This window comes from Dama dama, chromosome 18 (assembly GCF_033118175.1).
Source record: "Dama dama isolate Ldn47 chromosome 18, ASM3311817v1, whole genome shotgun sequence".
Lineage (NCBI taxonomy): Eukaryota > Metazoa > Chordata > Mammalia > Artiodactyla > Cervidae > Dama > Dama dama.
In genome coordinates, this window is record NC_083698.1 from 88,157,714 (window position 1) to 88,229,090 (window position 71,377).

General features: G+C 47.7%; 3 protein-coding genes across 3 annotated transcripts; 2 read left to right on the forward strand and 1 right to left on the reverse strand.

Moving 5' to 3' along the window:
* Nucleotides 1-987: 987 nt before the first annotated feature.
* Nucleotides 988-17,671, reverse strand: IMPDH1 (inosine monophosphate dehydrogenase 1). The gene is made up of 15 exons (XM_061165736.1): nt 17,457-17,671; nt 13,174-13,272; nt 10,951-10,999; nt 8,346-8,447; nt 8,132-8,206; nt 7,646-7,852; nt 7,408-7,495; nt 6,414-6,613; nt 5,697-5,787; nt 5,360-5,455; nt 4,174-4,317; nt 3,924-4,068; nt 3,229-3,372; nt 3,010-3,093; nt 988-1,742 (listed from the first exon to the last, which is right to left on the reverse strand). The coding sequence occupies exons 1-15, from the start codon at nt 17,624-17,626 to the stop codon at nt 1,721-1,723; spliced, it is 1,716 nt and encodes a 571-aa protein (XP_061021719.1). The 5' UTR covers nt 17,627-17,671; the 3' UTR covers nt 988-1,720.
* A 9,603-nt stretch (nt 17,672-27,274) lies between these two features.
* Nucleotides 27,275-27,589, forward strand: LOC133072457 (small ribosomal subunit protein eS27-like). Its single transcript, XM_061165738.1, has one exon. The coding sequence runs from the start codon at nt 27,304-27,306 to the stop codon at nt 27,556-27,558; it is 255 nt and encodes an 84-aa protein (XP_061021721.1). The 5' UTR covers nt 27,275-27,303; the 3' UTR covers nt 27,559-27,589.
* Nucleotides 27,590-61,682: 34,093 nt separating this feature from the next.
* On the forward strand, nt 61,683-63,837 carry HILPDA (hypoxia inducible lipid droplet associated). The gene is given in 3 exon segments (XM_061166409.1): nt 61,683-61,874; nt 62,911-63,129; nt 63,132-63,837. Coding segments are annotated over 2 exon segments (186 nt in total). The 5' UTR covers nt 61,683-61,874; nt 62,911-62,978; the 3' UTR covers nt 63,167-63,837.
* Nucleotides 63,838-71,377: the final 7,540 nt, after the last annotated feature.

A 71,377-nucleotide genomic window follows, 5' to 3' on the forward strand; every position in this document is an offset into this window, starting at 1 on the left:
GGACTCTCAATGACTTTGCAACAACTCCAGGAGCAGTTGTTGAACCAATTCTGAACCCACCCAGCAATCCTACCACCTAGATCTTTCCTTCTAGTCCCTGAAGATGTCACAAAGCTGGAAAATACCAGAGAGAAAGGCTGGCTCCTGACCACATGGCTCTTTTGGGAATGGCCTGGGAGAAGGCAGGGACCAGCAGGCCAAGTGTGGGCTAAGGCCACCCCGCCCTGGCAGTCATGGGGCTGTTTCCAGCTCTCCACTACTCACAACTAGGGCCTTCTGCCCTCTGCTCCTTCCTGCCACTAGAGCATTCCCAGGCCACCTTCCTTGCCTCTGCCCAGAATGGTGTCTGTACCAGGCGGGACAGCTGGGTGCCCACTGACCAACTACAACAAAGGCAGAGAAGGCAATGTTTCTGTCCCAGGACCCCAAGCTCTAGGGACCCTCAGCAGTCCATGTGTCAGTGCTGTCCCCCACTCCCAGGAGGCGGGGCCAGAGCTGCATATGACAACAGGCGCTAACCCCCTCCTCCTGGAACCCACAGGTGTGTCTCAGCTGATGAAGCCGCAGGCCCTGGGCCCAGTGGTCAGGGCCACAGCCATGTTCTACTTCCACCTGTGTCCCAGCTGCACCATTCGGCATTACGAGGCTGCAGTGGCTGCATTCTGGCAGCCACCGGTCAGGCCCCCGACGCTTGTCTTCTACAGCCTGGACGATCCCCTCTGCGACAGTGCCCGCCTGCAGGAGCTGCTGGCCGCCTGGCAGCGGCTGGGCATGCCGGTGTGGGTGCAGGCCTGGGCGACCTCGCGCCATGCGGCCCACCTGCGCCAGCACCCCCTGGAGTACAGCAGCACCCTCATCACCTTCCTGGGGAGGCTCGGCCTGGCGGCCCCCGCAGCCCGGCTCTGACGGCGCTCTGGGCTCTGGCTCCCCGCTGGGATGGGGGCCGCCAGCAGTCCAGCGGACAGGGGACAGAGACAGGACGGCAGAGGCGCTGAAACCTCTTGATTTATTCAGATTATTTTAACATACAATGACGCAACTGTGGCCCCCAAAGTGTGCAAAGTTAAAGCCTTCGACTGCAGCTGAGAGGAGAGGTCAGGGATGGTACACCTGGGGATGGGGGCCAGTCGAGAATGGCGGGCAGCCTCCTCCCCAGAGCCAGGGACGGGTGGCCTGAGGGGCAGGGCTGGGGAGTCCCGGCCAGGGGAAGGGGGCAGAGACCTCCCTCCGGCCTGGGTCAGGAGCCCGCTAGCGCCCCACGGCTGAGGGCGCAGCAGCCTGGGAAGGGGCCGGAGGCAGGCCAGGAGAGCACCATTTCTGCGGTGTGGGGGGTGCCCTACGGGAGAAGCCAGGAGGGGCCACTGGTCCCAGGGGTGGGAGCCAGGCCGGAGCAGGCTGCAGCGAGAAAGACCTGAGGCAGGCGCAGGGCCTGAGAGTCCAGGCTGGCTGGGCTCAGGGGGGCTGAAGAACGGGGGACCTGGGAGGACTCCCAGGGCAGGCCAGCCCGGGAGCAGTCCTGACTCTGCGGGGGCGGGGCGCAGGGGGAGGCCCGGGGAAGGGCCGTGGACACCCAGGGCCCACCCCCCGCCTCTCTCCCTGGAAAAGGAGCCGGGGAACCAGTAGTGCAAGTCTGTGGACTGCTCAGTTACGGAGGGAGGCTGCGCCGGAAGCGGGGCCCTGGGGCACGCCCCCTCCGCTGCCTCGGCCGCCGGCGCCGTCCTCAGTACAGCCGCTTCTCGTAACTGCGGGCACAAAGGCAGAGCGAAAACCCAGAGTGGGCGAGCGGGAAGCGCGCCCGCCTTCCCAGAGCCCCTTGCCCAGGCTGGCCCTGGGCTGCCAGGTGGCCCCCAGGCTCTCAGGGGAGGCAGTGAGCTGCTGCTGAAGCCCCTGCCCTTCAGCCATGGTGGAGGGGATGGGAGTGGGCGTGTGGGAAGGGACGGGAAGCAAGCCCAGTGCCTCTATTCATCCACTTCAGGCCAAGGCTCCCGGAAGAGCCAAGCCAGGCCCAGAGACAGCCATGCTCCTCGGGCCGCAGCTGGTGGAGGGTCTGTCCTCAGGGCCGGGGTGGAGGCGGCTCAGGACAGCACCGCCCATCCTCACAGGGTGAGGTCAGGCCAAGCCCCGGCTCTGCCGCTCACGTCTCCACCCACCCCTGCAGGCACAGTGGCCTGAGCCCCCTGTGGTCACTGGGTCCGGTCCCAGACAGGCCAGCCTCAGGCCTGTGGTCAGGGACGCCTCTCTGCACCCCAGGAGGGGACGTTTCCCCTGCAGGGAAGGCCAAGGCCAGCTGCCCCCACCACGATGCTAGTCCTAGGGTCCAAGTCCCATGATGACACCCCAGCTCCGCCCCCAGCCCAACACCACCCACCCCAGCCCAGGCCCCACCCAAACTGCCCCCTGCTCTACTCTACGCTTGGCCCCGGGCAGCGCGGTTACTTACACGGCAGAAAGGTATAGCTACGGGAGGATGGGGCAGAAAGAGACACAGGTTAGATGCCTGCCTCTGCCTGGGGGGACAGGCCCTCTTGATCAGGGCGGGGCTGCATGCCTGCAACTACTGCTGCCAACTAGCGCTACCCCCGCCCACAGTCGCCCCAGCGCCGGCCCTGGCATCGGTCTCTCTGCCCTTCTCCCTACCAAGGGCTCGCGCCCCCAGCCTCCACCTGCCTGCTGGGTGCCACCACCAGCGAGAGCCCAGCACCGCCAGCCCTGCGACCAGCCACCAAGCTTCTGAGCAAGCAAGGGCTGGGAAGCCGGGAGGGGCAAGTGGTCACATCTCCCGTGCCCGGCTCGGGGTGGGGGGGTGAGACACCCGAGGGGAGGGGAGGGCCTGCCTGCATGGGAGGCTAAAGGGCGGGGTTCCAGGGTGGGCCAGGCACCAAAGGAGAGGGTGCTGGGGTCACCCTGCCACAGCCTCCATCCCTGAAACCTCGGCTCAGCCGCTGAACCACGGCCCCGCCTGCCCGACCCACGGCCAGCCAGCCAGGGCCAGGAGGCCTCCGCACTTACGAGTGCAGGCCATGGACACCACCCTCGATCTGGGCTGACATGGTCCGCTTCTCAAACTTGAGCTCTCCTGAGTACATCATGGACCTGCCAGCAGGGAGACGGTGCCAGTCAGGGGCAGCAAGCAGGGAGGAGAGATCGAGACAGAGAAAGGAATCGAGGGAGGGGGCCAGGAGCCTCCCACTAGCCTCCCACCTGTGGCCCTCGAGCTGCCGCACTCACCGCAGGACAGACAGGCTCCGGGCCCCGATGTCCTGGCAGCCGTGCTGGATGCCCGCTATGAGGTAGGGCACGAACTTCTGAATGGAGCCTTTGTCCTGGATGGAGCCCGAGACGCCCTGCGCGATCTTCACCTTGTCTCCCTCGCTGCATGGAGGGTGGGGAGACTGAGCCCCACTGCCCAAGGCTCAGGGGACCCCACTCCACCTCTCGAGGGTACTGGCAGAGGGGCTACTAGTCAGCAGGCATGTTCAGTCCTTCAGTTGTGTCCGACTCTGTGCGACCCCATGGACTGTAGCCCTCCAGACTCCTCTGTGCATGGGATTCTCCAGGCAAGAATGCTGGAGTGGGTTGCCGTGGCCTCCAGGGGATCTTCCCAACCCAGGGATAGAACCTGTGTTGCTTATGTCTCCTGCATTGGCAGGCGTGTTCTTTACCACCAGCGCCCCCTGGGAAGCCCCAGAATGACCTCTAAAGCTGCTACTCTCTGTGCTACAGCATAAATAAGCGTGCATTCCTAGTCAGGCGGCCCCGGCACTGTCTCGGGCCTGTGACTCGTTGCCCTGTGCCTCGGTTTCCAGATCAGTAATATGGAGACTGGGAGCCACTGTGGGAAGTCAGAAGGTATGTGCGGACCTGAAGGACTGGAGGCTGATGTGCTGGCCCAAGGCCGGGGAGGGGGAGGGGCGGGCAGGCACCTGAAGTAGCGTTTCTGGCTGCTGCTGCTCTTCTCCATGGCGTCCAGCGAGCCCATGCCGCGGTACTTCTTCAGTCTCACACCATCCGAGAAGAAGTATTCGCCGGGGGCCTCCGTGGTAGCCGCGAGCAGGGAGCCCATCATCACTGCGGCGGTCGGAGTGGCGGGGGGGGGGTCAGTGTCTCTAGCCCCTGGGCCCTCCAACCACCCCTTGCCAGCCTGCCCCATCGCCAGCGGACCCGCCCCCTCACCTGTGGAGGCTCCAAGGGCCAGCGCCTTGACCACATGCCCCACAGTCTGGATGCCGCCGTCAGCTATGACTGGGACCCCAAAGCGCCGGGCGTACTCAGCCACCTTGTACACGGCAGTGCCCTGGGGCCGACCACAGGCCATCACTGGGGACGGTACACGAGACAGGTGTCAACAGCAACAGGGGCCAATTACAGGCCCCTCACTCCTGGTGCCCAACCTCCACTTGGGAAAAAGGACTGCTCTGGATATTCACATGGAGGATAAAAATAACAATAGCACTAGGGTAAATGTCATTCCAGGAACCTGGACCTCCTCACCTACAAGAGCCCTATGGGGACGCCAGCGGCTGCATCAGTACTGACCTCAGCCTCGCCTCTCCATGCACTAGCTTCCCCTTCACCATTACTAGGGTTAGGTACTCACAGCCTCCTTTGGGATATTGGTTTGCATTTCTTTAAGCTTCATTGTCCAAGGCTCTTAAGTATTCGATTTCTAAGTGAGAATTCTAAGAAACCGGCCCATATCTAGGGAATGGATGCAAGGCTAGATAAAGGAGAAAAGCAGTCTCCTCTGCCTGTACCTCTGTTTTGTTCTTTTCGCATCCCCAAGATTTAGAACAATGCCTGACACACAGCAGGTGCTCAATTAACATATCTCAATTTATAGAAAAAGCCTACATCTCACCTCAGGGGTCAGCTAATACATAGGTGGAATGGAGTGGGTTGCCTTGTCCACCTCCAGGGGGATCTTCCCAAACTGGGATGGAACCCTGGTCTCCCACATTGCAGGTGGATTCTTAACCGTCTGAGCCACCAGGGAAGCCCAGGCAGTTAAAAGCAGAGGCTTAAAGACCAAACAGGTTGAGCAGCATTTGGGAGACATAACCCTCACTAGAGGGACCAAATATCCCAGTCCTGGGCCTGCCAGTTGGGCTTCCTAGACCAGAATCTGAGAAGCAGACTGATACACACCAAAAACTCATGGTCACCTCCTCGGATACCTGTCTCCCCGCAAGTCAGTGGGCTAAACAGTCAGTCTGAGCCTGGGTCATTCCTGAACCCCAGGAAGGGGCCTGACTGAGTGAGCGCTCTGCACGCACTTGTGGCGGGAGAGTGAGGCCCCAGGGCCTGATAAGAGCTGGGGGGCATTCGAAGTGCAGCCACTCACGCTCCTCCTGACACTCACCTTCCTGGGTGATGCAGATGGAGCCACAGCCCATGCCCACACGCAGCCCGTCTACACCAGCGTCAATCAGGTTCTTGGCCTGGGCTGCTGTCACCACTGGGGAGAGCGGCGGTCGGAGGGCAAGCAGAGTGTCAGGATGCCTTGCCCCTGCCCTGCCCAAGGGCGTCCCGGGACCCCAGTCCATACCCACCCCCACCTACTGTGACCAAAGCCCATTCCTGCAGCCCCCCGCCTCCCATGCCAGAAGCAATGCCACCACCAGGGGATGCCAGATGACACGGAGAGGTTACACGGGGAGGGGCGAGGGCCAGGATGTGAGCAGGGACCCCGCACTCACCATTCCCTCCAATCACCTGGAGGTGGGGGTACTTCTGCTTAATGTAGTGTACCATGGCGATCTGATACACGGAGTTCCCTTGGGATGAGTCCTGTGGGAAGGGGACCAGGAAAGCTGAGGGGTGGAGGCTGAGGACCCTCACTGAGGGAGCGGGGTTTCGGGGATTCTGAGTGGACAAACCGATGAAAGCTCTAGGAGAATGCGCCTCTTTTTCTGGGCAGTCACTAGACAACTCTCAGCAGATTCTCAAAGGGGCCTGCCTCCCCCGCAAAGGGTAAGCACCACTCATGGATAGTTGCAGGGCAGACAAAGCCTTCAGACCCACGATATGGACCGGTCCTCACAGCAAAGAGATGGGACCTGGGGTCATATGCTGTTCCCACCAACCCACTAACTAACTTACTTAACCTCTTGAACCTCAGTTTCCCCACCTGACAAACGGGCTTGGTGACTGTACATCAATGAGGACTAACTGAGTTCACCCACATACAGTTCTTAGTGCAGCACCTGGTAAGCCATCGCACTCGATGAGCACGATAAACATCAGGGTCAAGTTATGTAAGTGCAGCGTGCCCCCAGGGGTCCTCACTTTGTTCTAAGCTGTCAGAGTCCCAGTGACCCTCCCAGTTCTGACACTGGGCTTAATTAGAGGTGAAGCTGGCTCTTCATAAATGCAGATTCTACTGAACCACCCCTTCTCCAGAGCAGTGCCCCTACCAGCACTATGACATCGGCGCCTGCCTGGGTGAGCAGGTCCAGGCGGTATTTGTCATCCTCACGGGTGCCCACAGCCGCCCCACAGAGCAGCTGCTTGTGGGAATCCTTGGAGGCCAGGGGGTAGTCCCGGTTCTTCTTCAGGTCAGTGCGGGCAATGATGGCTACTAACTCGTCTCGATCATTGACAATGGGCAGCTTCCCTGACAAGGAACGCAGGAGTGAGATGAAGGAGCAGGCTTCTGGAGGTCGGGTAGGATGGGTAGTGAGGATGAAAAGGGACCAGGCCAGACATGACCTTGCAGTACCCAAAGCCACCACTAGGTGGCAGCAACCACTCAGGAAGTGTTCCCAGGGACCTGGCCCTCTGCCCAGCGAACAGGAAGCAAAGAAACCCGGTTCCTGGAGCTCTTCCTGCCCTGTGGCTAGGCCAGGCCCGTGGGCAGCCCCTGCGCACTGGCAGCCCTTCACCTGCTGGGCCACAGGCCACAGTGGTCGAAACCTCCTAGCCAAGGCACAAACGTGAGGCTCTCCTGCAGGGAGGAACACGTGTCCTGTCCACTGCCACCCCTGAAGACGATCCAGCCTGGGCCACGGGGGCATTTCCCAGGGGCTCCCGTAGGGACCTAATGAATACTATGTCAACTGCCCCACTGTCAAATGAATTTAACTCTAGGACTTCTCAGAGCCCTTGATAAAGTAATTCCTCATGCAAGATGGGGACACAGAAGCATTTTCGACTTTCTAGGACCACACTGCCCTTTCTTCATGATGAGTGTTTCACAGAACTAGTTGTTCTGAGAAGCATACTGTGAAGACGCCAAATAAGGGATGGGATTTCCTAAACTAGGAAAGAGACCTCGGGAATCATGCTCCAGTCTGAGGTTATTCAGACCTTCCCCAAGGCCAGCCTGGTTGCAGGGACAACCTGCAAAGCTGTGAAGCAACAGGGGGCTCTGGTGGAAAGGGGGTGCATTTTCCAACTGCTCCCTGGTACCTTTCTTGCTGCGCTGCAGGATCTCATTTGCCTCTTTCAATGTCACACCCGCCGGAGCCACCACCAGCTCATTCCGCGGGGTCATCACCTGTGGGGCCAGGAACATTTGCCTGCAGGTTGGCAGGTGAGAGAGAAGGGAGCCAGGCCTCCCTCTGGTCCCTGGTCAAAGGCACCAGCCTGAGGCCCCGGACCTGGGGTCCTCTCTGCCCCAGCCACGCCCTCCCTGCCCCAGAGGTACCTCACTGAGAAGGGTGGTGTGGTCCTTCTCAGCGAGGAAGTCGATGTCTCGGGAGGTGACGATGCCCACCAGCTTGCTGCCCATGGTGCCCGTCTCAGTGATGGGGATGCCTGAGAAGCCATGCCGGATCTTGGCCTCCAGCACGTCGCCCACGGTGTGCGAGGGGCTTAGCACCACTGGGTCCGTGATGAAGCCCTGTTCAAATTTCTGAGGGGAGAGACAGGGGAAGGAAAAGGCTGGAAGAAAGCTGGAGATGGTGTACAGTCTGGTCACAGGGGACAGAATGTACTGGGGCAAGAAACCAGTGGGGAAATGAGAATTGAGCCCTGTGCCCTCACTGGAAGGCCAGACAAGACCCCACAGGAGTCAGCCAGGGAGCACATGGGCCCACAGAGCTGGCACTGGGGGTTTGGGGAGGGGTGAGGGTCCATGAGGCAGGGGACCACCAGAAGGCATCTTCTTCCTGGGAACGGGCCTGGTACTTGCCTTGACCTTCCGCACCTCATTGGCCTGGAACTCTGGAGTGCAGTTGTGGTGAATGAAACCGATACCGCCCATCAGCTGGGGTAGAAGGGAAGTACAGTTAGAGTCAGGGGCCAGCCGTTCTCACTCTGCCAACCCCACCTCTGATTGCAGTTCCTCCTGACGTCCGGGCCCCCCTGCTAAGTCCTCCCGGGCCCCACCCACGTGCCCAACTCACAGCCATTGCAATGGCCATGTCAGCCTCTGTCACAGTGTCCATGGGGGATGAGATGAGTGGCGTCTTCAACGTGATCTTCCGAGTCAGGGCTGAAGTCAGGTCCTGAGGGTGGAGACACGGTCTACGTGAAAAGTTTTATCATGCATTCAACTAACACTTACTGAGCTCCTGCGTGTACCTGGCACCGGGAGAGGCCCTGGGGATACAGCAGTGAGCAAAGCGAATGAGGTCTCTGCTACCTCCTCTGGAGCTTACCTTCTACTTGGAAAGAAAAATGACACACACGAAACATATCCAAGATGATTCCAGTTGGGATGAAGGCTCCAAAGAAAAGCAAGAGGCAAAGTGACCAACGGAGGAAGAATGTGGTGGTGGGAAAAACCTCTTTCTTGAGGGGGTGATAAAGGGAAACTAGTCACGGAAAAGTCCAAGAGTCTGTCTTTCCAGGCTGAGGGAACTGTGTGTGAACCCCTGTCTCTGATTCCAGTTCTCCTGCGGTGCATTTAAGGAAGAAAAAGCTAGCAGAGTAGAGGAAAGGGAGAGAGATGGGCGGGGGGGGTGGGGGGCAAGGATGTGTAGCCTTGAAAACCTCAAAGAGGAGCTTGGATTTGACTTTGTGATGAGAAGCCACTGGAGGACCACAAGCAGAAGAAAGACATGATCTGATTCATGTTTTAAAGAGGTCGCTCAGGCTGCAATGTGAAGACAGGATTCTGGGTGACAAGGTCTAGACAGAGACACCACTAGGGAGGCTGCTGACAGGTTCAGGTGGGAGATTCTGGGGCCTGGTGAGAGGGAGGCATGGGAAGGAGTCTATTAGGCAGCCCACCCGGAGGAGAAGGTGACTACCTGTCCACAGCTCAAAGGAGAGGTCAAGATGGCAAGAGTATTCAGGAAGCATCTGCCTGTGAGCAGTAGATCAGGCTGGATCACAGACTCCTCCGAGATTCAGGCTAACAGCTATGGATCCTAGCCCCCTAAACCCCCAGACACAGACTTTGCTATGTAACTTTCTGGAGACTCAAAGACCCCTACAGTCTATTCCCAGAGCTGGGCCGATAACCTTGGCCCCGCAGTCTAGAAAACTCCCCGTTCTCCTCGCTTATCCTAGCGCAGAAGAGCCACAGCCTCCTGACACAGACCAAAGGAAGGAGACCTTTGATGGCCAGTGGGCTTCTTCCATCCCTCTCTTCCTTGCACTCTGCCCAGGATCTGGGACAAAGTCAACTGTTAGTCGCTCAGCTGTGTCCAAATCTTTGCAACCCCATGGACTGTGGCCAACCAGGACCCTCTGTCCATAGAGATTCTCTAAGCAAGAGCACTGGAGGGGGTTGCCATTCCCTTCTCCAGGGGATCTTCCCAACTCAGGGATTGGACCTATGACTTCTGCATTGCAGGCATTCTTTACCATCTCAGCCACCAGGGAAGCACCAGCATAAGGCCAGGCCGCTCACTTTCACTTTGTGAAACTGAACAGCCAAACCAAGCAGGCTTCCAGGTTGCTATCACAAAGGGAATATCCAGAATAGTCCTAATGTCCCCTTAACAATCTGTCTGGGTCAGCACTGACTACACAAGCTGGATATGAGCTTCCCCAACATATAAAAGATCTGGGCACACTCAGGCCCTCTGGTGTTCCATAAGAATCAAACCTGAATAAATATTGATGATAACAGCAACAGAAAAACTTTTTTAAAAATGCGTACTAATTCATAGGATAACTTTTCCATGAAATGACTAACACCCATTAGCATTTAGCTTCTTGGCTCCTATAATGTTGTTGCATGTTTTTTTAATTTTATTATTTAAAAAGACTTTTTTTTGGCTGTGCTGGGTCTTCCTTGCTACACATGGGCTTTCTCTAGTTGTGGTGAGCAGGGGCTACTCTGCGTTGTGGTGCGAGGGCTTCTCACTTCGGTGGCTTTTCTTGTTGCAGAGCACAGGCTTTAGGTGCACAGCCTCAGTAGTTGTGGCTCGCTGGCTCAGTAGTCGTGGTGCACGGGCTTAGTTGCTCTGAGGCAACTAAGCCTCAGAGCAACTTCCCGGACCAGTAATCGAACCTGTGTCTCCTGCATTAGCATGCAGATTCTCATCCACTGCGCCACCAGGGAAATTTGGGTTGTCGTATGTTAATAGTGTAAAGGATATTGGTCATTCACTCAGTTTATTCCTGAGCCCCGCTGGTTAGGAGAAGCACTGTTTCCTTGTATTAGACCACAATCTAACTTCTTCAGATCCTCTCGCCAGTTCTTCTAAGTCATGGACCCACAAACAAGTCTGTCCACCTCTTCCAAAGTCTCCATAATTTTACTGGCTTCTAGGATATCTTTGCTTAGCACTTCAGAGGAAATTCAGTAAGTAATAAAGCAGCCACACCTACATCCACCCCCACACCCTCCCTGGTTCTAAACTTTACTGCAGGCCCCAGACCAGACCCACCTTTCAGGATCCCACTGAATCCCTGCCTCTAACCCATCAGGCATAATCCACTGCCCACAGCACAAAAGGCTACATCTGCCTTTCCCAGAAAAATCTCTCTCCCACACCCCTGAGCCAGAGATTAGCGTCCTACACCATACACACAGCCCCTCTGCCCTTCACTCACCACTTCATCAGCTGTGAAGTCTATGAATCCTGGGAGAATCAGGAAGTCGCTGTGAAGAAAGGAAGTGAGCGTTACTGGGTGAAGAGGGGTCCCTGAAAGGGGCAGGGCCTGCCACGCCAGGGGAAGCAGTGTGTGGGTGGGGAGAGGAGCAGAGTATTTGAACCCTGTGACCTGTTCAGGACTGAACCACCCTCCTGCCCCCTGCTAGTATCTTGTCAACCTCAGCCCAGGGAGCTAGAGCCAAATGTGGCACAAACTCTGTGGTCCCGGGTCGCCACCAGGGCAGCTGGCCCCAAACACCCATTGCCTTTAGGGCTCAGAGTTCATCAAGGGACCCAGACATTCCCATAAGGCTGCACACAGCGGATATGGGGCCTGCCCTTGAAATCTTCTCAGTCTTGGAGACGGGGAGATGATAAATAAACACAGAATGCACCTGAGAACAGTGTAGGAGCGCCGCCCAGCATGAACACCATACAGCACACGGCAAGCAGCTCAGCCCAGTGCCGGGGCTGCTGAGTCACACAGGGCTCAGAACGGCACCAAGAGACCCCAGGGGGCTGAGCATGGGTGCATGCCAATAGAGCAGGCATCCCTACCGCTCTGCCCAGTTGGACTGGAGCAACCAATGGACACAGCCTGGGATGGGAAATGAGAGGAAGGGGACACAACACAGGAGGCCCAGCCAAAGCCTGGCAGTGGCCAACACCAACGTGGGCCATGGTCCCAGCAATCCCCAGAAGAGGGGTACAGGCCTGCCCTGATGCTGCAAATCACAGGGTCACAGCCCAGGAGCCCTGAGGGGCCTGCAATCTCAGGGCCTTGACAGACACGCCCAAAAGTAAACGTCTCAGGGTGTTCAGGAACACTCCCAACTGGACTAAGCAAAGCAGCAGGCACCCCAGGGCAGGAAGGAAAAACTACAGGGTGGAAGGGATGGGTGGGGTCTTTAATTTGCCCCAGGGTGTAGAACGACTCCCTGGGAAGTGTTCCTGCGAGACACCATGGAAAAATATATCATATATACTCTATCCCCACTTCATCAAAGACCACCAAAGAAATAATCTTAACTGCCCATGTCCCCTGGCAGCCCTTCTGTACAGTGAAGAGGCCTCTGTGGCTCACTTAGAGGCAAAAGAAGAAATGCTGGAGTCTGGGCCTCTTGGCATTTTCTAGGTATCACACGTATCCCTTGCCTGGCCCACATCTCAGCTACGCAGACAAGCAAGAGGAGACACTCCTTAGGAGTGACTGGGTATCCTGGTGTCCAGGGAAACGGCCTGCCAGGCAGGAGTGCTTACAGGCAAAGGCAGGAGCTAGAAGGGGACAAGGCAAGGATGCTCTTGGCTCAGAGCATCCCTGCTCCTGGCTCAGAGCATCCCTGCTCCACCCTAGTCCCAGGCCCTGATGCTCTTTCCTGGCATGGACACAGTCCTGCAGCCAAGAGAAGAGCTAGCGCCAGGCCTGCAGCCAGCAGGACAACTGGCCCAGGGCCCATGGAAAAACACACTAAGCCAGAGGCAAATGGTCTTGTCTTCTTCAAAAATCCTGGGTGGGGAGGGCTTCAGTGGGTGATCGTCAAACAATACTCCAGCCAAGTGGGGAACACCAGTACTAACTAACTTGGACGCAGGCAGGGGCACACGTGGAAAGAGGGCTGGACTGGAGGGTGGAAAAAAAGTGCCATCCCAACTGCCCAGCTGGGCATCTCCTGGGGGCAACACCCAAGCAGCTGCCTGAGCACCCCTCTCCGCCCCCCGCCCCCCACCTCCCCGCACCGACTCCTGCCCTCGTGGTGACGCTGGGAGTGAGAGGGTGTCCTGGACCAAGGTCTGGGAAAAGTCTCCAGAACTCTCACATCTCGTGTTCCCACACGCCCCCAATGCCCCCTTCATGCGGCCAAGATGCCCCGAGGGAAGAGGAAGGGGGCAGGCCGGACCCGGATCTAAGCAGAAACGGGGCATGGCACCGAGGGCCGCGATGTCGCTGTGCCACGTCCGTCCGTCTGCTCTCGGCGCGGGCCGCGTTCCTTCCCTGGCCCGGCCCTGCCCGCACCCGCCCACCCCTCCCCGTTCGCTCCCGCCGCTGCCCAAGTGGCTCGAATCGGGCCGGGGACGCGGGCGTCACCCAGGAGCGAGCGGCGCACGTGCAGGGCCGGGGCCTGGGAGGATCGCGGCGCGTTAGTGAGCGCGCCCAGGTGGGGCTGAGGCCCCCAGCGCTTACTTGTAGGTGAGGCCGTCGGCGTTGGCGAACAGCTGCTGCGCAGTGAGCCCGTCCTCGGGCACGTAACCGGTGCCGCCGCTGATCAGGTAGTCCGCCATGCTGCCAGGAGACACCGCGACCCGACATAAACACCCGCGCGGGCCGCCCCGCCGCCGAGGCTGCTGCTGCTGCTGCTGCTGCTGACGCCGCACCACGGCCACGCTGCCGCCGCGAGCTGGGCGGGCCGGGGGCGGGGGCTGCGGCAGCGGCGGGGCGGGCCCGGGGAGCCGCCCTCCCCCGCACCTCCGCTCCTCCCGCCCCTCCCTCAGGAGCCCGCCGCCTCCGCCCCCAGCAGCACAAAGAGCCCCGCGGAGCCCAGCCCAGCCGCCGCCGCCGCCGCCGCCGCGCGCACGCCCAGGGCCGCCCGCAGTGGCACAGCGGCCTCTGGGGACCCGGGCGGCGGAGGGCGTGTGTGTCCACCGGCGGACGGGGCGGAGCCAGGTCGGGACACGCCCCCTCCGCCGCTCCAAGTCCCGCCTCTTGGGTTCCCCGCAGCGCCTCCGGCAGGGCCAGCATCCCGGGCCACCCAGGCCACCGACCCCGCGGGCATGAGTCTCCCTGGGGCTCTGCTGCCTAGTCCCGGGGTAACCTCTCACACGGTTTATCTTCCCCAAGACTAAGGCTCAGACTTGAATCAGGGCCCGGAGCCCTGAGGAACTGGTTTGGGCCGACAGCTGCCCAGCACACCGGAGTCTGAGGTTGCATACCCTCTCTGCAGTGCACCCCCACCTGCTCCCCACAACTGGGCATCATTCCTAGGGGTCAGGCATCTGAACAATAACAATCCCTGACCTTTGGGTGGCTTTGGAGCCCTCTGCCGTCTACAAGGCATTTTTCATAAATGATCACATTTACTCTACAATCTACTAATTGCCAATTATTAGGTGTCCTCCCCCCACCCCTGCTTTACAGATGCAAAACCTACAGTTCAGGAGGGGTTGGGGACAAGTACTACCCCTGGTTCCTGATCTAATGCTTCAATCTGACATCCTGTATTATCCCCAGCTCAGAAAGTAGTGTGGATACCAGGGAGGTTTAGCCCCAGAAAGCAAAGTTTGCTTTTATTCGGAGGGTAGCATGGTGGGAAGCTGCGGGTGGGGGGGAACCACAGGCCTGGCTTAGGCAAGTAAGTATACATACAAATTAGGACAGAGGCTAGGGAAGTCTTGAGAATTTCCCCAAGCAGACATTTGGTGGCCCTGGATGCCCAGCAAGACCCAGATTTCTACAAGAAAGTAGTAAGATTAGGTAGCAGGTTGATTCCCATGGGAGGAGGTGGGGTGTCTGGGGCCATCCTTTCCCCTTCATGTGACCAGAACTGCTAATGCTACTCCCTGACCAGAAGTCAGAAAGCAGATGTCAGCCCCTTCCCTGCCCCAGGCCCAAATGCCACCTTCTCCTCCCTCTATCCTCCTCTAGTCCCTACAGCTCACTGTTGGTGAAATGAGGGAAAAGTGGGCCAGGGACCCTGTCCTTTCCCTGGCAGGGCGGCTGTGTGTGGTCCTCCCAGTCCCCAGCCCTGGAGGCTGGGTTTGTTTACCTCTCACCAGTGTGGTGGCAGCTGGGCCCAAGGGAGACTCCCTGAGATGCCCAGCCTCCCTCAGTGACTCCCCAGGACCCTGCCAGGAAAACAGAGACTGTTCCATCTGTGTGAGAGGGGAGGGGAGGCTTCCCACAGAGCTAGAGCCATGAGGCCCGTGAGGCTAGAGTGCTGCCGAGGACTCACAGATGTCCACTGTGCCCTCTTTCTTACTGAGGGGCACCAGAAAAGCCACAGACTCCCAAGTTTTCCTCTCAAACTGGGGAGTCCGAAGGAGGCTCCTGATGGGGGCCCCTGGAAGCCCTCTGGTGTTGAGAAGGAGGGCCTGCTGGGGTTCTCTGCTGAGTGCGGGCTGGGGCCAGCTTGCCAGGAATGCCTAGGGTGTACCTGATCCCTCAGCACTCACAGACTCATGTGGAGGGTCTGAGCCATATGGGGAAGGGGGTTATTCTGAGGGCACCAGCATGAGGACCTCCTAGTAGCCGCCTGGAGGCAGAGCAGTGAGCCTGGCTAGAGGAAGCAACTGGCCATTCAGCGCTGTCCTGGGCACCTTTCTAGCCACAGAATGATGAAGCTAGAAGGGCATGGCAGGAACAGCACACAGGCTGCCCCTGTGGTCTGCTCTGCGTCACTGTCTCCTGAAACGTGGGTCATGGACAGCTAGGGTTCCCCCAGGGCTGGGGCCCAGGACAGCAGCTGGGGTCTGCCAGCTCAGGTGATCTCAGTATGACATTTGCCCTGGCCTCGAACTCGGAACCAGGAGAGGAGGGCTGCCACCAGGCTGAGTTGCGGGGAGAGTCCTCCTCCCAGCATGACAGACCTCACAGCCCCACTCCCTTTCTGCTGCCCCCCTACCCCCCACCTCCCCCACCACCCCCCCACCTCCTCCTGCTTTGACCTGTGTCCGGGCATCTCATTACTCTAAGCTGCTGGGCTCAGCCCTGGGTTAGGCTGTCCTTTTCCAGAGACTGTTAATCCACCTCCCACCCCCCACCCTCAGCTTTCCTCCTCCCTCTTCCTGATCTTCCCCAGCTGCTTCCTCCCTGGGGAGGAGACACCAGGCAACCAGTGGTGTCCCCAGCTCAAGGAAGGGCCAGTGGTCCCCTGAGGCTCCACACCTATCAGCTGGGAGCAGGAGAGCAGGCCAAGCCCTATCAAGCCCCTCCCTCTGACACAGGGGGAATGGTGCCCAGCCAGGCATCCATATCCAGGCAGGTCTCTTTCTAGTCTGGGGCTATTTTGAAGGGACAAAATTTCAAAACACTTCCAAGGGGAGAGTTGTGGGAGTTGCGGGGAGGAGCATTAACACTGACATTGTTGAGCTGTTTTAGGGGACCTAGCTTGCCCAGGTTCAAGCCAGGGCGCAATAACTCTGGCCTCAAACCTAGACTTCTGATGGAACCCTGTCCTCTTCCCACAGTTTCTAAACTACAGCTGGCAGATGGAGGTCTAGCCAGCAGGTTTTGAATCTCACTACACCACCTGGCTGGGTCTCAGGTTTGACACCAGCTCTTCAGAATCTGGTGGGGGTGGCGATAGCACAGGTGCAGAAGCACAGTCTGCAGAAAGGATGCTCCCGCGTGGCCCTGATCTGAGTTCCAAGATGACACTCTTGCAACACCTGCCCCCAACCGAGGCACTGCCTCCCTCTAGCCCCTGTGGGCCCCTCTCCTCCTATGTCTCTCTCTGTCGCCCTAGACCCTGAGCCCCAGTAGCTGGGTTTCTAGGATGGCAGGAAGGATACAGGTGCTCGAAACTGAGTCAATTCTAGAGAGCCAGCCTTCTGGGGCAGGAGGGGCCAGGTTTCACCCAGCAGCCCCTTAAGCCATTAAAAGTTCTTACATAATAGCGGCCAGCCCCTGGGCAGAACTAATTCCCCCAGACCACCAACCCCCCCCCCCCCCAAAAAAAAACCCCAGCTTCCAGGTCACCTCCCCAAGCTGCTGAGCACCAACAGATGGGACACAGAAAGAAGTCCAAATCCTCTGGACCGGAAGGACAGTGGGTTGCATTTCAAGCTGTGGTACAATCCTGAGATTAGCCACTGTCTCCTTTTCAGTCAGTCCCCTGGGGCCCAGATCAACACCTCCACTCTTCCTCCAATGACCCTTACAGACCCCAGCAGGGTAAGGGCAGGGCCGGGTTTGGATCTTAAAGAGACCCTGGAGTGAGCTGCACCGGCAGTCTCATCAGACCTCAGTGAATGGGGGAGCAGGGGCTGGGGTCCTCACCAGGATCTGAGAGGGTCATCCATCTGAACATCCACCCTGACAGTAACACTCTGAAGATAGTTCTAGGAGGAGACAGCTAAGGAGGAGTAAGCAAAGTTGGAGATGGACTCCAACAGGTTCGGTTTGAAACCCCCCCCCCCCCCCCCCCCGCCCCGAGTTGGAGCCACTTGGACCAGGTGTCATCGGGTGTGTAGTTGAGGTCAGACCCCGGGCTAAGATTTTAGGGACCGTTTTTTTCTGACCTGCTCCCGGGTGCTACTCAGCACTGAGCCCTCGCCACAGTGCCCGCCTGCGTCCCCCAACCAAAGCCGGGTGCGTGGTGTCTGAGCCCAGTTTCAGGAAGTTAGAGGTTGAGGCGGTAAGAGGGCTTAAGTGGTGGGACCTGTCCTCTCCCTCCCCAGCAGCGCTGCCCGGTTCCCAGGGCCACCGCGCCCGCCCCGGATGCGTCCCGCGCGCTCTGCCCTGGGCGTCACCTCTCGGGCTCGTAGCCGGCCTGCAGCAGGCGGGCGCTGTACCGCTGCGCCGCCGTCTCGTGTCCCGGGTGCTGCCGAGCTCCGGGCTCCGGAACATCACCGGTTCCGCCTCCCTGCAGAGGCAGCGGGAGCGGCGCCGACCCCGCTGGCGGAGCCCGCGGCTCCTCCATGCGGAGGCCGCGGCTCGGGGCGGGCGGGAGCCTCTTCGCCTGGAGGCTCCCGGGCCACCGCTCGGGAGTGAGTGCAGCCGAGTCGGGTCCGGGGAAGGGGCGGGGCCGCCGAGGCGGAGCCTGCGCGCCAGGGGCGGGGTTCCAGTGCTGCTGGCGGGTCTGCTCCGGGGAGGGAGTCCGCTGTGCTGGCAAAACTCTCCCACCAGCCCATCTACCGAAGTTCAGCCTGTCTCTCCCATCCCCGGATCCACCATAGGATGCTGGGAGATGGAAGCTGAACTGCAGAGGACCTCCACCCCTTCCCCGCTGCCCGGACCTTCCAGTTTTTCCTGGCCCCTTCTAAGGGAAAATCAAAAGAAAAGAGCGCAGCCGGGGTTATCTTCGCGTCTTATGTGGATTCCTCTTCTTGCCAACCGAAGCTCGGTCCTTTGAAGCGCCTCCTACTGGCCAACCGCAGACCTACCTTGCTAGGGCAAGACGTGCTTAGTCGCTCAGTCGTGTCCGGCTCTTTGCGACCCGGTGGACCCCGCAAGGCTCCTCTGTTCATGGGGATTCTCCAGGCAAGAATACTGGAGTGGGTTGCCATGCCCTGCTCCAGGAGGGCGAGATAGGCTGGGAGATTATCCATCTGCCTTTGCCTACCGAGCCCTTCGCCTGTTCAACAGAATCTCTTAGACGGGAGGAAAACAGATTTCCCTTAGCCCTTACCTGTCATTGTCTGAGGAAGGAACAGATAAGAAGACTGCAGGCTCTTTAAGGAAAAGGACCTTGTTTTCCCTCGCCTGGGGTACCCCATAACCAGGAAGTGGGACTGAGCACACAGATGTGCAAACCTCTGTTCATCTACTGACTAAAAAGCATACTTTCTCCTCTTTCAGAATTGTTATCATCATTGTCAGCAATAATTGAGCACCTAGCAGAGTTGGCAAGGAAAAATAAGCGTCCTTCCCCTCAGGCAATTTCTTTAAGGAGACAGAATAGATAGAACATAAGCAGTTGACAAAAATCTGTTTTATTAAATATATTTTTACAAAACTATGACAATCTGAGGGAGCAAATGGTAAACGCTGAATGTCTGTGGGCTAAGATGCATTTAAAGGAGGCGGAGTCAAGGGTCAGAACTTTCAGCAACTATTTCACAAAGGAAATTGAATTATGCAATAAAAAGACTGGGTTTTATCCTGCCTGGTACCTTTTCCTATAGTGTACTCACCTGCTCCCCAGATTCAAGATCAAAGCACAGTTTCTCTGACACTCACCCATACATGAAATCTTGTCACTGTGAGTGCCATTATAGACAATTATTTTTTCTATGGACTGAATGTTTATATTTCTTCAAAAGTCATATACTAAAACCTAATCCCCAATGAGATGGTATTTGAGGCAGGACTTTTGGGAGGTGATTAGGTCATGAGGGTGGAACCTTCCTGAGTGGGATTAGTGTCCTTATTAAAGAGATCTCAGAGAGCTCCCTCACTCGCTCTGCCATGAAAGGACATCATGTCTATGAACCAGGAAGTGTGCTGTCACTGGACATCAAATCTACCAGCTCCTTGATCTGGGACTTCTCAGCCTCCAGACTGAGGGGGGAATGCTGTTGTTTAAGCCACCCAGTCTATGGTGTTTTTGTTACAGCAGCCTGAATGGACTAGGACCATTTTGTATAACAAGATTATTACCACGTTCCTACAGGTTTCTCAAAGAGGCAAGAGCAGACTAATCTAAATTGTACACAGTGATGAAGTCATTTTTCTGGTCCCTGTTTGTGAACTGATCATTCTTTACACAGGAGGAGTCAACACACAGGTTTATGACCAAACAGGAGAGGTGGTATAGCAAAGAGAACTAGGATTGGCAGTTAGGTGAGCCTTGGTCCAAATTCAGGCTTTTTACTATACAATTACCTAAGTCAATGTTTCTCTGAGCCTCAGTTTCCATATTTATTTATTTTTTGGCTGAGTCAAGAGGTTTATGGGATCTTAGTTCCCTGACAAGGGATTGAACCCATGCCCTCTGCAGTGGAAGCCTAGAGTCTTAACCACTGGACTACTAGGGACATCACTCTTCATCTTACAAATGGAGTTATAATATATATCTCATATGCTTTGCCATTAGTGGAATAATACAGGTAAGCGTTCTGTGTAATTTTAAGCTGAGTAAGCTATGGTTACAAATATTCTGCACTTTTGACCCACAACTAAATGATATATGTTGTAATTTCTATTATATATTCATTAAATAAATGCTTATTTGGCACCTCCATGTGCCAACTGGATGCTGAGAATACATGGTGAACAAGATGGTCATTGTCTCTGCTGCCGTGAACCTTAATGTCCACTGGGGCAGAAAGACAAACAGGCAGTGAGGGCACGATGTAAGAAGGGCTCTGGTGGGCAGAACGGCCCTTCACACAGGCCAGACTCCTGGGCAACACACAGAACATAGCCAGTTGTTCTGAGAAAGAAATGTCAGGGTCCACTTCAAAGGTCCCTGGAAGTAGGCAGAATATGAAAAATAAATGACACATATACATGATGAGTGGGAGCCCCCCCCGTGACTGAGACCTGTGCTCACTACAGAGCGGCTCTGTCTGTTCTCCGGAGCTTGTGGGCTACAAATGAAGTTTGTTAGCCAACTATTCATTAAGACAATCCCATAACCTGAGGGCCTCAGTGTGTCATTTGAAAGGATTTTACCTGTAGTCGAGTCTAGATCAGCAGTTCTAGGATATTTGTGATGTCTGGGGACATTTTTCAATGTCATGACTAAGGAGGGAGGAGTGATTTACTAGTGTCTGGTGAGTAGAGGCCAGAGAAGCTGCTAAACTCCTACAGTGCACAGGCAGCCCTCCACAACAAAGGGTTTTCCAGCCCCAATTTCAGTAGTGCTGGTGTTGAGAGACCCCAGTCCAGAGGAACTATTTGAAGAAATCAGAACCAAAGAAAACTACTAAATTTTCCTAAAGCCACAGGACAATGAACGGTTTTGGTTACATGAAAGAGCTGTGTATCCTTACTGGACCTCCTCATCTGAGAAATGAGAATGTTGGATTTGATTTCTTACAAAGTCTTTTCAAGCTTGAAAGTATATGAATCAAATACTTTTATAGGATTAGAATGCAATTAACATAGGGCTATAAGATTGAAGAATGGCGGTCAGTCCAGGTACTAGTGTGTCTGCATTTCTTTACTTTCCAGACTTCCTGAAGTCAGGTGCATAGTCCATTCATCAAAAATGTATGGCAAAGAAGAGAAAAAAGAAGAAAAATGTGTGGAACACCTCCTATGGGCAAGGTGCTGTGCTTAGGTGTTAGAGTGGTATGCAAAGAGAAATTCGATAGAGCACTTACCTTAGAGTTACCTACAACAGAGGAAGGCAGAAAAAGTAATTCTAACTATAATATGGGACCAAATCCAATGGAGGGGAGAAGACCAACGTTTATTCAGTATATTTGCGTCAGACACTAGGATAGATCTTTGCATATGTTTCTCATTAATTCTGCTTCCCATTATTTATTATTTCTCGGGCAAAGAAACCGAGGTTCAGGGGGACTAAGCAGTTTGTCCACAGGCATAGAAAACAGTGATGATTGCTGACGTCCAGGAAAGATGGTGGGCCTGTTTATTCCTACACTTGAGCTTTTAAATATCTTCCTAGTAACTCTCATCTTCTTGTACAGAACCTGACACCACCAGTGGAGAATCTAATACAAGGTATATAGCCCATTGCAGGGGAATTCAAAAGATAATGTAGATTATTTTGTGATTCAGATTTTGATCCAGATATCACTTGAAATAAGCGGTTTAGCTTGGAAATATTTTTATTGTGGCCTCCATTTATTATAACAAATTTTCTGAAGTCAACATAGCGCAGTTCCTTGCTAACAATTGTTCCTCAAGATCTAATGGTGGGAAGAGAGTGGACTGACCTTTTGGAAGCGAATATGAATATCGCCATCCCATAAAAGTGTAACTCAATCCTAAAGGTAGCTATCATAATGATTCCACTTGTACGTCTTAAAAAAAACTTTTTGATTCAGGAGTATAGCCAATTAACAATGTTGCAAAAGTTTCTGGTTCGCAGTCCAACCCCACCATATATACACATGTATCCATTCAGCCATATATACACATGATGTATCCATTCAGCCATATATACACATGTATCCATTCTCTCCAAAACCCACTTCCCATTCAGGCTGCCACAAAACATTGAGCAGAGTTCCCTACTTGCACTTTTAACATTTGCAAAGTGTGCATTGATTTGTTCAACAGGAATTTGTGAAGCACTTGATGCATATAGCAGTGTGTTAGGCATGTTAGGGCACTGAAAGAAAATGACATTTTAAAAGATAAACAGTAACATAAAGTAATGGTTCCCAGCTGGAGACAGTCTTGGCCCAGCATTCCTTTTGGGGTGTCTGAAGACATTTTTGGTTATCACAGCCAGAGGAATAAAAAATTATCTAGAGTAAAATGTCAATAGCTCCAAATTTGAGAATCCCCAATATAAAGGAATTACATGCTCGTTAGTAATGCCAGTTAAATTTACAGAAGTTGTAAGCAGAGACCCAACACTATAGCTGGGGTAATCGAGGACAATTTCACAGAGAAAAAAAGCTCCTGCCTGGCTCTTTGAAGAAGCTAGGATTTAGGAAGGGAGGGGGCCTGACGGGGACATCCCAAGGAAGAAATATGGCATGGGTGGAAAGTGCTGAGGTGAAGGGAGCTAGGAGGTTTCTGGAACAGTGAGCAGGCCATCCCTGATGGAGCATTATCTCCACTCCCCAGTCTGTGGGTTGGGTCATCCTGGTGGTGCCACATCTCCATGTGACATATGAGAAAACTGCAGCAGAGAAAACTCGAGAGCCGATCCTGGGATGGTCTCTCTGAGTTGGAGAAGAAGCCAGTCCTCTTGTTGCCCGGGCCCTGGGCTGTCTTCGCTGTAGTCCACCTCCTCTGAGCCATGGTCCCACCCAGAACTGGGATCTGCCATCAGAAGAATCACTCAAAGAAAAACTTCCTTCTGTCCTGAATCCAGCTGTCCTACTCTGGAGCATAATTATTTCTTTATTTGAAAGGACTCCCTATAGAAATATAAATACACACACACACTCTTATGCTTCTCAAGCCAGAAAAGAAGAGAAAGCCTGGTAGAAAATGGAATCAGGTTCTAAAGAACACAAACACAAAATTAATGGAATCAGTCAACAGACTAACTAGGGGAAGAGAAGCCAGAGGTTCAATAGAAACAGAGCAACTTTCGGCTGGCTGTGCTAAGGTCACCATAAAGTGGTAGGGGCAGGGCGGGGAGGAACAGGGACAGGTAGATCTTCTATATTGTCAGAGCAAGTGAAATGGGAAGGAAATTTCACCTGGCGGAGGGAGAGAACCACGAGTTTTGCACTCAGACACTCCATAAATGTACAATGAGGATGATGGCTGATGCTGATCTAAAGACAGAGGTTCCAGGGTCCCCAGGCAAGATCACAGAGCCTGTTCCTGAGTCTGATCTAACTGCCTGGAGTCTCTCCTCTCCAGTCTACATTTAGGGAAGAAAAGATCTGGAGGCAAAACATCAGGAGCAGGGGCAGAAAATGGTGGAAAGGAGAGCAGAAGGCAGGTGTTCTTGGCCGGCTGAGATGGCTTGCCACCTGGACTTGGAGAAAGCACCCTGGGGGTTGCCAGGGGCAACTGCAGGCTTTGCAATGGCAAGGAATCATCTACCTGTGCCCTAGATGTTAAGAAGGAGGGGCCTGAGGTCAGGGAAGAAGGAGCACCCCAGAGATTAGAGAGATTAGAGGTCCAAACCTGGGTCTCTCTCCCACCCCTGCCAGCCACCCACATCCAAAGATGGGGCCAATGGGAGGAGGTGCAACCCACATGAAGGTCTCATGACTGTTTTCCCTCATCCCTCCTTGTCCCAGCCCTGGCCTCCAGGGCTTAAATAGCTTGACAGCTTTGCCATGTGTCACCCAGTTATTGATTGCCTTTCCATCTCCAGTGAGGACGAGGTTCTGGTTGCTCAGGATTGGTGTATGGGTGAGCCTGCAGTGTGAACTGCGGTGGTGGGTAGAAGTCACTGGTCCGGTAAATATCTATGCCAAGACCACAGCAACTCCTCATGCCCACACTCACAGCATCCTCTGCACCAGATCCCCCACTGAGATGCCCTCGCCTGAAGGGGCACAGGTGGCACCAAAAGCTTTTCTTTGAGGACAGCCTGTCCACCTTCCCACGCTTTTATTTCCAACTATTTCCCAGCCTGGCTGCATAAGAAAAATGTAAGCAATGTGCAAACTGCACTTTTCTCCTGCCTGGGAGGCCCTGACATTATCACAGCCATAACAAACCCCGGCCTTCACCCCAGCCCACTCCTGCCTCTTGCCCGAGGCCCTGGCAGAGGGACCCAGAGCACTGGTAGGGTCAGTGTGGGCCCAGGGCACCAGGGCAGGCCCCCACCCTGTTCACTGCATTGCCTGGCCTGGGGAATGGCTACTGTGGGTGCTTGTCAGTCCCCAGGGTGCCCCGAGGGAACTGAAGGTGGGAAGGGGAGGTTATTCCTCTCCAGGAAGAGTGGGGAGCTGGGGCCCAACTTTCCCAAGTTTGAAAAGAGCCTCACCCCCGCCTCCCTCCCTGCCAGCCCCTGTGTCTTGCCTCCTGCCAGGTCACAGTAGGCAGCTGGACAGAGAGCAGGGGAGAGAGGTGAGTGGGGCCCCCACCTACTCCTTGGGGAGAAGGCCTGGATACTGGGGGGAAAGAAGATGAAGGGGAGGACCCAGTCACAGGAGTGGGGAGTGGTAGCCCCAGACCCACCTCACCTCTCCAAGCCTCCCCCTCCCCCCATCCCCAGGCATAGCCTCCCACTTGCCTAATTCATCCAAGGGCACATCTGAGCGTGTCATCCCTCCCCCCTGCTCCTAGGCCTTGAGACCCTGCTGATTCCCACGGGCTAGACTCCCTCCTGCCCCATGCACTCACCCCAGTGACACTCTGGGGGATGCTTGGAGAGAAGTTATCTGCTCTCCTGTTTCCACCCCTCCCCCCAAGCACTCCAGCTCCCATCTCAGCTCCCGCCTCAGGGTGAGGACTGCCCAGCTCCCTTCTGGAGCCTTGGGCCCCTTGGCAAGTCCCCAGGGCCCCTCACAAGCTTCAGCCTCACCTGGTTACCTACAGGCGGGCCCTGTATCCACAGCACTGCCTTCCCTTCCCTTAGGTGCATCTGCACCTCAGCTGAGGGCTGCTGGCTGGGGAGGGCTAAGGCACCAGAGGACCAGAAGGCAAGCTTGGGGGTGAGAAGGGGAGGCAGCAGCCCTCTCCTCTCAAAGGTGCAGAGGTGGCCTGAGGACTCCAGGCCAGGGTGAGGTTGAGTTAAGAAGAAGTTCTAGGCTTCTCCCTATATTCATTGAAGAAAGGAAAAGGGGCATCATATCTGTGGTCCTAAAAAGCCTGGAGAGGCTCTGCTTAGCTTCCAGCCAACAAAAAGAACTCTCCCAAGACCAAGAGCATATTTAGAAAGTGGTTCGAAAACTTAAGTCATCACTGATCTGTAGCAGAGTGGGTTTCTGCCTATGGCCAGCTCACTGACAGCTCTGCCATAGCCTCACTGGGGGCTGGCATGGGGAGTCAGGCCCTGGCACCTGGTCCCAGCCCCGGGCAGTATGCCTGTAACAGCTTAAGCAGGTGGCAACTGCTGCAGCCACACTGAACTGGGACCTGTCTGCACCAGTGTATGTCCACTCCCTGGCCCACCACATCTTGGCCTCTGCTTCCTGCTACTTCATCATTTGTTTTTCTGAAGCTTGATTGTCATTGTGATGGAAGATGTTAAATGCTAGGTGAGATAACAAATGAAGTTCAGTTACTTGAAAGTGCTTTGACAAATGTCAAAAGCTGCACAAACACATCATTATTCTTAGTATTTCCATCCATCAAGGAGTGTCATAAGTCCTCGCCAGACTGGGAGGGATTGACAGTTCATCTGATCCAGCTCTTTCACTTTGCAGATGAGAAACATGAGGCTCAGTGCAGTGAACTGGTCTTTCCAAGACCACACGAACGGGTTCAGCTGGATCTAGCATCCTGACAGGAGCTAACTGTCCACTGAGCATCCACTATGCTATACTCTTTATTTGCATTGAGTCATTCCACACAACTACCTATCAGATATAAATATTCATTTTATAGATGAGGAAACTGGCTGAGGATGGGTTAAGTTCACTTTTAAAAATTGAAATGTAATTCACATATAAAACTCATTTGAAAGTCTACAATTCACAACAATATTGTAGAGTGATTAGCCTCCAAATAAAATAAATTTTAAAAAGGTCTACAATTCAGTGGTTTTTAGTATATTCACAAGCTTATACAACCATCACCACTATCTAAATCCAGAACATTCTTATCACCTCCGAAAGAAACCCCACACCCGTTAACAGTCATTCCCCTCTCTCTCCAGCCTCTGGCAATCACTAATCTACTTTCAGTGTATAAATTTTCCCATTCTGGACTTTTCATATAAATGGAATCAAACAACATGGGGCCTCTTCTATCTAACTTTCAATTTGCTTTATTTTTTTTTAATATTTTTTTTAATTTATATTCTTATTTGGCTGCACTGGGTCTTCATTGTCCCAGAGACACATGGGGATCTTCAATCCTTGTTGCAGTATGCAGATTATTTTTAGTTGTGACATACGGGATTTCGTTTATTTATTTATTTTGTTGGAGCATGCCAACTCTTAGTTGTGGCATGCGGGATCTAGTTCCCTGACCGGGAATTGAACCCAGGCCCCCCTGCATTAGGAGTGTGGAGTTTTTGCCACTGGACCACCAGGAAGTCCCTCAATTCACTTTAAACATGTTATTTATATACTGTAAAGTTCACTCTTTTTGCTAGGCAATTCTGAGTTTTAACGATTTTTAGAGTCACATAACCACTAATACAATAAAAACATCAGAGAGTTCCCATTACTTTATGCTGCCTCTTTGTAGCCAGCAGTCCCCCACTGCCACCTCTGGTCCCTGGCAGCCTCTAATCTGTTTCCTGTTTCCATGACTTTGTTGTTTCTAGAGTGTCCTAGAAGTAGAATCATACAAGTGTAGCTCTTCAAGTCTGACCTTTTTCACTTAGCATAATGCATTTGAGATTCATCCGGATTGTTGCCTATATCAGGAGTTCCTGCAACCACAGGTTGTTAATTCACTAATCATCTGTAATTATGAATGAACCTCTGTGCTTCCCTCATAGCTCAGCCGGTAAAGAATCTGCCTGCAGTGTAAGAGTCCCGGCTTTGATCTCTGGATCAGGAAGATCCCTTGGAGAAGGAAATGACAACCCACTCTAGTATCCTTACCTGGAAAATCCCATGGACAGAGGAGCCTGGTGGGCTGTAGTCCGTGGGGTTGCAAAGAGTCTGGCATGACTGAGTGATTAACACTTCACTTCAAACATTCATGACAGTCGCCCTCTGTTTCCACAGCATGCAGCCAACTGGATATCCGTATGTTGGGAAAAAAGAATCCAGAAAGTTCCTGAAAGCAAAACTTGAATTTGCCACATGCAGTCTATTTACATTGTATTTACAATGATTTACATTGTATTCCTTAACCTAAGTAATCTAGAGATGATTTAAAGTATATGGGCTTTTCCGGCGGTGACGACCTCCTCACGAGAACATGCCTCTCGCAAAGGATCTTCTTCATCCCTCTCCAGAAGAGGAGAAGAGGAAACACAAGAAGAAGCACCTGGTGCAGAGCCCCAATTCCTATTTCATGGATGTAAAATGCCCAGGATGCTATAAAATCACCACCATCTTTAGCCATGCACAAACAGTAGTTTTGTGTGTTGGCTGCTCTACTGTCCTCTGCCAGCCTACAGGAGGAAAAGCAAGGCTTACAGAAGGATGCTCTTTCAGACGGAAGCAGCACTAAAACACCCTGTATCAAGATGAACGGGAGACCATCCCAATAAACAAGTTTTGGATAAAAATAAAATAAAATAAAGTATATGGGAGGATGTGCCTAGGTTATATGTAAATTCTTCACCATTTTACATAAGAGACTTGAGCATGCGTGGATTTGGGTATCTGCGGGGGGTCCTGGAACCAATCCTCTGAGGATACTGAGGGATGAGGGTTACAGGTTTTTATGTTAAACATAAAGTTCCATATCTCTTGGGTAAATAGGAGTGGAATTGGTGGGATACACAACAACCATTGTTTAATTTTATAAGAAATTAACCTGTTTTCCAAAGTGGCCATATAATTTCCCATCTCCAGTTCTAACTGCTCTGCATGCTTGCCAGCATTAGATATGGTCAGGGTTTTTGCTTGCTTATCTTTTTGCCATTCTAATATGAATACGTATGAAGAGGGCTTTAAAATTTGCTTAAAATCAAAAACAAAAAACAAAACAAAACAAAAAATTTGCTTAAAATCATACTTAGAGTGAGTGGCATAGCTGATGTGTGCATGTGCCTGCTCAGTTGTGTCTGGCTCTTTGCGACCCCCTGGACTACAGCCCACCAGGTTCCTCTGTCCATGGAATTTTCCAAGCAAGAATACTGGAATGGGTTGCTATTTCCTACTCCGAGGGATTTTGCTGACCCAGGGAAGGAATCCGTGTCTCTTGCGTCTCCTATATTGGCAGATGGATTCTTTACCACCACACCACCTTTTAATTGTAATCTATCTGTCTCCAAAAATCCATTCCTCTTCTTCTACACATACTGCTCCTTAATAAGCCAGTTCCTCTACCCTGACTCAGAACAAGTGGCCTGTGAATCCACTCTGCCAGCCAGAACAGCACAGATCATGTTGCAGTAAGAAGAGCAAAATCCAATTACCAGTGACTTCAAATAGCAAAGGTTTCTTTCTCATTTATTTTGCATATTCTCTGTGGATCAAATGGGACCTCTACTCCAAGCTCTCCTCACTCCAAACTAAGGCTGAAGGAGCAGCCACTATCTGGAGTGTTGCCACTTGCTGTGCAGAGGGGAAGAGAGCTCAGAAGGGCTCACAAAGGCAATTAAACACTCTGGCCTGGAAGTGACACCATCACTTCCACTTCTACCAGATTGGCGATATCCTGTCTATAGCCACTCCCAACCACTAGGGACCAGAGACCAGGCAATGCAATCCTAGCATGTGGCCAGAAGGTAGAAAGGAGGAAAAATTTGGTGAACAGCTTTAATACCTACTATATATATAACACATAACTATTGATAATTTAGAAGATGCAGGGTAACAGTAAATGAAAAGGGGTTCATATAGAGCATCACATTATTCTAAAGGCTAGTCTTATCCAAGATTTTCAACATGCTTTTCACAGGTGCTGCAGAAAGCCTTGGCTGGGTACAGAGTCCCTGCCACTATACCGGCAGGCAGCTCTGCTAATATTTTCTCTGGATTCAGTAAGAGCCCACGTGACTTATAAAAACATAGTTTCCATTAAGGTCCAGCAGTAGACTGAAAATTCAGTCCTTCTGTCCCTTATTCGTCTCTCAGATTTGTATTGTTATTCCAGTCCTGCCCTAACTCCCCTTTATTTGTGACTATGGACAAGGCCCTTCATTCTGGGAGTGGGTGCAAGGTACCCACTGATCTTCAGGGTCATAAAGTGGCAGGGCAGCTCATGTGAGATAGAGCAGGAGTTTCATGTGAGATAGAGCAGGAGTTATGGGAAAGGATACCTCCTCTACACCGTCCTGCCTTGAGGCCTGGGACTAGGCCTCAAAGAGTCTCCAAGACAAAGTTACTAGGACTAAAACAGCTAAGTCGTGTTGTGAATTATCATGAGCTGGGCAGACAGGAGGCCTCTCTCTTTCCCCCCATATCAGCTGTGTGAACATGGGCAGAAATTCTCTGAGTTGTTTCTGCATCTGGAAAATGAGGATGATCATGACCTCCATTAATGTGCTATGAGGAACAGTTTGTAAATGAAGCATCTGGCACATAGTACTTGCTTGATAAATAGTAGCTATTATTATCGTAATGGGTGTGGGAGTGTGTGTGCTCAGTTGTGTCTGACTTATTTCAACCCCATGGACTGTAGCCCACTGGCTCCTCTGTCTATGGGGATTCTCTAGGCAATAATACTGGAGTGGGTTGCCATTTTCTTTTCCAGGGGATCTTCCCCACTCAGGGATTGAACCTGTGTTTCCTGTGTCTACTACATAGACAGGCCAGGGAGATTCTTTACCACTGAGCCACCTGGGAAACCTGTTATCATGATGAAAGTGAAAGTGAAAGTCACTCAGTCATGTCCAACTCTTTGCGACCCCATGGACTATACATGCGACAGTCCATGGGATTCTCCAGCCCAGAATAATGGAGTGGGTAGCCTTTCCCTTCTCCAGGGGATCTTCCCAATCCAGGGGTCAAACCCATGTCTTCCACATTGCAGGCAGATTCTTTACCAGCTAAGCCACAAGGGAAGCCCCATTATGATACTTGGAGCTAAAAAGAAGCTCTGTGCATTTTCATACTGAGTCTATAGTGAGTGAGTTCTGAGGGCCTGGGACTTGATTTCCCTTGACCTTGGGGTATGCTTAGAGTGAAAGTATAAAGTATTATTGCTAACTGGCTAAAACCAATGCTTTATCTCCTAACAAAGTAACTATTTCAATGCCATCGTTTTCATGACATAGGCACACCTAATTTGCATGGCTGATATATAAGCCCAGTATAAATATAGATGCTATCAGTAAAAGTCCAAATTGTGATTAAAAGATCTAGAGAAACTTTTTGCTAAGATCTATGCCCAAGAACCATAAACAAGCAAAAATTAGCTTTCATGTGTTTTTACATTTTTGTTAGGATTTTAGTTCTCAAGTTTGTAATTACTTTATGCATTGTGGTATAGTGGCTAATAAAAATAAATAAAATCTGTAAACATTCACTTCAACTTTTTCAAAACAAATTGTCTGATGGTGACATGCAAACCCATATGGGGCTGAGACAAGGCTGCTCCCTTCTGGAATTTTCCAGTACTGCAGTGATTCCATAAAGAGGCTGTGGGCCTCCCACAGCTGCTGAGAAGGGGCCCATGTTTTCCCACCCTCTCAGCTGTGGGTCTAAAGTCCCTCATGGTGCACAGCACACAGAACTGTCTCGTGTGGTCGTATTTAATCACCACCACCCACACCCCAATTTCTATGAAAATGTCTTCAAATGCTTTACTCCCAAGAAAATTCTAAAATGAGACTCATTATTTAGATCATTGCTTCTCTCAGGGGAGGGGAACTGATTTTGTGACATAATCTTGAAGAAAAATCACCAGCCATTAAATACCTTGATGGCTGCTCCTGTTCCACAAGCAGAAGCTGGTCTTCTCCCATCTCCCCAGAGGGCAGCCCAGACTCCCTCTCAAATAGCACACATCTTATAAAGACCCCTTCTAAAGCTCTGGATAGACTCCTTATTCAAGCATAATTCCCAAAATGCAATTTGAATTGAGTGTCACCTTGGTCCTTGATGATATATTTCCCTAAATCAATTCTAATTCTTTAAATCTATTTTCAGTGTTTTGTTTTTTTTCCTTTAACCACAATCAACTGCATTTATATGTTTGCATTGGTAACTACCAACTCACTCTATCTCAGCTTCTGACCATGCCTAGAGAGTAAATTTGGAAAACTCAGCAGTGGCCACAGGACTCAGAAAGGTCAGTCTTCATTCCAATCCCAAAGAAAGGCAATCCCAAAGAATGCTTAAACTACCACACAAGTTCACTCATCTCACATGCTAGCAAAGTAATGCTCAAAATTCTCCAAGCCAGGCTTCGACATTGTGTGAACCGAGCTGTATTTCAAGATGGTCAAGCTGGATTTAGAAAAGGCAGAGGAACCAGAGATCAAATTGCCAACATCTGCTGGGTCATTGAAAAAGCAAGAAAGTTCCAGAAAAATATTTACTTTTGCCTTATTAACTATGCCAAAGCCTTTGACTGTATGGATCACAACAAACTGTGGAAAACTCTTAAAGAGATGGGAATACCAGACCATCTGACTTACCTCCTGAGAAATCTGTATGCAGGACAAGAAGCAACAGTTAGAACTGGACATGGAAAAATGGACTGGTTCCAAATTGGAAAAGGAGTATATCAAGGCTGTATATTGTCATCCTGCTTATCTAATTTATATGCTGAGTATATCATACAAAATGCCAAGCTGAATGAAGCACAAACTGGAATCAATATTGATGGGAGAAATATCAATAACCTCAGATATGCAGATAACACCACCCTTATGGCAGAAAGTGAAGAGGAACTAAAGAGCCTCTTGATGAAAGTGAAAGAGGAGAGTGAAAAAGCTGGCTTAAAACTCAACATCCAAAAAACTAAGATCATGGCATCCAGTCCCATCACTTCATGGGAAATAGATGGGGAAACAATAGAAACTGTGACAGCCTTTGTTTTCTTGGGCTCCAAAATCACTGCAGATGGTGACTGCAGCCATGAAATTAAAACACGCTTGCTCCTTGCAAGAAAAGCTATGATGAACCTAGATAGGATATTAAAAAGCAGAGATATTACTTTGCCAACAAAAGTCCATCTAGTCAAGGCTATGGTTTTTCCAGTGGTTATGTATGGATGTGAGAGTTGGACTATAAGGAAAGCTGAATGCCGAAGAATTAATGCTTTTGAACTGTGGTGTTGAAGAATTTTGAGAGTCCCTTGGACTGCAAGGAGATCAAACCAGTCAATCCTAAAGGAAATCAGTCCTGAATATTCATTGGGAGGACTGATGCTGAAACTGAAACTCCAATACTTTGGCCACCTGATGCGAAGAACTGACTCATTGGAAAAGACCCTGATGCTGGGAAAGATTGAAGGCAGGAGGAGAAGGGGACAACAGAGGATGAGATGGTTGGATGGCATCACCAACTTGATGGACATGAGTTTGAGCAAGTTCCGGGAGTTGGAGATGGACAGGGAGGCCTGGCGTGCTGCAGTCCATGTGGTCATAAAGAGTTGGGCATCACTGAGCAACTGAACTGAATTGAACTAAGACAGTAAAGAATCTGCCTGCAGTGCAGGAGACCAGGGTTTGATCCCTGGGTCGGGAAGTTACCCTGGGGAAGGGAATGGCAACCCAATCCAGTATCCTTGCCTAGGAAACCCCATGGACAGCAGTCTGTCAGGCTACAGTCCATGGCGTCCCAAAGAGTCGGACACAACTGAATGACTGACACCATGATGCACAGACCAGCAGAGGGCAGTGGCCCTCAAGAGCCCTGGAGTTTTGTTACTCATTGAGGAAAGAGATCAAGTATTCCACGTCCCCACAGTGTCTCACATTGATATACATTGTACAGATTAAAGAGCACTTTCACACACGTTACTTCACACATCATAATAGCCCTGTGAATTAATGCTAGACAAATGTTTTCATCATTTTACATGGAAGAATAGAGGTTTAGAGATAGCAAGTAATGTGCCCAAGAACACACAGACTCTAAATGGGAAAGAAATTCTAGAATTCAGGCCTTTGAATACCTAGGTTTCTCTTCTTTCTGCCTAACTGTAACAAGAATACTACCTTTTTTTTTTTTTTTGGCCACATCACAAGGTTTGAGGGCTCTTAGTTCCCCAGCCAGGATTCGAACCTAGGCCCCCTGCAGTGGACACACACACACACACACACACACACACACACACACAGTTTTAACCACTGGACCACCAGAGAATTTCCTACTTTTATTTTTAAAAGAGCCTGTTTACTATGTTCTAGGTCAGTGGTTCTCAGCTTTGGCTAAACTTTAAAATCTTCTGGGGTGTTTAAAAAAGTAACTTGCATGTTGGGCCCCACCCCAACCAAATAACATCAGACTCTGTGGTTAGGGTTCCAGGCAACCATGAGTTTTATTAACTCTCCCAGGTGACTCCAAAGTAGAATGTCAAATCCCATTGTGTAGGTGCAATGAGGTACCTACACAATGGTACAAACACCTCATTTAAACGGCATAACGGGGACTTCCCTAGTGGTCTAGCGGCTAAGACTCCACACTCCCAAGGCAGAGAGCCTGGGTTTGATCCCTGGTCAGGAAACTAGATCCTGCATGCCACAGCCAGAGACCCCACATGCAGCAATGAAGATCGAAGATCCTGTGTGCCACAACTAAGACCTGGCACTGCCAAATAAAGAAAAACAAATATTAAAAAAATACCTCATTACAATCCTATCAGCTAGATGTCATTCCCCACGTTACAGGAAATCAAAGCATAGAAAGAATAAGCCAATTGTCCAACTGGCCTTGGATAGCCCCTAATACCACAATTTCGCAAAAACTATGTGCCACAGTGCCCCAAGTTGCCACAGTGAGATTCCACAGGATATTCGAAAAATTTCAAGGATCCAGCAGAACCTGACCTCAGTCAGGCATCCTGTGAACTGTTAGCTAAAGGCAGTTCACTGTTCTCACAGTAGATGGTGCTACATTCCTTCCAATGATGTCTTTTTTTTTTTTTTTTTTTTGCAAAACTGGATTTTTCAACATGAAATTAATGATGTGATGTTCACTCATTTCACAGAGAAGCAATGCAAGGCCCAACAGTCAACAGACATCCCATTAGTAACTGTGGTGATTGAAGAATGAGTTAATATATTTTCTCTTTCAGTTTATATACATTGTTTTTTCCAAATGGCTATGCTTTTCAAATATAATATTAAGTTGTTTGGACCTGACTGCTTAGTAAAGGGAAATTTGTAACATTTTTGAAAAAAAGGCGCTGATGCACCCAGGGCATCCACTATAATGTCAAGTCACACAATGAAGATGCAGAGGTAGGATTTGAATGTATTCAGTCTGAACTGACCCAGAGTCTGATTGCTTAATGTTTCTTCTTAACTGGGCTCAGTCAGTGCTTTACTTCTGAGTCCTGTCTTGAAAACAGTAGCACAGACATGAATTAAACATTGTTCCTGGGAACACAAATTATAACAATGTGCTTTGGCAGGTTACCAAAGGTCCTGAGTCCCAGTTTCCTCATCTGTAAAATGGGATTGCAACATCCACACTACAGAGTTGTTGTGAGGATTAAAGAAGATAAACATCGTAAAGCATCTGGTATAGAGCAGGTACCCAAAAAACGTTCTTTCCCTTTCTCCCCTCCTCACTTCCATGACAGACCTGGAGGCAGGGGGACACACCAGTGTCCACAGAGGTGTGAACCCACACATGTATTTAACCACTTGTATGTACCCAATCGGCAACCTCAAGTACACTGTATTACTATATGCATGCATATATACCTATAATCACAGCATCTTGGCCATTAAATCAGCACAAACTAAACTGATAGAACAATGAAGCAAATAAAGTTCTTCCTTTTTTTTTCACCGTGCTGGGTCTTCATTGCGGCTGTGGGCTTTCTCTGGTTTCAGCAAACAGGCTCCAGAGAGCATGGGCTCGGTAGTCAAGGCACACAGGCTTAGCTGCCCCGAGGCATGTGGGATCCTAGTTCCCTGACCAGGGACTGAGCCCCAGTCTCCTGCACTGGAAGGCAGACTCTTAACCACTGAACCACCAGGAAGTCCCCTTAGTTTTCTTGAGCTCACTCCCTTTTCTCCGTCTTTGTCCACTGATAACTACTGCTATGGAAAGATCTCTGCCGGCTCCGTGGTATTGTGTAGACTCAGTAGACCCACACTACCCTCCTCTGCAGTTGCCCCGTATATCACTGTACATGATGCTGGACCAAAGGGCTGCTCAGGACCTTAAAATGTCCTCCATTTCAACTCAACACACACATACACTCTCCCAGACATTGGTTCTTAGCAGTGTCAGTCCCAAAACAGATGGCTACCTCCCCTACGTGTTGTTATTTGCAGGAGGAAACTGCTATACCAGCCAAGATACCTGAGCTTCCAACTTTAGATATGATTTCTTTGGGCTTGAAGACTTTTTATAAAATAGACCTCTCTGTGTAAGAGGTAAATCTTACGTCTCACTAGGCAGGTGGTTGAACTTCAGGTCAGCTTCTGGGGAGGAAGTGGAAGAAGAATCAGTGTCCCTAAGACACTCATCTCATACATATCTAGTGAGCATCTACTGTGTGCTAGGCACAAGAGCATGGGCATGAACGAGGTGCAGTCACTGCCCTCAAGGCTCATGGTCTAAGCAGGGACACAGGCTAGGAAACAGGTAATCACAAATCCCATGTGATAGATGCTAATACAGGAAGGAAGTAGAGGCAGATGGGGGCACATAAGAGGGACAGAATCCAGACTCAAAGAATCAGTAAAGATTTCCTGGAAGAAGTGAGATCTGGACTGAAACTAAAAGGATGAAAAGGAATTAGCCAAGTGAAAAAGGTAGGGAACATTCCAGGTAGAGAAAGCAGGAGCACAAAGGATAAGGTCCGCTGATGGAAAAGCATAGTGGGAATTGCGTGTGTGCTCAGTCATGTCTGACTCCTTTGCGACCCCATGGGCTATAGGCTGCCAGGCTCCTCTGTCCATGGGATTTCCAAGGCAAAAAAAAAAAAAAAAAAATGGAGTGGATTGCCATTTTCTTCTCCAAGGGATCTTCCTGACCCAGGGTTTGAACCTGTGCCTCTTGAGTCTCCTGCATTGGCAGGCAGATTCTTTACCACTGAGCCGCCTGGGAAGCTCCATAGTGGGAATTAGTTGCCTCCAATTGTGCAAAGAGTTGTGAGTGTTTATGACCTCTTTTGACTCTTTTTGAGTCCAAATCTCAGGGAAATTTTTTCATTTAACAACTATCTGCTGGACTCCCACTACACAAAAAGAGTCTGCTGATGTGGGGTGTGTGTGTGTGTCTGTGTATGAGCAAGGAAATCTACATACCATGACAGTCGGAGCCCCATGTTGACCTTCCCTATCTTGCCACATCTGGATACCACCTTCTGAAGACACTCATGATTCCAGGCTGGCATCCTACCTTGATGGCAGGCCTGGTTTGAGTCTTGATTCTCATGTGTCCTAGCTATGGACATACTCTGGATTCTGGCAGCCCTGATGAGAAGTTTCAGCCTTAGCCAGGGCTTGTATTTATTCACCCTTCAGCTTCCTGAGGCAATGGGTCAGAAGTGAGGGGACAAAGCTAGGTGGCACTGAACCCATTCTGAGATTGAGAGGCCTGGCGATGTCTCATTGCTCGATCAGAAGCGTAAACAGTGGGAAATGTGGCAAAGGTGCTATTTACAAAGGTGGCTGAGGGCTGGACACCAGCTTTCTGACCACAGCTGAGGAGAGGGTTTGACTTATTCTCTTTAAACCTTTGGAGTTCCCAGGTTGTGCAAGATAGGTTGGAGTGGGTGTTGTCAGCACAGCCAATCTCAACATGCTTGCTATCTCACATCCACGTGGCGGCTTCTGGGCATGATGTCCCAGGCTAGTCATGATGCCCACTGCCTACCCTGGGACTCCCAGTACCCAAAACACACATCACCACTTTGGTAAAGTACCATCATATATATATAAAAGCAAGACCAGTCATGATAGATACTGTCCCCAAGGAGAGAGTGCTTCTGAGAAGCCACTCAAGGCATCAGACCTGACTGCTCAGCTCTTGACCTGTTTGTAACCAGGGCATTACCTGTGCCCTTCCCAACTTTTGGGAAGACTCAGTCACTCTGGATCTCCCCGCCTAATCCAGCTTTGGTGACCTCACGAATGCAGGTGGAGGCTTAGGGAGACCTTTCACCTCCTTCTTGCCCTTGCACTCGCTGCTGCAGCCAGATCCCTGCAGAGTGCAGACAGACAGCTGCCTCAGGCAGCCTGATTCCTCTGATGGGGTGGGGGGGGGGGGGGGGCGCTGTGCTGGACGCAGGACAAGAGTCTGCCACGCTAAAGGAGTTTATGATTCTGGCCCGCCCAGGTTTGGGGTGCTTCCCAGGGCATGGGTAGCTCTGTGGTCATCCTCGGGAAGGTGGAGCAGCTGCCTTATGGAGTTCTGGGACCACTGCCTGCTGGAGCCCCCTCCACATGAGGGACAGTCTGAGACAGGACCCCAAGGCCCTCACAGACAAACCCCTCTACCAAGACCTAGAAGAGGGTGGCCTCTGAGGTTCCCTAGAGACCCCGCAGACCTGGTGCCCTCAAACCACCTCCAAACCCTCCCACCGAGCCCCGCCCAGCAAGCAGAAATGCTGGTTCCTGTGGTCTGTCGGTTGGCTTGGCAACGGGCCTCTCCCAGCTCCAGGGTAAAGGTGAGGGCGGCCCAGAGCAGTTTCCGGCTGAGTCAGCTTTGCGGGGAGAGTGGCTCCAGCCCCTCAAGACTTGGCTCGCCTGGCCAGCAGGGACTTGCCCACTCCCTTCCTCTGGCGTTGGACAGCCCCCAGAGGTGCGCCCCTGGGCCCCTGGTCAGTGAATGGGCAGATGGACAGACAGCCTTGGGGAAGCTCCAGCACCAGCCTGCTGGAGGGGAGTCAGGAGCAGGCCAGGCGAGCGTGCAGTCCTGGGCCCCTCAGATTGTCAGAAGCTGGCACTGTCCAGCCAGAGAAGGGACTCTCTGACCCCAGCAAATCGGAGACTCTGCTTAGATTTCCCTTCTCTCCAGGGACAAAGCTGATATCCTTCAAGCATACCATGTGCTGAAAAGTGCTATTTCTCTCATCAGGACTTTGCTAGTAAAGTCATTGTTGCCCCTGAGGGCCCCTTTCACTCTCAAGAAGCAGTAGGAAAGGCTATCTACACAGGAAGTGTAAGAAATAGTTAAGAGTATGGATTCTAGGAACTTCCTTGGAGGTCCAGTGGTTAAGGTTATGTGCTTCCAAAGCAGGGGGCCTGGGTTTCATCCCTGGCCTGGGAACTGATCTCACAGGGAACTAGATCACACATGCCACATCTAAAAAGATTCTGCATGCCAGGGCAATTAAAACATAAAATAGTATGGGTTCTAGCATCCTGACCTGGATTTGAGTCCTAACTTTGCCACTTTTTTGAGCCCACCAAGGTGAATGTCTGTTATTTCTCAGAGGCCAGTTATTTTCATCTGCAAAATGTGTAATAATTCTCATTCTTGGGATCCCTATAAGGATTAAATGAGACAAACGTGGAAACAAACTTAACATGATGCCTGGCACATTGTACCAACTCAAGTGTTGTTTTGTTTAGTCGCTAAGTTATGTCTGATTCTTGCAAAACCCCATGGACTGTAGCCCGCCAGGCTCCTTTGTCCATGGGATTTCTCAGGTAAGGATACTGGAGTGGGTTGCCATTCTCTTCTCCAGGGTTCTTCCCAACCCAGGGATTGAGTGCACACCTCCTGCATTGCAGACGAACTCTTTACTTCTGAACCACCAGGGAAGCCCCAAAGTGTAGAAGTTTCACACAGAAGAAAGACTATTTGGGCAGGCAGGTTTTGTATGGCCACCACATCCCATTAAGTCGACTACAGCATGCTTCCCACCAGCCACTTCAGTTTCTTTCTCAGATGAAATGTAACTGAGCAGGACCCTATGGGGCCTTCCTGGAACCGGAACTGCTCCCCCCACCCCACCATGCCCCACACCATGTCTTGCATCTACCTTTCATCTGTAGAAAAACTTTAGTCCAAGAATAAATTTAATCAGAGAAGTAAGAAAAACAGAAAGAAAAACAGTCAAGCAAAACAAAGTCAAGGTCCTTTAAGTTCCTCCTCAAGGACAATAGATTATGTTCTGAGCCTTGTCATTTGAGCTGTTGTTTTGCAGACACGGAATCCTCCACCAGGTGGAAGAAGTTATCCGTATGCCCCTCGCAAGCACAGAGACCCCAGACCGGTTGGAATCAGAAGGTTGATGATATTGACTCCTGATTACCTCACCACCAACCAATCAGAAGAATGTGCACGAGCTGATCATGCGTCCCACAATCCACCTCCCTCACGCTGTCTTTAAAAACCTTTCCCTGAAGCCTTGGGGGAGTTCGAGTCTGTTAAGCACTGGCTACCCTGAATTCTTTGCTTAATGCCCTGGGATAAATGCTGAGCTTTCCTTTACCACAACTGGGGTCAGTAGGTTGGCTTTACTGCAGACAGGCAAGGGAGCCCAAGTCTGGTTCGGTAACAAAAACAGTCCTAATTAAAGGCAAGCTAGGGAATAGGATGCAAAGAGCCCTTCCTAAAATTCTTAAAACAACCAGTCCTCCCATCTGCCACCCCCACTCCCCACCCCACCCCACCCCCCACCCCCCACATACACACACAAGATCTCAGCCCAGTCCCCCAGATCTACAGGCCAAGAGGCAACGTAGATGTCTCCATGTTGGCAGCATAATAATTAGCCTATAATCAGATAATAATAATCAGTCAATTTTGATATTTTTTAAAAACGTCTTGGCCATGTTGCACTGCATGTGGGATCTTCCCTTACCAGGGATTGAACCTGTGCCCCCTGCAATGGAAGCTTGGAATCTTAACCACTGAACCACCAGGGAAGTCCCAGTATTTGGCTGTTTAATCACAGACTATAGGTTCTTTCCCTCCTATTTATCCTTGTTACCATTGTCTAATCTCAAGTCAGTTTCTGAAGGCACCAAAAATCTAAGCTGAGTCTGGAGAGATGAATGAGTTCACCAGATAAAGAGAGAATAGGTCATTCCAAGTATTTAGACAAACACAGGCAAGGTTCTGAGGCTTCCCAGGACGTGTTTTGTGGAATAATATGCACTCTGTGTGATGGAATCTAGGTTCCTGCTGAGGCACTATGGCATAATAGCTTAGCGCAGGAATTCATGGGCTACACTGCTGGATTTAAATTCCAGCTCTCTTACTTATTAGTTACTTAAGTTCTTTGTGCTTCAGCTCCTCATCTATAAAATAGAATCATGGTAATAGCCAGCTCTTAGTGTTGTTGGGATGATTACATAAATTGATACATGGAGAGAACTTAGAACAGTGATGGTATATAGTAGATGTTTCATAATTATCAGATTTACCATTCATAATTCATAGGTAAGCTTTGGAGCAGCCCACCTTTTTCTTTCACTGTTCAACCCAAGTATAGCCTGTACAAGAAACTTACTTTGACTAATTTGAAATGATTATCTGTTGCATACCACCCCAGTGTACTTCATTTCTGGATATCAACATTTTAACAGACTCATTCTCTAACACTAGCCTGGAGAATTTGTCACCTCAATAGAGAGGGAAGTTTACTGAAGAAAATTGAGGAGCTGTCTTGTGACACAATGACTCAGTTATACATTCAGCATTCAGTCAGCAAGTGTTTATTGAGCACTTATGTGACAGACATCATGTTTCACACATCTTCCCCTAAAGCCCCATGTCAGAGAATTAGGTAAAGGGTGATTGGTTTAAGGGTCTCAGAAAGACTTTTGTCTCCAACCTTTCTCCTCCTGACTACTCGAAAGATTCAGCATTGATTTCATGTCTTCAACCCCTTCTTAAGGGTGATGCATTCTAGTGGGTCAAAGTTCTAGGTTACCCAGAAAGGTCATACATTCTATATCTAATAGCAGTAAGGAATTCTTTCTGATTAACTAATCTTCTGGAGCAAATGGATCCATAAAAGGCTTTGGTGTGGCTGATAACACTGGAAATCACATGGTTTGTCAGTTTGCGCACTTTTCTCCCTTGAAGTTCTATGTCAGGCAAGGTAACAGCTAGATAATGGGACAATCTTCCCAAAACAAGACACCTAAAACATAGCAAGCATTCTTTTACATGCATAGCACAGCTTGAAGAAAAAGAAAAAAGAAAGAAAGGGAAATCTACAGGGGCAAAAGACAAACAAACATACAAAGCAAAGAACAAAGAGAAGCCTGAAAATCAGTGTTGTTTAAGTGTTTGTCCCTAAAGCCACAGGTGTCCTGAGGGTGCTGACCAGTCTTGATAATCAAAACCTGGCATAGAGCAGGACCCTCGAGGCTATGCCCTTTTTTCTGCTGTCTTGCTGTCTGAAGTGGTATCACATCATGGTTTTGACTTCCCTAGTGACTAATGATGTTAAGCGTCTTTTCATATGTATATTGGCTATTTGTATATCTTCTTCTGAAAAATGTCCATGGAATTCCTTTACCCATTGAATATATTCAACTCATAAGTTTAATATGAGTTCTTTTATTTACTGGTTGTGTTGCACTGCCGGGAGCCGTTATGGGAGGTCCCGCCCGTGACGAGGTCGTGAAGAAAATACCGGGCAGGCAAGTCCTTCCAGGACCCCATCCATGACAAGGTCACCAGGAAAAAACCTGACAGGCAAGGCCGTCTAGGATAAGGGACCCTCCAGGTTGGCCTCGGCCTCTACCCACCCTGTATCCTCCCCCCTATTCTGCTGTTGTTCTTGTTTACCCTGCTGCGGATTCTTGTGTTGCCTGCCGAGAGCTCTCCTGCTCCTCTTTCACTGAATAAAGACCAACTTAAAACCCTAATTAATAAATCTCCTGGATGCTGCTGCCCTATGAAGGGGCCAGGGATGAAGGAAATGCTTCAATTCAAACATTTTGCTGGCATTCTGGCTTGTTTGATAAATGTGTGATCTCATTGCACAAAATGCTCTTGATTGTTCTAAACATCCTAAGCACAGTACACTAACAAAAGAAACTATTAAGCATAGGCCCCTTCACCGGGTGAGAAAAGCTCCACAAACATGATAGCCACAAATGTGCCTAATAGAAAATACTTCAGATAGAGATTAGCTGGTGACTTCTTGCAGGTAGTTAACTTTAAGACTAAGAGCCTGTTTTGTGCCATATCTGCTGTTTCTGCAGTCCTTCGCATTTCTGTTCTGTAAAAATGTAATCCTATCTAGTTCCCATAGAGATGACGCTTATTAGAAAGAAAATAGATTAATTATAAGAAAAACAGGGTCGGCTACTGAAGTTGCTTAAGTCACACCAGGTGCAAGCCATAAAATGTTAGCAGGCCTGAAGGCCAAATAAGACTCTTGTGAACAAAAAAGTATGTGGGTGACATCCTGTTTCTGTTGAAGGTCAAGTTGCTATAATGTTTTGAGATGACCTGTGTGTAAGCAATATGCACTTCCCCCAAAAAAGATGTTGTTAAGGGTATAAAGGGGCCATGCAAAAATAAACTTCAGACTTAGCCCCAAGCTTTGTCTCACTCTCTCATTCACCGACGCTGTTCATCCTGAGGGTTCCCCTGGATCCTGCTGGGGCTGGACCCCCGGCACTGCACTTAATGTGGGATCTTAGTTCTCTCTTCAGGGATGGAGCCTGGGCCCTCAGCAGTGAGAGCACAGAGTCCTAACCACTGGACTACCAGGGAATTCCTTAGATTTTTTTTTTTCTTAATTTGAGCCTTACTTGTCCAAACTTTCTATGTGGGGATCCTATATAGCCTGGGGTGAGGGGGAACTCCTCCAGAGAAGCTTTGTAAAAAGCTCCTTAAAAGAAGCACCAATCCATCCCTAATTTTTGTTAATGTTCCCTCTTGTGTTTTCCCAGATCACACAGTATACATTCCACTCTCAAATTCACAGAATCAAAAATTCTCACTGGAAACTGTTTACTTAAGTCAAGAAGGCAGGTAGAGGCAAACACATATCACTGACCCCTCCCTTTGCTGATTTCTCCAGGCCCGCCCTCCCTGACGGCTTCCCTGGTGGCTCAGAGGTTAAAGCGTCTGCCCGCAATGCGGGACCTCATGCGAAGAGTTGACTCATTGGAAAAGACCCTGATGCTGGGAGGGATTGGGAGCGGGAGGAGAAGGGGACGACAGAGGATGAGATGGCTGGATGGCATCACCGACTCGATGGGCATGAGTTTGACTAAACTCCGGGAGTTGGTGGTGGACAGGGAGGCCTGGCGTGCTGCGATTCATGGGGTCGCAAAGAGCCAGACACGACTGAGGGACTGAACTGAACTGAACTGAACTGATATAGAATCTTTAAATTATACCCCTGCAAATCTATGTATCTATACATCTGTAAGATATCTAGTTCTTTGGGGAAGAATGCATAAGAGACTGTTGAAAGTGGTTTCCTTTGGAGATGGGAGATGCATAGAGCCCAGATAGGGGCTGGGAACCTTTTTTTGTTGTTGTTATTATTGAGGTACAACTACATACAATTAAATTCACCCCTTTAAAGTATACTGATGCTGGATCATATAGTAGCTCTATTTTGTTTTGTTTTGTTTTTATTACAGTATAGTTAACAATATTGTATTGGTTTCATATATACAGCAACTACGTTTGATTTCTTGAGGAACAAGCAAATTCTTTCCAGAGAAGCAACATCATTTACATTCTCACCAGTAGTTTATGAAGGTTCCTATTTCTCCAAACCCTGTCCACAATTGTTATCCTTTTTGTTTTGTTTTGTTTTAGTTTTATTGCCTCTGGATCTGAAGGTCTATGAGAAATGGCACAAATCTTGCTTTTATTTTCTTTGTATTATAGGGTCTGTGATCTCTGTGTAGGGGTCACAAGGTTAGAGGGGAAAATTGCTCTGTCTTCACCTTTTAGAATTAAGAAATCAGCTTTATCCACACTAAAAAGGGTCCCAGGGCTATTTTTAATATTTTAAAACTTCTGATATAACCCATACACTCCCTCTCATTAGGGTTCCTACGCTAACTGAAATGTCAAGTGATTTAATTTTGACTATAGAGTTATTTAAGTTTAAGAATAGAGAATGCATTTCACCCAGTAGCACAAACCTGGCATACAGTAAATGTTGAAGTGAATGAATAAATAATTATTAGTTCTCACTTGTTAATCAGAATCTCTGATTGGCAAATTTTCAGGGGGACACAAAATCAAAATGTGAATTCATAGATGAAAGATAGTTGCAGGAATCCTTGATGTGAGAAACCTGAGAAACTGCCTTTGGGGAATCCAGAAGTGTGGCCTGTTCCCAGAGTTACTCCTTGGGTAATAATGATGGGAAACTTCACTTATAAGGCCTGTACCTTCCCCTGGAGCTCGTCTCTCAGCTCATCTCTGGCCTCACCTCAGATATCCTCAACCCCTACAAGCCTCACGTCCCATAGCACCATCCACCTCCCTTCACCCCCATTGTCTTCTTCCCATCCCCTTCCCCAGGATCCAGCATAGCCTTCTGGTGTCCTAAAATGAGTTAATCTGCCAAATTCCTGCAGCTTTGTAAATGATGTCAGTTCTCGTTAGAATCCTTTTCATTCCGTATATACACGCCACTCCACTCCATCAGTATTAGTGTCCTGGGTACCACAAACTGGGTGACTTAAAACAACAGAAATTTAATCTCTCACACTTCTGGAGGCCAGAAGTCCGTAATGCAGCAGGGCCAGGCTGACTCTGAAGACTCTGAGGAGAAGACCTCTGCACCTCTTCCAGCTCTGGTAGCCCCATGCCTCCCTTGACTTGTGGTAGCACCACTCTAATCTCTGCCTCCATCTTCATATGACCATCTTCCCTCAGTCTGTCTGCATCCAAACTTTCCTTGAGTTATAAAGGACACAGTCATGTTGGAGTAGGGCCTACCCTACTTCAGTACAACCTCATCTTAATCTGGTTACATCTTCAAAGAGCCTATTTCCAAATAAGGTTACATCCATATGTCCCGGTGGTTATGATTTCAACATATATTTTGTTTATTTATTTATTTCAGCATATATTTTGGAGTGACACAATTCAACCCACAATACCAAACTAATTTATTTTTTCTGCCATTACTAGAATTAACTTTGCCCAAAATCTGTGGAGGACCGACAATGACTTCCTAGAGGTGTATTTTGTTTTTTCTCTTGGCTGCACCACATGGCTCATGGTGTTTAGCTCCCCAACCAGGGACTGAACTCAGGTCCTGAAAATGAAGTGGCCAAGCCCTAACCACAACCCTTCATGGAGGTTCTGACTCATGGCTCAGCTTCTGCCCTGGGTGTTCCCCCACCCACACACATATGACCACCAGCAAAGGTCATGCACCCAGGAAATGGCAGAAGATAGAGCAACCAGACTCAGCCTCAGCCCCTGACCCACTGAGGACCGTGTTCTTTAATCTGAGTCGCCTCAGTCCTTTGTTGAGATACTAGCCCTACCTGTCTCAGAAGGGATTCTGGTCCCCCACTCCCATTTCCTCATTTGCAAATGGATATAATACTGTTTGGATTGTGTGTGCAAGGAATATTAGAACACAGACACTTTTATGAAGTGTGGATGGGAGGGCTATTCAACAGTATGTAACAAGAACCTGAAAGAGGTATGATCTCTTGTTTTCACTCTTAGGATTTACTCTTAAGGAAATAATTGGGCAGGTGTACAAAGTCATAAAGATATTCACTGCAACTTTGTTTATAATATTGAAAAGTATAAACATCCTGTGAAAGTGAAAGTGTCAGTCACTCAGTTGTGTTGGATTCCTCAACCCCATGGACCATAGCTCACCAGGCTCCTTTGTCCATGGAATTCTCCAATCAAGAATATTGAAGTGAGCTGCCATTTCCTTCTCCAGGGGATCTTCCCAACCCAGGGATTGAATCTGCATCTCCTGCACTGCAGGCAGATTCTTTAAGATCTGAGCCACCAGGGAAGCCTTTGAATGTTGGACACATGGAGGCTATTCTGCTCTTTAGTTCAGTTCAGTTCAGTCACTCAGTCATGTCCAACTCTTTGCGACCCCATGGACTGCAGCATGCCAGGCTTCCCTGTCCATCACCAACTCCCAGAGCCTATTCAAACTCATGTCCATCACGTTGGTGATGCCATCCAACAATCTCATCCTCTGTTGTCCCCTTCTTCTCCTGCCTTCAATCTTTCCCAGCGTCAGGGTCACTTGCAATGAGTCAGTTCTTTGCATCAGGTGGCCAAAGTATTGGAGTTTCAGCTTCAGCATCAGTCTTTCCAATGAATGTTCAGGATTGATCTCCTTTAGGATGGACTGGTTGGATCTCCTTGCAGTCCAAGGGACTCTCAAGAGTCTTCTCCAACACCACAGTTCAAAAGCATTAATTCTTTGGTGCTCAGCTTTCTTTATAGTCCAACTCTCACATTCATACATGACTACTGGAAAAACCATAGCTTTGACTAGACGGACCTTTGTTGACTAGATGGACTTTTGTGTACGATCGAAATTTTCCATAACAAAAAGTTAAACAAAGAGATTTCTAATTGAATTCTGGTTTATAGGCTTTTCTAGGCACTGCAACTTCTAAGGTTATTTTGTTGAAATAATTTGAAATTATTCTATCATGAAACTGTTCCCATACCTTACCTCATGACCCAATATACCTTGAAATTTTTTCTAATGTCATCTGTTTCTCTAACTCACCCAGTTATTGTCCAGAATGAAATAAGCATGAAAGTGTTTTCACAACTAACAGTCCTCTGCATATGTAAGGGATGATTACAATTCATTTTTTCCAAAGATGTATTGTTGTGCTGTTTAGTGGAATAAGTAGGTTAAATTTTTGCCCTCAAAGAATTTATAATCTAAGATTTTACTTGATTTAAAATTACTTTTCTCAACAAAGCAGTGCAGGAAGGGATGAAGGCCATGTGTATAACTGAGGTTGAATTTGGTGCTGGAAAATTCAAGTCTCACTTGATCAACTTGTGGCAATAGGAGTTGAATCAGGGTATTAGATCCCTGGGAGTGGTGAGGGGCAGGGACCCCATAGGTTTTTTTAAATTTTTTTATTTTTTCTTTTTATTTTTTTGGCTGCACTGAGTGGCATCTTAGTTTCCTGACCAGAGATCAACACTGTGCCCCTGCAATGAAAGTGCAGAGTCTTAACCACTGGACTGCTGGTGGGAAGGGGGTGGGGTGTCCCAGGGACTCTGTCTTGTTCATTGCCTTGTTCATTGTCTCGTTCATTGCTGCGTCCCCAGCACCCAATACCACCTCAGGCACACAACATAAGGACAAAAATAACAAAACATAACTAACGTCAGTTGAGTCAAACACTGTAGAAAATGCTTTGCCTACATAATTACATTTAATCTGCAAAGCAATCCTATGGTGGCAGGTATTATTCCCGTTGAGAAAACTGAGCCTCAGAAAGATTAAGGAGCTTGTCCACAGTCATCCAGTCCCTCAGTCATGAAGCTGAGCTGCAATTCAAGTCCAGTTGTCTTGGAGGCCACTGCTTTTAACCCTGAGACATCCACATAAGAAATCCGCTCCTGTTGTGTATCTTCATGGAGGGACAGTGAGGATAACAGGCCGATGGAGCTTGGTGACGCTCACCCCCAAGATGCACCCCCAGTAGCTCTGATGCTACTGTCCTGAGCTACCGGCTGTCATGTCTTTAGTCCCTAAGTGGACCTTTGTATAGAGGAAAGAAAGCACTCCTCGCTGTGATTTTAAAAATGGAAGTCAATTAATACACATTTATATGTCAATTTCACATGAGTTTTACCAATATTGAGTACATGCGTGTTTTATATTTTAAGTTAATTTGAAAAATTTTTATTACTAATATATTTTCTTATATTACTAATATATTACTATATTAGTATATTACTAATATATTAGTATATTGCTAATATAGTATATTACCAATGTATTACTATATTAGTTATTACTATATTACTAATATATTACTAATATTATATTGCTAATATATCAATATATTACTAATATATTTTATTACTAATTAGCTCTATATTACTACAGAGCTAAAAATTTTTATTACTGATATAAATGAGCTATTTATATTACTGATATAGTGAGCTATATATATATAAAACTATATATATAAGTGAGCTATATATATAGGTTTAACTGATAAACCTTAAAGAAAATCAGAATCTTACCAACTAAAAGTATAGATATACTATCAAACTTCTAGATTTGTAATTTGACTAAGTGGGAGTAGGAAGGAGGAAGAGTGCTAAAGGCAAGTAGTTGTCTCCCAAATGCTTCACCTGATGCTAATTTCTAGTGACATTTAATAAACAGTTCTGAATAAATGGTTGTAAAAAGGAGAAAAATAATAATAAACAAAATTAAAAGTGAGCAGATAGGGAAATAGTTCATAAATACAATAAGAAAAGGCTCAATAGATCAAGGAGGGCTCAGTATATCCTTAATATGTCAATAATTTGGAAAACTGATACCAAAAATATGAAATATTTAATAGAAAAATGACAATACTGAATGAATGGATAGTTGGCTTGGAGCTACTGGAACAATGCCTCTCGTGGAACTTAGCACCTTTAATTTTATGAGAGACTGCTGGGGACCATATAAGGACAAGTGACCCTCAGGAAGGTGAGGAGAGGGAATTGATCAGAAAATGCATAACATTTAGCGGAGGGGCTGAGACCTCTTTCAGACAAGCGAGAGGGCAGGAGAGGAAGTGCTCTGGGGCCTGACAGGGTGATCGGATGTCCCAAGTTGGTGAAGGAAGCCAGAAAAATCAGAAGTATTTGGAAGCAGGAATGTGGCTTTCTACTGGAAAGGGGTTGGAGGGTGAGCTTACCCTCTGGGGAGGAAATTCAACTCTAGCAGGTGGACAGCAGTCCTGGGGAGAGTGCTTGAGGGGAGCAGGGCCAGGCTTGTCCTGCTCTGACAGGTCACGGGACACCAGCTTTGGGAGCAATTGAAACTTGGGCTCTGATGATGGCAGTAACATGTCTGGCACATGAAAATGCCTTTTCCTGGTGAGAAACCAGGTGAGGTTATATGACTCTGGGGCTTAGCAGCTACAGGATTGGTTACTGAGCTTGCTTCCAGGCCCCAGATCCTGGAATGACTTTCACTTTATGCCCTTGCCATCAGAGATCGCATAACTGAGAACTCATCCTCAGGAGATAAGGATGATTTTCACAGTACATCACTTTTGTGGGAAGGGGCTGTTCAGGTGTGCTTACCCCTGGAGCTTGGGGGGACTTCCCTCCTTTCCTGGCTTGGAAGAAGTAAGGGAGCTTCAGGCTGTGTCCACTATTATTAGGTGATCCACTAATCTAGCTAAAGAACTTCAACTTCCAGCAGTGATGAGCTCAGCACACAGTTTCAGGTACACAAAACACCAATAGTCACATGCCCCTTGATTAAGTGACCAGCACAAGGAGGCTGTGAAAGCTACACGCCCAGGCACTCCGGGTACTGGAAGTCACCCCAACAGTAATATCCACAGGCTTGGAGCCCCTGACAGTGCAAAGGTTCCTAATGTGCACACGCTTGCCCTGATGTATACACACCCATTTGGTGTGCACACTCAGATCACCCTGGACTCTACATCCTGCCACACACCAAGCTTATTCTTTTGCGTAGCCCCCATGTTGAGCAAATCCCAAAGCTGCTTGGTTCCTTTACTATGAAAGGAGATTGTCCACATCCCTCTCCTCTTCTTTCTCCTTGACTTTTCTGTTTAGCAGAGAGAGAAGAGGCAGGGGACAGCTATGAATTCATTCCAGAAGCCTGGGAACGGGAGGCTCCAGGACCTCTTGAAAACACTCCATTGTAGAATGTAATCAGCTGGAAGGAACATTACAGAGCTCAGTCCATTTGTTTTATTGGTGAAGACCCTTAAGCCGGAAGAAGAAAGAGATTGCTCTGGCTGAGGGGGCTGAGCCTGAGTTTGGTGATGTGGGTGGGATGGGCAGAGAGAGTACAGGTTCAGTTTAGCTAAAGGGTTCGGTGAGCTCAGGAGACTTACTGACCTTTAGTGCTTCCACATGATAGGAGATTGATCAACAGATAACCCCTGAGTATCTGGTTTATACAAGGCATAGACAAAGGAGATGATATATCCTCTTTAAGTCTTAAAAAAACTCTTTCCCTCAAAGTGGTTACAATCTAACAGCAGAAATAAATGAATAAGTAAAATATCTGTGACAATTTTTAGGAACGGTACACTAAATTCTTTAGACAGAACATGCTTACGCTTATCAACTAAGAAGCATAAACACTGGATGCTATGACATCAGTAAGCAATACTTGAATACGCAAAAAAAAAAAAAAAAAAAAACCCAGGTGTGGGGGTCTGGTGAGGTTTCCAGAGACAAAGAGAGAGGAGCTGGGAGCCTGAGATAGTGAGTAGTTTTAGTTACTTTTCAGGATCCGTCAGGCCAGGGGGTCAGTGAGGGGCAGGCTCAGGAGGGACTGGGCCATAACGCTGAGGGGAAGAGAGGGGCGGATTCTGGCTGGACACTGTTTCCCCAGCTTAGCTGGGATAAGAGGCAGCAGGGCAGCTCTCACCCTCTTTAATAGCTGACTTGGAGCAGAGCCGAGGAGTTAGTCGGCTGGCAGCCGAAATGGCTGGGCATCTGTGTCTGGGGGAAAGGTGCCAGCCAGCCAGGAAAGGGGAGAATATACCCACATGTGTACATATATGTCAATATGGGGCATGTGTATATAGGTCACCCACCAGAGGGGGAAGTGGTATTGTAACTATGAAAGAAAACAGCACAGAAACCAGGAGAACCCCACTGCCTCCCAAGCTGTCTGTGCCAACTGCCACCTCCGTGGTAAGACGGCAGGATACCTGGCGCCTCCTGTAGCTCCCGCAGCCACTTGTCAGGTGGCAGAAAGCTCACTCCACGCCTGGCTTGGTCACAGCTGGCCTGGGCTTCCCTGCTTTCAAGGAGCCCACTCTGCTTACGAGCCAAGAGGACAGGAGGGGAAAAGACTTATCTAGGTCTTCACATTTAATCATTTTAGGATTCTATGAAGGAGGGAGAGAGAGCTAAGTCAATACTCAGATTTATCCCAGATTCTTAGATGGGCATAATTTGGTAGAGAGCACAGAAAGAGCAAACTTTCTTAAATACATGTTTTGAGTGTTTCCTCTTTGATTCTTATTACCTGCAGAAGAGAGGACTAGGCCATCCACAAGCTTTTATTGAGATGAGGAACCCAGGTTCTTCACCCTAAAATTTTCCTAAACTTTTTCATTAACATACTTTTTCAAAACATTCATTGAATTATTATTATTATTACAATATATGATGATAGTAGAAAATTGGAAACTGTAGGGGATTATAAAATGAATCCATAATCTATCTTCCACCCACAGATCTTCCACAGACTCTCAACATGCCTTCCACACAATGCCCCCATCACATTAAAATGCACCCATAGCCCACATCAACAGTTATCCAGTTGAGATGAAATTGTCTAGCTGAGATAATATTATATTTTGGAGACTTTTGATTAAATGTTTAGTCATCTTAATTTTGCCTTTAAAAATTTTTGAAGCCAATATATTGTGTTTTCCATATCTGATTTTTTTTTTAAATAGAGCTCTTAGATGTATTGGGAAGATAGCTCCCCGCCACTTGCCTAAACTTATCTGAAGATTTATTTTCAAAGTTATAAACTCAAGAAGGACACTGTTTTCAAGAAGCATAAAGTTTGCTCTTCAATGGCCAGCCTAACAGTAAAACGCTTGCATGCTAAGGTCACTTAAGTTGTGCCCGACTCTTTGTGACCCCATGGACTGTAGCCTGTCAGCTTCTTCTGTCCATGGAAGTCTCCAGGCAAGAAGACTGGAGTGAATAGCCATTCTCTTCTCCAGGGGATCTTCCTAATCCAAAGATCAAACCCTGGTCTCCTGCATTGCAGGCAGATTCTTTACCATCTGAGCCACCAGGGAAGAAGGAAATGGCTATCCACTCCAGTATTCTTGCCTGGAGAATTTTATGGGCAGAGGAGCCTGGTGGGCTATAGTCCATGGGGTGGCAGGGTCAGACACAACTGAGTGACTAACACTTTTAAAATGCTTGCGCCAGAAATAAGTTGTCAATACACTTCTGTACGATGTTATAATCTCCTGGAGATCCACAGAACACTTCCTGAGGAGATGCTTACCCGTAACAGACTCCATAGCAAGTTTTAGTGAGTTTCAGGTCACATTAAGGGGATAACATCTTCACAGAAAGAGATTTAAACTATTCTTCTCTCACAGGCTGAAAGGGTGAGAGCTTCCATTAAAGAGTGTGAGCACATTTCGTTCCTTTTCATTCAGTGTGAGTCCTGTCCAAGGACGCGTACCTCCCAGGCTGCCTTTGTTGTTTCCACAGAGCTGAAACCCAGAGCTGGTCACAGGTCAAGCACAGCCAGCAAACCACCCATCTGAAATACTGTTGAGTTTTTATATAGTCTATGGGTCCCAGGAACTGTGCCTGTTGTGACTAATGGATAAAAGGTTCTGCCTAGTGAAAAATAACGTTACTGTTAGTATTTAAGAGTATATCCTACCAGGACCTCAATATATATAAATTTTTCACAGTCAACTTATATCGCCCATATAGTTTTGTGTATTTTTTTTTCCTGGCAGTGCAGCATGTCTGACCAGGGATCAAACCCGTGCCTCTTACAGTGGAAACTTGGAGTCTTAACCACTGGACCACCAGGGAGGTCTCTGGCCCATATAGTTTTAAATACTGTTTTTACTCTGCGTGATTCATCCAGCATTTCCCAAGTGGAGACTGAAGACAGAGGACTATTGTGCCTTTAAGACTCTCTCTCTCATACACACAGACACACACACACACACTGTCTAGGCTGTAGCCTCTAAGTGCAGGTTCTGTAACCACAAACATCTGAGGTAGCAAGGCATAGAGATGGTTCATGTCTATCAGACCTGCATTTCACAGAAGGGGAAACTGAGGCCTGGAGAAGTGACTTGCCCCAGATCAGTGGGTAGTTAGTGCCAGAAGCAGACTCAGGGTAAGATCCCAGGCCCAGATAGGGCTGAAGAAGTTCTGCCTTGCCATGGCCTTCCCACCCCTGACAGCTGCCAGGGCTCTTTACCCGATTTCCCCATCCAAACTCACTTGGCTGTTTTCCCCTTATTGTGTCGTTGTCACAATGTTGCACAAGCAATTAATTTATAAATTAATAAAGCTCATAGCCATATCACCCAGAAATGATTGTTGTTAAAATGCTGCTGCACAATAAATACAAATATATAGAACCAATAGTTGAGCAGCTGTTCTTTTAAAAAAAATATGAAACAGCTCAGGCACAAAAATTATTATCCATTCATTCAATAAGGTCATTCATTTGTTGAGAACCTACTATATGCTGGGCACTGTTCTAGGTTTGGGATAGAGTAATTGACAAAGTAGTCCAAGGTCTTGTCCTCAAGGAGTTACCTTCCAGTGAAGGAAGATAGATGATTCATTTTATAAATATAAATATAAAATAGGTTTGATGGTGTTGGTTACTATGAAGAGGAAATGAAGCAGAGTAAGGGAGATGGAAAGGGTGAGGGGGATGTCATTTTGTGTAGGGAAATTAGGAAGGCCTCCCTGAGAAATGATATTCATTCATTCATCCATCCATACACTCAATGGTTACTCATTACTGAGGAAACAGCAGAAAATGAGACATTTCAGGCTGGGCCACGTCACTGCAGACACCTGCTCTATTCTATCCAAGGGCTTGAAGACTGAATTACTCAGGAAGGGGAGGTTGAGGAAGAGTCACGTTACTAACATTTTGATAAAGACTTCAAAGGTCTAAAATTAACCAGTATCTACCTTCCTCCCTCAAAAGAATACATGTTCAATTTTCTCTGCTCACTGTTCCCATCTTAAATCTTTACCATTTTTTTTTTAAAGTTCACCTTGTTTTCTTTACTTTGCCAAGGTAATCGTTATTATTAAAAATGGTTTCAAGTAGTCGATTTATTTAGATCTATTCATATGGTTTCTAAATGTTTACTCACTTTTTCTTGCATCTTACTATTTCCTTCTAAGTTCAGTTTTCGTCTTAGGTTCATGCTTCCTTAATAAGGGTCTATAAGGAATTGCCTGGTGATCAAATGGTTAGGACTCCACACTTTCACTGCCAAGGGATCTGGTGGTGAAGCCAAAATAAATACACAAGTTAAAAATTTTTTTGAAGGCTCTATAATGGTTAGTTCAGTTTTTGTTTGTCATCTGAAGATGAAGATGTCTTTTTTAAATTAAAAAAATTTATATTTAAATTATAACATAAAAATATTTAAAAGTTACTTTCTACTTACATTTATTACAAAATATTGGCTGTATTCCCCAAGTTGTACACGACATACTTGAGCTTGTCTTACACCCAATAGTTTGTGATCCCACTTCCCACCCCTTATATTGCTCCCCTCACTGGTAACTACTAGTTTGTTCTCTATATCTGAGTCTATGGAGGTGTCTTTGTTCTTCTTTTTAAAGAATAAAATCTACTATCCAGATGTAATTCACATACCCAAATTCACCATTTAGAGTGTGTAATTCCGTGGTTTACAGAGTTGTGCAACAACACCACTGCCTAAGTTTAGAACATTTTCATCATCCCTGAAAAGTTGCCACTCCCCTTTCCCTTCTCTCTCCAGTCCCCGGCAACCACTAACCTACTTTCTGTCTCTGCGGATTTGTCTACTCTGGACATTGCTTGCAAATGGAATCACATAATATGCGTTCTTTTGCGTCTGACTTCTTCACATAGCATAACATTTTCAAGGTTCATCCATCTTGTAGCCTGTATTAGTGCTTCATTTTATGACTAAATAATATGCCATTGTACCACATTTTGTTTACCTGTTCATCAGCTGATGTACATTTGAGTTGTTCCCATTGTTTACCTACTACAAATAATGCTGCTTGTGTACAAGTTTTTGTGTGAACCCATGTCTTCAATTCTGCTGGGTAGTGGAATTAATGGGTCACATGATAGCTTTATGTTTAACTTTTTGGGGAACTCTCAAACTTTTCAACCGCAACTGCACAATTTTACATTCCCAAGAGCAATATATAAGCATTCCACTTTCTTCACATCCTCATCAACATTTTTATTTTCCTTAATACATTTAAATGTGTGTGTGTGTGTGTGTTTCATTGAATATTCATTGGAAGGACTGATGTTGAAGCTGAAGCTCCAATACTTTAGCCATCTGATGCAAAGAATTGACTCACTGGAAAAGACCCTGATGCTGGGAAAGATTGAAGGCAGGAAAAGTGGATGACAGAGGATGAGATGGTTGGAAGGCATCACTGACTCGATGGACATGAGTTTGAGCAAGCTCCAGGAGTTGGTGATGGACAGGGAAGCCTGCCAGCTGCACTCAATATGTCAGCAAATTTGGAAAACTCAGTAATGGCCGCAATTTTCAATTCCAATCCCAAAGAATGACAATGGCAAAGAGTGTTCAAACTACTGTACAATTGCCCTCATTTCACATTCTAGTAAAGTAATGCTCAAAATCCTTCAAGCTAGGCCTTAGCAGTATGTGAACCATGAGCATCCAGATGTACAAGCTGGGTTTAGAAAAGGTAGAAGAACCAGAGATCAAATTGCCAACATTCAGTGGATCATAGAGAAAGCTAGGAAATTCCAGAAAAAAAAATCTACTTTTGCTTCATTGACTACACTAGAGCCTTTGACTGTGTGGATTACAACAAACTGGAAAATTCTTTTTTTTTTTTTTTGGAAAATTCTTAAAGATGTTGGAATACCGTCTTACCTGCCTCCTGAGAAGCCTGTATGCAGGTCAAGAAGCAACAGTCAGAACCAGACATGGAACAACTGACTGGTTCCAAATTGGGAAAGGAGTACATCAAGGCTGTATATTGTTATCCTGCTTATTTAACTTCTACGCAGAGTACATCAGTTTGGAAAACTCAGCAGTGGCCACAGGACTGGAAAAGATCAGCTTTCATTCCAATCCCAAAGAAAGGCAATGACAAAGAATGCTCAAACTACAACACAATTGCACTTATCTTACATGCTAGTAAAGTAATGCTCAAAATTCTCCAAGCCAGGCTTCAGCAATACGTGAACCGTGAATTTCCAGATGTTCAAGCTGGTTTTAGAAAAGGCAGAGGAACCAGAGATTAAATTGCCAACATCCACTGGATCATCAAAAAAGCAAACGAGTTCCAGAAAAACATCTATTTCTGCTTTATTGACTATGCCAAAGCCTTCGATTGTGTGGATCACAATAAACTGTGGAAAATTCTGAAAGAGAGGGGAATATCAGACCACCTGACCTGCCTCTTGAGAAACCTGTATGCAGGTCAGGAAGCAACAGTTAGAACTGGACATAGAACAACAGACTGGTTCCAAATAGGAAAAGGAGTACATCAAGGCTGTATATTGTCACCCTGCTTATTTAACTTATATGCAGAGTACATCATGAGAAACGCTGGGCTGGAGGAAGCACAAGCTGGAATCAAGATTGCCGGGAGAAATATCAATAACCTCAGATATGCAGATAACACCACCCTTATGGCAGAAAGTGAAGAGGGACTAAAGAGCCTCTTGATGAAAGTGAAAGAGGAGAGTGAAAAAGCTGGCTTAAAGCTCAACATTCAGAAAACTAAGATCATGGCATCTGGTCCCATCACTTCATGGGAAATAGATGGGGAAACAGTGGAAACAGTGTCAGACTTTATTTTTTGGGGGTCCGAAATCACTGCAGATGGTGACTGCAGCCATGAAATTAAAAGACGCTTACTCCTTGGAAGGAAAGTTATGACCAACCTAGACAGTATATTAAAAAGCAGAGACATTACTTTGCCCACAGAGGTCCATCAAGGCTATGGTTTTTCCAGTGGTCATGTATGGATGTGAGAGTTGGATGGTGAAGAAAGCTGAGCGCTGAAGAATTGATGCTTTTGAACTGTGGTGTTGGAGAAGAATCTTGAGAGTCCCCTGGACTGCAAGGAGATCCAACCAGTCCATCCTAAAGGAGATCAGTCCTGCGTGTTCATTGGAAGGACTGATGTTGAAGCTGAAACTCCAACACTTTGGCCACCTCATTCGAAGAGTTGACTCATTGGAAAAGACCCTGATGCTGGGAGGGATTAGGGGCAGGAGGAGAAGGGGACAACAGAGGATGAGATGGCTGGATGGCATCACCGACTCAATGGACATGGGTTTGGGTAGACTCCAGGAGTTGGTGATGTACAGGGAGGCCTGGCGTCCTGCAATTCATGGGGTCGTAAAGAGTCAGACATGACTGAGGGACTGAACTGAGCTGAACTGAACTGAGTACATCATGTGAAATGCCAGGCTGGATGAATCACAAACTGGAATCAAGATTGCTGGGAAATATTAACATCCTCAGATTGCAGATGAAACCACTCTAATGGCTGGAAATGAAGAATAAAAGAGACTCTTGATGAAGGTGAAAGAAGAGAGTGAAAAAGCTGGCTTAAAACTCAATATTCAAAAAACTAAGATAATGACATCTGGTCCTATCACTTCGTGGCATATAGAAGGAGAAAAAGTGGAAACAGTGACAGATTTTAGTTTCTTGGGCTCCAAAATCACTGCAGATGGTAACTGCAGCCATGAAATTAAAAGACGCTTGCTGGAGAAGGAAATGGCAACCCCCTCCAGTATTCTTGCCTAAAAAATCCCATGGACAGAGGAACCTGGTGGGCTACAGTCCATGGGGTCACAAAGAATCTGACACAACTTAGTGACTGAGCACGGACACATATAACTGAATCACTCTTCTGTATACCAGAACCTAACACAACATTGTAAAGCAGCTACACTGTAATAAATATAACAAGCAAATTTTAAAAAAATAAATAAAGATGCTTGCTCCTTGGAAGGAAAGCTATGACAAACCTAGAGAGCATCGTAGAAAGCAGAGACATCACTTTGCTGATAAAGGTTGATATAGTCAAATCTATGGTTTTTCTAGTAGTCATGCTTGGATATGAGAGTTGGACCATGAAGAAAACTAAGTGCCAAAGAACTGATGCCTCTGAATTGTAGTATTGGAGAAGACTCTTGATAGTTCCTTGGACTGCAAGATCAAACCAGTCAATCTTAAAAGAAATCAACTCTGAATATTCATTGGAAGGACTGATGCTGAAGCTGAAGCTCTAATACTTTGGCCACCTGATGTGAACAGCCAACTCATTGGAAAAGACCCTGATACTGGGAGATTGAAGGCAGGAGGAGAAGGGGGCAACAGAGGATGAGATGGTTGGACCACACCACTGACTCAATGGACATGAGTTTGAGCAACCTCTGGGAGATGGTGAAGGACAGGGAAGCCTGGTGTGCTCCGGTCCATGGGGTCACAAAGAGTTGGACATGATTTAGTTACTGAACAAAAACAACAACAGAAGCTAATTAGATTAATAAATACCACACATTTTGCCCTAATCTATACCAAGTACTTTACACCCATTATTTAATCTTCATAACAACCTTACTCGGTACAAACTATTACTATTTCCATTTTACAAATGAAGAGACTGAAGCAAGCAAAGCCCAAGGAGAATAGCTAGCAAATCGCAGAGCAGTATTCAAATTCAAGTCGGACTGATTTTTAACCACAACCCTACCCATGCCTTGGGTTGCTACTTAAGTCTTATTTACCCAACCAGGTGACAAGAACTTGCCTTTCTCGTTTTAGTAAAAAGAGCTAAGATTTATTAATCATCTACTACATGACACATACTTTACATGTATTAGTTCAAATCCTCATAACTCTGTTTCATATATTATTTCCCTCATGTTACAGATTAGGAGATTAGGGCTCAAAAGGATTAACTAACTTGGCCTGCAGATACAACCAACAAGAATCTTGATATAGATAGGCCCAATACCTACCCAGAGATGAGGAGATGATGTAGAAGAATATTTGTAATTGATAAATGAGAAAGCACAGGACTATACTCACCCAAACGCTGGTTTTCTGCATCTAGCATGATGTTTGCACAGTGGCAGTAAATATGGGAAAGGGAACTGTCAGCTGCCTATCTCTTCCTTCGAGCTCTATGAGAATAAACTTTTAGACTTGACAATAAGCAGAACCCAAAGGGTTATTGCGGAATTCCTGTGTTGCCTCACTGAACATAGGCAACTGCGACCAAAGGCTCTCACTGGGAATTTTGTGGTAGAGGATACAAATAATTTTAACACGTACAGCATGTTTTCCATGTACCAGGCAGCATTCTCAGTGCTTCATGTGATTTAACTCATTTAATTTCCAGGTAAGGACTGTTAACCTCCCATATCACAGCTGAGAAACTGAAGTGTCTAAAGGTTAAAGGATTTGCCCGAGTCCCCTAACTAGCAAGGGTGGGGGACACTCTGTAGCGTGGTTTCAGAGCTGGAAAGAGAGAAAGAGAAGTCGCTCAATCGTGTCCAACTCTTTGCGACCCGATGGACTGTAGCCTATCGGACTCCTCTGTCCATGGGATTTTCCTTGCAAGAATACTGGAGTGGGTTGCTATTTCCTTCTCCAGGCAATCTTCCCGACCCAGGAATAGAACCCGAGTCTCTGCATTGCAGGCAGACGCTTTACCATCTGAGCTACCAGGGAACTCAGCTGGTAATGAATCCGCCTGCAATGCAGGAGACTCGGGTTCGATTCCTGGGTCGGGAAGAACTGCTGGAGAAGGGATAGACTACCCACTCCAGTATATTTGGGCTTCCCTTGTGGCTTAGCTGGTAAAGAATCTGCCCACAATGCGGGAGACTGGGATTCGATTCCTGGGTTGGGAAGATCCCCTGGAGAAGGAAAAGGCTACCCACTCCAGTATTCTGGCCTGGAGAATTCCATGAACTCTATAGTTCATGGGGTCGCAAAAAAGTTGGACATGACCGGAAAAGGTATATATACCAAAACATTTGAGGGCTTCCCTCATAGCTCAGAGCTGGAGCCCCTCCTGAATAACAGTGCAAGAGAACAGTCACTTGAGTCCAGCGAAAATAGAGACGAAACTCTAGTTAATGAAGCACCAAAAATTCCTGCGATCTGAGTAGAAAAGTTAATTTCACAGTGCCTGCCTGCCTGCCAGCACGTCTCCCATCTCCAACGTTCCCCCTTCCCGACGGCCTTTCCCGCCTCTCCTCCTCTGACAGCAGATGGAGCCGGGTTAGTAGGTGAAAGGTCGCAGCCGGGGTTCCGCAACTCCCGGTTGGTCCAGCCTCTTTTCCGCGGAACCGAGGGAGCGCCTGGATTGCCGCTCGTCCAGTCCAGGCAAGCGGAGCCGGCAGTCCTAAAGCTCCGGGGACCTGCTAGAGTCACCAACTCGGAGCTTTGCCCCCCTCCCCTCCCCACGAGGAAGGCAGAGAAACCACCCACGGCCTTCCTTCCACGGCGTGGACATTCCCTCCCAGGGGCCTCCCCACTCCCAGCTTGTCCCCAGCAATTTATTTCCCGAGATCCGCCATTGGGTGCCCTCACGACACCCAGTGACTTGGCGGGGTGGGGGTGGGGGGACAGGGATGAGGTTTGGGAGCACCTTGGGAGGGTGTTGCTTAATGAGGCTTCTCAGCCCCCAATCTGGGCGTAAGTCTAGACTGTGGGAGCTTCCCTCGTAACTCAGTCGGTAAAGAATCTGCCTGCAATGCAAAAGATCCAGGTTCGATTCCTGGATCGGGAAGATCGCGGGGAGAAGGAAATGGTAACCCACTCCAGTATTCTTGCCTGGAGAATCCCATGGACAGAGGAGCCTGGCAGGCTACAGTCCATGGGGTCGCAAGAGTCGGACACGACTTAGGGACTAAACCATCACCTAGACTGTGACCCCCTAGGACTTTCGTTCATCCTCAGACTTCGTTCCGTGGCCACATTGTACACGAGGAATCTGACATCCATTGCCTGCCAAGGGACTCGGTCACATGCACAGACACCAAAGCCAGGTGTGTATTCCACATTTTGGTGCTGCGACAAACTCTCATGGAAGGCAGGGTTTATAATGTAAAAAGATGCCATTCCAGAGATACCAATGGCAAAGGAAACCTAAGGACTCGGAATAGGGACCGGGTGGGGGGATGGGGGGCGTTTGGAATCCTGTTACCTCTAAGAAGTGAAACAGTGTCAACTTTTCCGTTCCTGAATGAAGGAAACAGGCAGTAGCGTGGGGGCAGCGGTGGAGCGAGGGCCTGAGGCCCTCTGACAATCTGTGCTTTGCTGAAATCTGAGGCGAAGAAGGCACCCCCAGCCGCCCGCTGGACCTCATCCCAGGCAGTGAGCGAGCCCTTGGATTGCACCATTATAGGTGTGTGTTCTCCATCGACGTGGTATGCGGGAATAATGACTTTCTAACTCCATCAAACGCTTCCTGCAGCTAGAAAAGGCACTTGAAGTTAATATACACGCCTGCTGCCATGGCCACCTCAGTGACTCAGAGCCGCAGGCGTGTGTCTCTAGAAACGGCCCTGACCGAAGCTGCTGAGAACTGCCGGGAACCCCAGCCCGCCCTCGCCTCGGGGCGGGGCCGCGGGCTGGCGTCAGGGCTCCAGTGCGCGCGCGCGGGCTCCAGGCAGCACCGCGGCTATAAATGGGCGGCGTGGCCGTGGCTCAGAGTTTCGCTGCAAACTGCGCTTTTACCTGCTGAGAGGCGTCTGGATTGACATCTCGTGGGCTGACTTTCCTTCCGACTCCCCGCGACCCATTATTACAGCACGCGGGCCGCGCCTGGCCCTTCCTCCTGGAGGTGAGCGGCTCTGTAGGCTTCCCGGCTCCCCGCCCCCAACCCCTGGGCTGCGTGCCCCGCGGGCCTCCTGGCGTTCCCCTGCCTGGGACTGTGCTCTGGGGAGCGTCCCTTCTCGTCCCCACCTGGGGCCCCACTGAGCCACCCCGCCCAGCTTTCTCCAGGGGTGGCCCTAACTAGGATCCGTGTGCCCACCCCATGCCGTGCCCATCCGGAGCACACCTAGCATCTCCTTCCTGTTGCTTGTAGGAACTGCCCGTTTTCTTGCCTGTCCCCGCTCCCCCGCTAAACTGGAAGGCGCATGAGGTCCGGCTTCCTGTCTGCAGGGCCTCGAGTGGCTTTGGTGCCATCCAGGGTGCCTAACACGTTTGGGTGTTAAAGGCGTACTTGTTAAATAAGTGAACTTGATACATTTTACTGTTAGGATTATTTAGACTTTTTAAAAGTTTATGATTAATTCACACCTGACAGATATGTGAAGGAGATTTCCAGGCAGGTTGCTTTTGCTTTCTCTAGGACATGTTCTTATATTCCCACAATCGACCCCTCGCAACCTTCCCCCCCAAAATAGAACTGGGTTTTTACATCAGGAAGGTTTGTGATCCCTGGACTGTGGAACAGGGATTCTCTATACCTGAAAGCAGAAGTAAAAGTTGTTTTTTTTTTTTTTTTCTTCTGACTTAAAGATTTACTTGTTTTATTAGGTACTTAGACAAAAGCTGATGAACTGGATTTAATACGTGGTCTCTTAATCAGATGTTCTACTGTTGTTGTTGTTTTCATTTATTTTTATTAGTTGGAGGCTAATTACTTTACAATATTGTAAAGTTTTAAGGAATGCTCTTGAATTAGTCCAAGAAGCTGAGTCGTTCCACAGCCAGGTGGGAGCCGCGGCGTTTACAGTGTAAATTTACTTGGAGATTCTGCCCTGGCCCCTGCCTCCCTGACTGGCTGGCCGCCTGCTTAGCTCCAGGGTCAAGGTCAGAGACACGCATATCCCAGAAGGCTGGAGATAAACTTCGCCTCTCTCTCTTCTCAGGATCCGGAGGCCTTTCCGAAGCAGAAGGCAGCTCTGCTGTTCCACAAAGGAGTGGAATCCTTGAAGCTATGAAGCACATGTTGAACCTCTATCTCTTAGGTGGGGTGCTGACCCTGCTCTCCATCTTCATTAGACTGATGGAGTCCCTGGAGGGCTTACTGGAGAGCCCGTCTCCTGGGAGCTCCTGGGCCACCAGAGGTCAGCTTGCCAACACAGAGCCAAGAGCCTTCCAGACTATCCATCCAGAGGGGTGTGATAAGACCTCCCTCCACCGGTTATAACCTTGGGACAGTCTCAAATACTGCCAGCTCTACCAGTTCCCGGGCAGGCAAGCTCCACATCAGTGTTATCAGAGAACTAACTGTTAACTAGGCCCTCGAAGGACCTCATTTGAATACTCCTTGTTCTGGAAAAAGCCTGTTTAATCACAGATCTTAGTGGGTGGCCTGTGGCTGTGGAATGGAGTGATCTCACTCTCCTCCCCAGGCTGCCGTATGCTTGGCTGTCCTGAGCAGCCTGACTTTGTCTTCTCTTAGATGAGGACTTGTGCTGCAACTTCAGCTGTTGGGAGATGGTCTTAGTTTCAATCCTACTTTCTAAGCATCTGCCAAGAATTCTTTTGGACTTGGGCGTCTTATGGTCAGTTTACTTGGTATTCAGCTTTTTTCCCATGAGAGCTCCTCTATGTGCAGATGACAGTTAAGAGTTGTGTGGGTTGGCTGTAGAAAGGGGGAAGGTGGAGTCTTATGTGTCCCGTTCTCATTTTTACATTTTTTAAAGTTCTTCCAACTTAGCGAGTATGTGTGTGTGTGTATTGGTCTGAAGTGGGCGGGGGAATGACAGGGCCTGCTTGGGACAAGGGCATTTTGGCCACCATGTGGCTTAAATAAGTTTTTCTAATGAAATAAAGTTGAATGTATATTTCCACTCTGTGTCTTGTTGACTCCTGCCCTTGAAATTAGTAATAGGGAAGGGTTTTAATGCGCACATCTGAGGTTTCACATCTTAAAGCATGGGAGCAGAAAAGTATGTAAAACACTTTGTTTAAAACATAAGGTAAATAAACCTTTGAATGTGGAGGCAGGCGCACTTGGGGCTGCCCTGTATCAACCAGTTGTCCCAGCCTAGGCCAAGGCTATTAGAGTTTCCTCTTGACACTATCCATCTCTAAAGAAAAAGAAAAATGATCCTTTCTGACAACCCTTCAGCTTCAGTCCCTGGAGAAGACTTGAGCCCAGTAGGCGTTTTTTTCTGTGTTCTTATCTACTCAATTCTGATTGTTCTCCAGGTCAGCTGGTGAAATGTCTGTGCCTCATTGATTATTTCTGGTCTCCCAGACCTAACACCTTGGACTTTCCAGAAAAATGGAGATTCCCCCCCCCTCCCCACCTTGAATTCCCTCCTTCATCCCCACTCAATATTGAAGCATATTCATTCCTCTGAGTATGGTAATTAACACACTCATCTTGGTGCACACATCCTTTTGTATATGGTGAGTTTGATTTACTTTTGCTAAAGGGTAAGAATGGTGCATGGTGTCCTCTGCTAAACCAGTTTTACTTTCTGAGTGTTCTTTATTTTTGGCTGTGCTGGGTCTTTGCAGCTGTGTGGGCTCCTTGAGGAGAGTGGGGGCTGCTTCTAGTTGAAGTACGTGGACTTCTTATACTGTAGTGGCTTCTCTTTTGGGGGAGCACAGGCTTTAGGGCACATAGACTTCAGTAGTTGTGGCTCCTGGGCTCTAGATCACAAGCTCAATAGTTCTGTGGGCTTAATTGCTCCTCAGCATGTGGGATCTTCCTGGATCAGATATCAAACCCATGTCTCCAGCATTGGTAGGCGGATTCTTTTTCACTGAGCCACCACAGAAGCCCTCTTCCTGAGTGTTCTTAAACTCAAGTGCCACTGCCCCAGACTTCCCTGGTGGCTCAGATGGTAAAGAATCTGAGTTCAATCCCTGGGTTGGGATGATCCCCTGGAGAAGGGAATGGCAACCCACTCCAGTATTCTTGCCTAGAGAATAACATGGACAGAGGAGCCTGGCTACAGTCCATGGGGTCACAAAGAGTCAAACACTGAGTGGCTAACACATAGCCCAGAAACCAGTGGTTTGGGCATCATTTTTATTTATTGTGCTGTGATAATTCTTAGTGCTGTTGGCAAGTATTTCCAGCTGCTTACCTTCTTGGCACATGATAAAAGATTGTACTCTTTGGTCTTTTGTGATTGGCTGGGCTTATGTGACTTGTCTTGGTAGCAGAGTACTCTCAGAAATATAGTTGGCTTTTTATCTCTGATTTCAGGCAGTTTCATGCCATAGCTACTCTTTTCTAGACATTTTTCTTAGATTTGGTGTCTCTTCTCATTCTCATGCCTCTTCAACTATTTTGGGGCATTTTGATCTTTTGGTTGGAGACCTGCACCTGAAGTCTCTTTCCCAAGCAGTTTAGCTTAATGGAAATGGTTTACTGAGTGCCACAAATTAAAGAAGGTCTTGGCTCTAAAACAATTTAAACTACTCGGAGGTTTCAACAGAGATGTGATGAGTAGGGTCAACAGCTGTCCCTGTGCCTGTGTTTCCTTGGTTGCCAGGTTTTCAGTGTTAAGAACTGGGATGGTTCTGGTCAAACCAGGACTGTTGGTTAGCATACCAACAAAGCTGAGTTTGAAGTCTCTTTTGAGTGATTTTTGTCACTCCAGGCATCTCCATTTTATCTCTTAATCTTAGGGATGCCCTGGAGGAGGAAATGGCCACTCACAATACCCAAGGTATTCTTGCCTGGGAAATCCCATGGACAGGAGCCTGGTAGGGCTGCAGCCCACAGTGTCGCAGTCAGACACGACTGAGCAACTGAGCACACACTTAGGGATGAGAAGCAGTTGCTTCTGTGAACCCTTGTGCCATCCATGGTGTCTCTTGATCTCTTTATCTTCTTGCAAGCTGGCCAGTTCTCTTCTGAACTCATCCTGGGGTGCTTTGTCAGTGACAGCCAACTGTATCCAATTTCTGCTGCTAAAATTCTATTCTCTTGACTCTCCTAGCTTATTAGGTAGATTATTAAAGTATAACATCTAAGTTACTGCAGGCCACAATTTTACCAAATGCATTGCTGCTATATAACATGAATTGCTGACCTTCCAGCCTCCAGTAAGATTTCTTTGCTGCCCTCCACATTAGTTATTCACACATATTAAGTGTTTCTTTTTAAATAATCTGTAACACCTCCCTCTAGATTCTGATTTCTTTATTAGTCAGGACAAATTAGGTTGTACTGCAGCAACCACCCTGAAAACTTTGCAGCTTAAAACAGAACAATGGCTTAAGGATGTCTTCCCAAGAAGCAGAATTAAGAGCTAATCAAGAACCATTCCCTTTGCTCCAGGTAAGGGACTGTCATCACATCTACACAGTGGAACATCACAGTCACTAGGTTGTTGTGTCTTCCCTTTGTCCCCACTCCCCTGACTGCATTTATCCTGTCCCTGTTCCACCAGAGTACATTAGATGTGTGACACATGGCTTGTTTTAGTTTATCATTCTCTAGCTCAAGCCATATCTGAAACTGTCAATAGCAATTATTGTGCATCAGGCAGATTCTTGAATTTGAACTTGAATTTGATGTTGTGACTGAAGGGAATTCTTGGGTTGTTTCCTTTGTGGGGGAACATACAGTGAATGTGTTCTACCTACAGGAGAAATACTGAGCTGAAGGATTATTGATTAGGAGGGTTATCAGTAGTCATTTGTTCAGTCACTAAGTCATGTCTGATTCTTTGTGACTCCATGGACTGCAACACGCCAGGCTTCCCTGTCCTTCACTAACTCCTGGAGTTTGCTCAGACTCATGTCCGTTGAGTTGATGATGCCATCCAACCATCTCATCCTCTGTTGCACCCTTCTCCTCCTAGCCTCAGTCTTTCCCAGCATCAGGGTCTTTTCCAATGAATTGGCTCTTCAAATCAGGTGGCCAAAGAATTGGAGCTTCAGCTTCAGCATCAGTCCTTCCAATGAATATTCAGGGTTGATTTCCTTTAGGATTGACTGGCTTGATGTCCTTGCTGTCCCAGGGACTCTCAAGAGTCTTCTCCAGCACTGCAATTTGAAAGCATCAATTTTGGGGTGCTAAGCCTTCTTTATAGTCCAACTCACACATAACGTACATGACTGCTGGAAAGATCATCATTCAGTTCAGTTCAGTTGCTCAGTTGTGTCTGACTCTTTGCGACCTGATGAATCGTAGCATCAACATTCCTCAAATATTTCTCCCCTTGCCTTCCAAGCACATGATAGAATCACACTTTCTGACATCCTTTCATTGAATGGGGCCATATAATTAGTTCTGGCCAATAACTTGTGAGTAGAAATGATTTGTGTCAATTTTAGGTTGGCGCATTTAAACACAGGTTCAGAAACCTCCAAAGCCCTCTTTGCTTCTGCCACAGTCACCAGCAAGGCTCTGGATGGATTTGTTCCATTAACGTAGGTCCTGGAGTACCAGTCATAGAGCAGAACCTTCAGCTGATCCCTGATGAATATGTAATGTAAACAAGAAAAAAACTTTGTCTTTTTTTTTTTTTTTAATTGTATTTTATTTATTTACTTGGCTGTGCCAGGTTGTGGTATGTAGGATCTTTAGTTGTAGCATGTGGACTCTTAGTTGCTGCATGTAGGATCTAGTTACCCCACTAGGGATTGGTCCGAGAGCGCAAGAGTCTAAACAACTGGTCCACCAGGGAAGTGCCCCTTTGTTGTCTTAACGCTACTGCGATGTGGACTTTTTGCTAACTTGGCCTATCCTGATAACATTGTTTATAGTACCTACTGCGTGCCGGATGTCAGGCATCAACTAAATCTCATCACTACCTATCTCAGATAACATATGCAAGATAGAGGGAGGGGATGCAAGTAAACAATATTTCATGGCTTTATTATAGAATAATATGTAAAGGACAGTGGCTGCATAAAGTTATTTGTGGACAGGAGACAGATGTCAAGGATCTGAGTTTTATTTTATTTTTAATTTCTTTATATTGGTTGTGCCATGTGGCTTGTGGGATCTTAGTTTCCCAACCAGAGATTGAATCCAGGCCCTTGGCAGGGAAAGCTCAGAATCCTAACCACTAGACCACAGGGATGTCCCAGAGGATCTGAATTTTTAAAAAAATGAATAGGCTATCTAGTTAGGAAAGAGTTTCCCAGTAGCGCAAAGAGTGTGAGTGAGGGCATGGAGCTGAAACCAAGCACAGCATGTTTAGAGAACTGCAACTATTTTAAAATATGTTGTTAGCCTGAAGCTGTGACTCTAGTGCCATCTAGTGGAATGGAATGAAGAGAATGAACTGCTTTAAATGTATGCTTTCTGGGTTTGAAGGGCTGCACTCCTAAAGCTTAGGAGTATCAGAATATTAAATATCAGAAAATTAAGGACTAGAAGATACAATCTAGTTTAGCACTGTCCAGTAAAGGTATAATGCAAGCCGTATATATGATTTAAAATTGTCTAGTGGTCACATGAACAAAGAAAAAGGAAACAGGAAAAGGTATTTTAAACAAATTTTAGCTAACCTAATACATTAAGAATATTTCAATATGTAATCAACATGAAAAGTTATTAATGAGATGTTTTACATTTTAATTTTTGTTCTAAGTGTGTATTTGTATTGGTGAGTATTTAACACAACACACCTGCATTTGGATTAGCCACATTTCAAGCACTTAGTAATCATGTGTGGCTGGTGGCCAGTGTATTGGGTGGTGTCTTGTCATTTTACCACAGAGGAAACAGAAGGAAACTAAGTAACTTAGACAATGTCACTGAATTAATTGGTGGTCTGTTCCAGTAGGCAGCTCTTTTGTCTACATCATGGTTTTTCTTTTTTTTCCCCCCTTTTTCAAGGACTTCAAAATGCAGTAAAGAAAAATAAGTCAATGAGTTTTATCACCCTCGAGGTAATTCTTATGTGGGCACATGTGAGATTTTTTTTCCTAAGCAAACTTATTGTAACAAAATTTAAAATTATGAAATGGCTATAACTTACAATGCTTATTTTATATGCTGCTTTGCACACAGAGTATTAATAATGCCAACAAACTTGATTTGCTTTATATGGCAAACTTATACCAACTTGATGACTCAGCATTCATCACTTCAGGGACTTCCCTGGTGGCCCAGTGGTTAAGAATCTGCCTTCCACACTTCAGGGGACCCAGGTTCAATCCCTGGTCAGGGAATGGAGGTCCCAAATGCCACAGGGTAACCAAGCCCATGTGGTTACAACTATTGATTCTGTGCACTTGAGCCTATGTTCTGCAATAAGAGAAACCCACATGCCCCAACAAAGAGCCCACATGTGGCAATGAAGACCCAGTGCAGCCAAAATAAAAAAATAAGTAAATAAAACATATATTAAAATAGTTTTAAAAAATACATAACACTGAGCATTAACTGTCTTTATTACTGTTTTCTTTCTTCTCTTGGATTATCTGAAAATTCTTCAGGGTTGTATTTTGCCTCCACTATTTATTAGCTATACCTCTTTCGTTTAATTTTTTTTAATGGCTTCTCTCTTCTAGGGTTTACAATAGACATCTTCAACTTACTACAGTCAACCTTCAAATAGTGTTATACCACTCATGTACAATGTCAGAGCCATGCAACAGTACATTTTTATCTCCACACTCTTATTCAATGTGCCATTCTTGTCATGTATTTTACTTCTGCATGTGTTCTAAATTTGATATTACATATTACATTGTTGTAATTTTTAAAACACCTTATTTAAAGAACTCTTAAAATTATATACTATATTTTAATATGTATATTTTAAAGTTTACTTACATATTTACAGTTTCTAGTGTTCTTATTCTTTGTGTAGATGTAGGTTTACAGTTTCTATTACATTTGGAAAGTTTCCCACCCTTATTTCTTCAAATATGTATTTGTTTTTTTTTAACCTCAACAAGTAAAGAGTTATGTCTTAAGACAGTCCTGATCACGTCCACAACACTGATCAGACTACTTTCAGAGCTAGTAATGGTTCTTCCAACATGTGGCATACCTTGGCAAACATAGTTGCTTCTCAGCAAATATTTGTAGGGCCATACATAGGATAATTCTTTAAAGCTTTTTATTTTAAAATTTATTTAAAAAGGAGATACATGCTCAAGGTAAATAATTCAAGCATATATATATATACTGTATATATATATAGTATATATATAGTATATATACTGTATATATATATACACAGTATATATTAGCATATATATAATAAATATACATTATGCATTCTATTATAATTATATATTATAGTAAATAATTATATATTATACTATATAATATATAGTATATACTGTATATATAGTATACTATATATATTCAAGTATATATATATATATATACTGTGAAAAATAAGTCCTTTCTTTTCACCACAGTTGCCAGTGCCCTACCCCTCCCTAACACAACCACATTTTTATCCTCCCAGAAGTTTCTGGGCATGTTCAAACATGTTCATATGGGTATATATTCTTTTAAATTCCTTTTACCCAAGTGATGGCATATTATATATACTGTTCTGCATCTTGTTTTAACTTAATGTCTTGGTAATCATTCCTTATCAATATATATAAAGCTACCTTATTCTTTCATTGGCTGCAAACCATTACCTCATTATAAACTATGGTTAGGGTTAAGGTTAGGGTTTGTATCATAATTTAACTGCTGCCCTATTGATGAACATTTAAGTTGTCTCCAGTCTTTTGTTACTGCAAACAGTGTTGCAGGGAACATTGTTCCACTTACTTAACACTAGAACTTACTATACAAGTAAGTGAGGTACTCTGGCATAAGTGGTCACGCTGATGTTCTCTATGTCATTTAAATTTTTGGTTTATGCTGCAAACATTATAAGAGAAGTTTCCTATTTGTTTTTTGTTTTTTCTTTTTACAAGGAAAGGAGAAACAATGTTACAGAGAGCACTGAGATAAGAAAACAAAAGTAATAGTCTTGAAGTGTTTGAATGTTTAAATCCCTGGTCTTACAGACTTTGCATCAATAAAAGAAAAATTTTCTCTTCTAATGAGTGAGTCTTAAGAAGAAATAAGCTAATCCTGCTTCTGATGTCACAGCTTTGGGGAAACAATGAGAAGCAGGTTCCCCTCCTGATAGGAGAGGCACCAGAAGATTCAAGCGCAGTCATGGGTGGACTGCAGCAGTGTGTATCTTGAGAGTTGAAAAGATGAAGAGAACTCACCCCTTGGCCTGTTCTTGAATAAGCACCAAGTGAGGGAGCCTGTAGCTGTACCGCCCATATCTGAGAGAGGTAACTAATGCCTCATCCCTTCTCAACTTCATGCAACCTGAAGATGTCTGTAAGTGAAAGTTTCGTGTCCTGGAACCAGGGAAAGAATTGCAGTGGGAGAGGCGTAGTCAGTACCACCGTGCTGGTAAACGTCTAACCACCAGCTTT

Bases quoted from the DNA above. Each gene is read 5' to 3' on its own strand.
- IMPDH1 (XM_061165736.1), bottom strand. From the start codon at position 17,626: ATGGAGGAGCCGCGGGCTCCGCCAGCGGGGTCGGCGCCGCTCCCGCTG. The intron at 6,614-7,407 runs GTACCAGGGAGC...GTTCCTTGTCAG, and splicing joins CCTGCAGCGCAGCAAGAAAG to GGAAGCTGCCCATTGTCAAT. The intron at 4,069-4,173 runs GTGAGGGGGCGG...CGACCGCCGCAG, and splicing joins GGCCCTTGGAGCCTCCACAG to TGATGATGGGCTCCCTGCTC.
- LOC133072457 (XM_061165738.1), top strand. From the start codon at position 27,304: ATGCCTCTCGCAAAGGATCTTCTTCATCCCTCTCCAGAAGAGGAGAAG.